The following is a 72089-nucleotide window of genomic DNA, read 5'->3' as shown; positions in this document are numbered from 1 at the left end:
TTTCAGAACTAGGAGTAAAGGTACCCGAATTGTCCTTGTTAGTGCCCCCTTGGGTTGCTAACCCTCAATCCTAGTCCATTACAGACTAAAGTGAATCGAGTTCAATTCGAGGGGATACATTTCTCTATGCCTGACACGGAGAATAAATTCTCACGAAGACAGAGAGCATATGAACCCCGAAAGTTACTTGCTAGGTCTGACACAGAGAATAAATTCTCACGAATACGTTGCTTTCACTTTCACTTAAAAGGGACAACTCAATTATAGAGCTTTATGTTATGCAATGCAAGTGTTGTGTGTGAGGAGAAATGTTAAACTTTTGACATAAAAATAAATACTGAAATAAAATACTTGCAAATAAAACATATAAATATATAAAAATAATAAAAAAAAAATTTGAAAAGAAAGAATTAAAAATTAATATATAAATTTTTAATTTTTAACTAATAGAGACAATTTATAATTAATTTTTAAAAGTTTAACCAGTCCCCAGCAGAGTCGCCAAGCTGTCGTAACCGGTTTTCGTCCGGGCACGAAATATTAAATTTGGCGGGGAAATTAATATTAAAATAATTTTGAAAATAATTTGTGAGTCGCCATCGGCCTTTTTGGATCAGGTAGGTCGAATACCTAAAAATTATTTTTTAAAAGAGTTTTAAGAAAACATCAATTAAAAAATTGAACTGATCTGCGTTTTATAACCAAAAATTCATTCTTTTTAATAATAAAAAGGGATTCGTGGTCGGTTACGTTTAGGGAAGGATTAGCACCCCTACAACGCCCAAAATTGGTACTTTTTAATTATAAATTGTCTCTATTATTAAAAATTTAAAAATTCAAAAATATATTTAATTTATAATCTTATAATTTCAAAATTGTAAAAAAAAATATTTATTTAAAAATATCCGAAAAGAACTTCTAGGTGCCTTAAGACAGCTCTTTTCTTTGATATTGATAAATATTAATTTAAATAATATTGTTTAATTTTAAAACATCAGAATAGGACATCCAGTTGTATTAAGACTGTCCTTTTCTTCGATATTAAAAATAAATATTTAAAAGTTAATATTTATTATATATATTTATGAATATATATCAAAATATTTAACAATATAATAAAATAATAATTCTATTAAACAATATATTTAAAAACAATAAAATAAATAAAGACATATAAAATTAATAACTAAATTATAAAAATAAAACTAATTACTAATTATTAATTAATTGAAATTATAGGGTTTAAATATATTTTTTTATTTAATAATTTAATGACCAAAATAAACTTATCTAAAATTCAAATTTTATAATAAAATAAATTAAAAGTATGAACTAGGGACTAAAAAAATATTTATTAAAATTAAGGGATTAAATCTGTCATTTATCCTAAATATATTATTTTAATTAAAAAGACTAAAATGAATAAAATTAAAATTCAAAGACCGAATTAAAATTCTTATAAATTCAGTTTAATGACCAAAATGTAAAGTTTACAAATATGAAGGACTGCGGAAGGGATTTAACTATTTTGTAATTACGCGCATAGTCCTTCCCGAAACGACGTCGTTCGGGAAGGACTATATAAGTCCAAATCGGCTGGCCCTTCGGGCCAGCCATTTCATTTTTTCTTTCTTTTTTTTTTCTTTTTCTTTCTCTCAAACAGAGAGAAGAACTCTCTGTCTTCTCTCTAAACTGAGAGAAGTTCAGTCGGCCGGCAGCCGTTAGCCGGCGTTCATCCGCCGTCAACCACCGCCGCCGGCCACCGTCTTCGGTGGCCGGAAAAAATTTTTTTTATATCTAAATGTAGATCGGACCGTCCTAATGACGGTCCCGATACTTTTTTCCGTTAAATGACTCCCAATCGGGGCAGATCTACAAATATACCTTCGGTTTTTTCGGTTCTCCGGCGATGTTCAGCGTTTCCGGCGACGGTCAAGGTTTCCTTGGTAAGCTTCTCCCCTCTCTTCTTCTTTTTGTTTTTGCTCTGTTGGGATCGTTGGTAGTTTTATATCTCTCTATTTTCCTTTTTTTTTTTCTTTTTGGTTCAGTCTCTGTCTCTTCTTGCTGTCTCTCCCTCCTTTTTTTTTTTTCAGGTGGGTGGTGGCTTTTATAGCCACCACCGGTGTTCGTCTCGGACCGGTCCGAAGAGGGGGCTTCGGTGAGTCACCGGACTACCAGTGGTGACTCACCCCGTAGCCTTGGCGTGGACGGCCGGTGTTCTAGCTTCTGGAGTCTTTGGCTGGGACGTGGCAGCGGTGGAGGCGGTGAGGGCTTCTGGAAGCAGCAGCAGCGGCGGCCGCGTGGCCCTAGGGTATCATACCCTAGGGTTTGTGCTGGATGAGTGTGGACCGTTGGATCGTGCCAGATCCAACGGCTGTGATGAGGCGGCTGAGGATGATTAGGGTTAGGAAACCCTAACTGGAAACCTAAACATTTAGGGTTTCTAGTTAGTTTTGGATCGGTTCTGGTTGGTTTGTAACTGGACCGGTCCAGTTGTAATTGGGCCTGTAAATATTATTATGTATTTAATATATTTAATATAAATTAATAATAATAATAATAATAATAATAATAATAATATTAATAATAATAATAATAATAATAATAATATTATTAATAATAATAATATGGATAAAAAATTAATATCTTCAATAATCGTATGGTTCTTGCCGCTTGCTGCTGTAATTCTTCTCAATCTTCCTCCTCTATCGACGCCGGCTTTGTAGGTCGCAAAGCCTTCAGGATCTCTTGCTGCGCCAATATATCCTTCACCCTTATTTGCCATAATCTGAAGTTACTCTGACCATCGAATTTTGCAACTTCGAATTTGGCTCCTTACATCTGATACCAATTGTTGAATAATCGGGTAAAGAAAATAGAAAGAACACAAGAATTATAACGAGGTTCAGCAATGTACTTACGTCTTCGGTGCCTAGGCGGCACTAGAATTTTTATTCAATTCAATGTCTCATAGGTTTAGGTTATATCTCCTTTTATAATAAATAAACCCTAGTACATATTTACAAAAATAACCATGTACCTTACCGTGGGGTCGCATCCCCCACACCCCCAACCCACATAATCGTAACCCCCACTACGAGACTATCTCAGTATATTTATGAGCCATACCTAACAACAATATTTTCATAGAAGATGACTAGTCCTTCTGACTTACGTATGTTATTTCATCAGATTTATCTCAACACAACCCACCCAAATCAGGGTTTAGAATAATTAAGAGCTTTTACAGAAACTCAACCTCACAATTAGCAAGGTGAATTTCTTCAAGTTCATACAAAATAAACCACTCAAACTCTAGGATAAGAAATAAGAAAAAAATACTCAGTCTCTTTATTTTGTGATTTCAATATGTCATTCTCAAATAGGATCACCCAAACTCTTGGATTGAATTCATTAAGAGTTTAAGAAAATGTATCCTCTCTAGCGGTAAGTTCATATAGTCCTTCGTGATAGAACCACCCACTCAACAATGGGTTATGAACTTATTAAAAGTAAATATTCATCAAAAGAAGGTACATTCATCAAGGTTTTTTCACTAAGACCGCCCAAAAGCATGGGCTATGAATTTATTAAAAGAAATAATGCTCATCTTATGCATGTATATTATTCATCACAGGGATAGGCAAGTAAAAATGAACAATATGAGTTTTTTCAAAGATGATGAATTTATCAACCAATGAGATATAGAGCCATCCCCCTCGATGAATCAAGAACCAATTTCTAACTTAACCTTTTGGTAAGTATATCAAAAGGTTCCTCTTTGACTTCACAAACTCTAAATAAAGTACTCATTTCTTTATTAAATGACTTACTAATTATTGTCTTATACGAATGAGTCTATTCTTATCATTATAAACTTAGTTATAAGTCACACATATCGATTCGTGTGAAACATAAAATAAAGACACCGAAGGATTCAATTTTTCCCGTAATAAAATTTTAGCTAACAAATCCCTTAGCCACTCGGTTTCTTGCCCAGCTAGGTCGAAATCAATAAATTCTAACTCCATATAGAACGAGAGGTGCACATTTGCTTGGAAGACTTCCAAAAAATTGCTACTCCGCCTAGCGAAAAGAGATACCCACTCATCAAGCTTACCTCGTCATCATATATTGCTCAGTTAGCATCGCAATATCCCTCTAAGACTGTATGATAGCCAACAAACTCAAGTTTTCAATCTATTATACCTCTAAGGTATTTTAGTAAATATTTGATTGGAATAGGTGTATCTACTTTGTTTCACAAACTCATGCCTTTTCTTATAGGATTAATTATAATATCACACACTCATTAGTTTATGAGTCTTATAACAATATAAAAACTAAGATTTTCTCATAAAAACCTTAACAAATAAATTTTAGGCACATTTGATCTTTTCTTGGCTAAGTCAAGAGCTCTCGGCTTGAACTCCCACAATAGAGATAGTAAAGTATATTTACCTTACAAACTTTCACAAATGTTACTCTATTCAAAATAAACACATACCCACTAGTAGTGTTATATCACTACATTATCTATACTCTAATTTATATCACAATTTTAGGTATCTCTGATAAATTAAAACTTTCAAATTTATAATCCTCTTTAAATTCCTAAGTAAACACATAAGATTTTGTCATGTTCATTACTTGGATTGTGGATAGGTATATTATAATAAACTTCCAGGCCAAACAAAACTTTTAAATTTTAGCATTCTAACAATATGAAATATCGTTTCATTTAACCCAAATTTTATGTTAAGTTTAAAGAGTGTTATTTGAGGAATAATTTCAATACTAAAACTTCTCTAAAAGACTTTACTCAAATCTTTTATTAGTTTTAATAACTTTTTAACTTTTAGATAATTAACCCATCTAAGTTTTGTCTTTTTTACACTTACACGTATAAACTATAAGTTTATACATCATGCTGCATGAAAATCATTTTTCAGACACCTTCACATTTTCTACTATTTTTAGGGTATAAATCAATCTTAACACAAGATTCCTTATAAGACATGAACAAATCGACTCAAACTTACTCAATTTTACTAGAGTAAAGTCATAATAGGTTTCAAACACCAAATGATAATTTAAATCATGTTATGTTTTCATGTGTTTATATCCTCGATTCTCTACTAATCAGTCAGATCAATATATATGATTTTCAATTATTATGAAATTTCTTTTATCCCACTCAAAGAAAATTTCATCTTTTCCTAATTCTTCAGTATAAGAGTTTAAACAATTAGGAATATTATGAAAACGTTTAGAGAAAATAACCTCAGTGACCAAAAATCCCATATAATATACGATTTTAACCAACTTTTTCCGGATTTGCCAAAATGACCAACAAAATCGCAATGCGATCGCTAATTCGCAACGCGATCTCCATTATCGCAAATTCGCGTTGCATTTTCGCAATGCGATAGTTGAAAATCGCGTTGCGATGGTCTATAGTATCGTTTCGATTTTCCCAATTCGCAATGCGAATAAGTAAATCGCAACGCGAATTGGGAAATTCGCAATGCGAATAAGTAAATCGCAACACGAATTGGGAAAATCGCAATGCGATACTGACTATCGCAATGCGATAATAAAAAATCGCAACGAGATACTTACTTTCGCAACGCGATACTGACTTTCGCAACGCGATTTACATAGCGCCATTCGTATTAACGCGTATTTTTTTTTCAAATTCCAAACACGTATTTTTTCTTAATAAATCGGAAAATGAACCGTCCATAGTAATCGCAACTCATAACCTCAAACCCAAAAACAAAACACTCAGTCCCATCTCCATCTCTCACTCTCTACGACGAAATCCGTCCCCATCTCCGAAGATTTCCGTCCCCATCGCCGGCGAAATCCCTCACAACCATTCACAGTCAAAAATCCCTCACAATCATTCAGAAATGGAAAATCAACCTCCGAGGGTTAGTTTTTTTATTTTTATTTTGAAATTTTTGCATTATTTTAGGTTTTTCATATTGAGATTGATGATAAGTTTACTGGTAATTTCAATAATAGATTAACCATTTCACTTAGATTTCTTATTAAATTCATTCGATTGCTGCCAATACTGCTAAACTGTTTAGCCTGTGAAGTTAGTATTTGTCTTTGCTTTGTCTTTTGGTTGAAGTAATGCAGAAGAAGAATAGTTTTGAGAATGAAAATCACAACGCGGAAATAACTATCGCAACGAGATAATCGCAACGCGAAACAAAAATCGCATTGCGATTTTCATTTCGCGTTGCGATTTTCATTTCGCGTTGCGATTTTTATTTCGCGGTTGCGATTTTCATTTCGCGTTGCGATTGTCTGGTCGCGATAGTCATTTTGCGTTGCGATTCTCTCGTTGCGATAGTCATTTCCGCGTTGCGATTCTCATTATCTCGTTGCGATTTTCATTTCAACCAAAAGACAAAAACAGTGTTGCAAATTTTAGTTTCAAGAATAAACTACTATTTATGTTTATTGTTTTGTTTTTGGTATATCTTGACAGTGTAATTTTTGGTATATCTAACTTGGTATGTTTATTATTTTTTTGTAGAAATTTTTTTCGGCTTCATTGACATTAAGGAATAAAGTTAGCCTAGCCACTACAATTGCTTCGAAGCTTTCACCTGCACAAAGAAAATTGTTTGAAGAAACCTGCTTCGGGCCATGGCTGAGAGTACAGCATCCGGGTGGAGATGCTAGTTTGACTCATTTGTGGCTTCAGACCATGACTAGCGATCTACCCGACAGTATACAACGTGGTGAGGAAGAGATATGGTTTCATTTTCCACCGGCGTATACTTTTTTTGGGCGGAAGGAGTTCTGCTTAATCACTGGTCTACGATTCGGACACGATGATGTAGGCCGGTACACTTGTCATATCACCCGCCCATCATGGTTATCCAGGGTTTTTCCTGATGAGTCAATAGAGAAGCCGAACTTACACGTCGACGACATGAAGAAATTGTTTAATAAGAAAGATGGTTTTACTCGGATGAATGACGTCGATGTTGTCCGAGTATGCCTTCTACTACTTTTGTATGCCGGCTTTCTAGGTAGAGAGGCCAGACAACCTATTCCTCAGGAGCTAATATTATTGGTAGAGGACCTAAATGCATGGAATCTGTTTCCGTGGGGTTCGTATATATGGAAAGCTACCTGGACTAAGTTGTCGTCTGCCTTTGATGACCGCAAAAGTTTGCGGGGCGATGGGTCGAAATACACTTTGTCAGGCTTTGTTTGGGCCTTTAAGGTAAGAATTCTATATATAATGTTTTCAAAATTATAATTAATTATTTAACAATTACTAATGTTTGTTATTATATTGTTTGTAGATTTGGATATTCGAGGCTTTCCCCAGCATGCGGACATATGCATTAAAATCCTCAGATGATATTCCTAGGGCTATTTCCTGGAAGAGGAAACGTATGTTGGATTGGGAAGACTTAATACCATATGCGACAATAAATAATGTAAGTTAACACAAATACTATCATATATAAACAAGTTATTAATAGTAGACGTTTAACTTTGTTTTAGTTTTTATATTTTTAGGAGGCCAACACTCCATTAATGAGACTGACACCCACGGAGGCTGAGCTTGCCACTGATTGGTGGCAAGCTAGTCAGCGTTTTTTTGATGACACGAATGATGAGCAGCCTCCACTTCCTCCACTTCGAGAGCCATCACCTCACCCAGAGCCATCACCTGATCGACCCGACTGTACACCTCTACAACGAGAGCCATCACCTATCCCGTCACATCATCGAGTCTCTTCTCCACCATCACCTCATGATAGGCGACCGACAAAGATGCCACGACTTCTATCTCCCTGTTCTCCACCTCCACGGGATGAGTCAAGGGAGTTACGTGATGAGGTCAATGCCTTGCGTGAGGAGATCGGTACTCTACGCGATAACGATGGTGCATGGCGTGTGGAGGTGTCTACTTTACGTGGTGAGGTTGCCGCTCTACGTGAGATGGTAGTATCGTTGCAGAATGAGGTTCATACTCTACGCAACGAGGTAAGTTTAAGATTTTCCATATTTAACTTGATGATAAATTTACTCGTAATTTCACTTAAATTAACCATTTCACTTAGATTGCTTAGTAAATTTATTCGGTTGCTGCCAAAACTGCTAAACTTTTTACTTTAACACTGTGAAGTTAGTATTTGTCTTTGTTTTGTCTTTTGGTTGAAAGTTTGAAATATATTTATCTTTGTTTTCACTGTTTGAAAGTTTAAGATTTTCCATATTTAACTTGATGACAAATCGCATTGCAATTTTCATTTCGCGTTGCGATTTTGTCGTTGCGATTTCATTTCGCGTTGCAATTTTTATTTCGCATTGCGATAGCCATTTCCGCGTTGCGATAGTCATTTTCGTGTTACGAAAGTAAACTATTCTTCTTCTGCAAATTGAAACTTGAATGGATTGCATTACTTCAACCAAAAGACAAAAACAAAACCAAAAACAAATACTAACAAAAACAGATTGGCAGCAACCGAATGAATTACGAGTATGAAAAATCTTAAACTTACCTCGTTGCGTAGAGTATGAACCTCATTCTGCAACGATGCTACCATCTCACGTAGAGCGGCTACCTCACCGCGTAATGTAGACACCTCAACACGCCATGCACCATCGTCTTTGCGTAAAGTACCGACCTCCTCACGCAAGGCATTGACCTCATCACGTAACTCCCCTAACTCATCCCGTTGAGGTGGAGGTGGAGAACAGGGAGATAAACGTCGTGGCATCTTTGCCGGTCGCCTATCTTGCGGTGATGGTGGAGAAGAGGCTCGATGATGTGACAGAATAGGTGATGGCTGTCGTTGTGGAGGTGTATAGCCGGGTCGATCAGATGATTGCTCTAGGTGAGGTGATAGCTCTGGGCGAGGTGATAGCTCCCGAAGTGGAGGCTGCTCATCAACCGTTCCATCAAAAAAACGCTTACTAGCTTGCCACCAATCAGTGGCAAGCTCAGCTTCCGTGGGTGTCAGCCTCTGTAGAGGAGTGTTGGCCTCCTAACAATATAAAAGCTCAAACAAAGTTAAATGTGTACTAGTAATAACTTGTTTATAAACATATGGTAGTATTTATGTTAATTAATATTATTTATTGTCGTATACCGTAGTAAATCTTCCCATTGCAAGGTTCGTTTCCTCTTCCAGGAAATAGCCCTGGGAATATTATTTGAAGTTTTTATTGCATATGTCTTCATGGCGGGAAAGGCCTCAAATATCCAAATCTACAAACAATATAATAACAAACATTAGTAATTGTTAAATAATTACTTATAATTTTGGAAAAATTATATAAAAATTCTTACCTTAAAGGCCCAAATAAAGCCTGTCAAAGTGTATTTGGAACCATCTCCATGCAAACTTTTTCGATCATCCAAGGCAGACGATAACTTATTCCATGTAGCTTTCCATAAATACGAGCCCCACGGAAACAGGTTCCACGCATTTAGGTCTTCTACCAATTTGATTAGATCATTTGGAATAGGTTGTCTGGCCTCTCTGCCTAAAAAGCCGGCATGCAAAAGAATTAGAAGGCATACTCGGACAACGTCGACGTCATCCATCCGAGTAAAACCATCTTTATTATTCAAAAATCTTGTCAGGTCTTCTACGTGTAGACTCGGCCTCTCCAGCTCAGGAAAAACCTGGGATAGCCATGATGGGCGGGTAATGTGTCTAGTGTACCGACCTACATCATCGTGTTCGAAGCGTAGACCGGTGATTAAGCAAAACTCCTCCCGCCCAAAACACGTATACGCCGGTGGAAAATCAAACCATATCTCTTCATCACGACGTTGTATAGTCTCTGGTAGATCTCTAGTCATGGTTTGAAGATACAGGTGTGTCAACATTGCATCTCCACCGGGATGTTGTACTTTCAGCCATGGCCCGAAGCATGTATCCTCAAACATTTTTCTTTGTGCAGGTGAAAGCTTCGACGCAATTGTTTTGGCCAGGCTGACTTTATTTCTCAAGGTCAATTGAGCCGAATAAAAGTTCTACAAAAACAATAAACATACTAAATTAGATATACCAAAAACTACACTGTGAAGATATACCAAAAACAATAATAAACATAAATAGTAGTAGTTTATTCTTCAAACTTAAATATGCAACACTGTGAATTTCGTATTTGTCTTTGTTTTTTGGTTGAAGTAATGCAATTCATTCAAGTTTCAATTTGCAGAAGAAGAATAGTTTCTGAAAATGAAAATCGCAACACGAAAATGACTATCGCAACGAGAGAATCGCAACGCGAAACTAAAATTGCGTTGCGATTTGCATTTCGCGTTGCGATTCTTGGTTGATTTAATAAGAAATCTAAGTGAAATGGTTAATCTATTATTGAAATTACCAGTAAACTTATCATCAATTTCAATATGAAAAACCTAATAATAATGCAAAAATTTCAAAAAGATAATAATTAAAAAAACTAACCCTCGTTGGTTGATTTGGTTGATTTTCCATTTCTGATTGTGAGGGTGGCTCTGAGAGATTTAGATAGACGGATTTCGCCGGAGATGGGGACGGATTTCGTCGGAGATGGGTGAGAGAGTGAGAGATGGAGATGGGACTGAGTTGTGATTTTAGGTTTTAGGTTATGAGTTGCGATTACGGGATATACTGTGGACAGTTCAGTGTTCCAATATATTTATATTCATGTTTGGAATTTAAAAATAAAATACTTGGCCAGGATACTAATGGCGCTTTGAAAATCGCATTGCGATTATGTATTATCGCGTTGCGAAAGTCAGTATCGCGTTGCGAAAGTAAGTATCTCGTTGCGATTTTTTATTATCGCATTGCGATAGTTAGTATCGCATTGCGATTTTCCCAATTCGCGTTGCGATTTACTTATTCGCATTGCAAATTGGGAAAATCGCAACGATACTGTAGACCATCGCAACGCGATTTTCAACTATCGCATTGCGAAAATGCAACGCGAATTTGCGATAATGGAGATCGCGTTGCGAATTAGCGATCGCATTGCGATTTTGTTGGTCATTTTGGCAAATCCGAAAAAAGTTGGTTAAAATCGTATATTATATGGGATTTTTGGTCACTGAGGTTATTTTCTCAAACGTTTATTAGGAGTTTTCAATTTTTCCTAGCAATAGGAAAATTATCCCACTTATTTCACAAGGAGAATTTAACACAACTCCTTAGGATAGATAATTTTCTCATTCCCTCTATTTGAGAGTATACTCAAAGGATACAAACCATCTTTTAGTAGCAATGGTGTCTATCACTTTATTATTCATATTATTTAACATATTAATCTCTAAAGAGACTATCACATATTTTATTTACTATGACTAAATTTGATATTTTCACTTGGCCAAATTTTTAACATCGCTCTTTTAACTTCTATAGTATGTTTAAAAAAAGCTTAACTCATCATAGTATTTTATAAAATTGAGCATTAAAGAACAATGCACTATATAGGTTACCGTGAAAGAGAGATGTGCACTATGCATTCTTAAATATTATGTATTTCATAGAACCAATCCCAGACATGAATTTTCATAATTTTTCCCATAAGTCATTTATGATTTTTCTCTTTCTTTAATTAAGGTCTCTTAGAGAATTATTCTTGATACTTTTACTCATAATAGTATCTTATTAAGCATACATATTTTGGGTTCACTGTTATCTTATCCTTATTTAGTTATCTTTCATTGTATTAGTCTTTATTAGTGGTTTATCATATTTCATAATATTTTCATTAAATTTTAAAAACTAACTTAAAGGCTCATTTATACTAAGCATGAACTAATAAACAATAAATCTAAACAGCATGACCTCATGGGTAGAATCGTAATATTCAAGTAGACTTGCTCATTCTTACCATGTTTATGATCTTCACTCTTTGCACCATCATCTTTTAATCTGAATAATCTCGAAATCTACCAAGACGATCACATCTTTAACATCTTTTGATTATGTTAATTCTAGAACCATAAGAAACCCCAATAATGCATCCTTTAAGAAATAATTCACAAACAATAAAATTTACTAGTAAACATAACGTCCTTATCTTTAATATCTTGTGTCTTTCTATCAATAGATTTTGTGTAACACCCTAAACCCGATTGGGCCTAAAGTGCCACACTGGGCCACTAAGGCAACCCATAATTTTCAAAAGAAGTTCATTTCCTTTTCAAACATACTGAATGGTATCATAAATAAAACATAAACAACTTTATAAAAACATTTTACAAAACTGAAGCTCTGCGACACATAATTTAAACCAAAATAATACAGACACTGAGTTTAATAAACTGAATACATGAGTAAGGTCCTAGGAATATATATGCCCACAAAAGCTACAACACAATATTTAGTCGAAGATATTGGAAGTCCTGCTGCGACGGTGCCCCACGAACTGCCCAAGCTACTGATCTGCCACTGGAAAACATCAAAAGGCTGAGCTTACAAAGCTGAGCAATATAATCGCTAATCAAGAGCAGTATAAGAATTTCATAAACAAAAGCATGTTGGAGACATGGTACTAAGCAGTAGGTGCATGCATAACCTAAATCAAGTGCTACCTACATAAGGTTTTACTGCTCTATCATTGAAGTAGGGGTCTCACGCTTCCCTTAATCCTCTACTAAGGGCCTCACCATGAGAATATCTCTAAAGGGTCTCTAACCCTAATGACTGAACATACTACGCATTATCTAAACGTGACACTGATATTCTTGTGCATTATCTGAATGCAAACCTGACTAGTATCTGGTCTCACATAGCTCTCAGACACTAGTTACTGAGGAAACCCCGATGTCATACAACATTAGCTTAATTCTCACAAATCATACTGAATGATCTCCTTGTCCTCATATAGTCATCAGATAGATAACTGAGGGGAACCCGGTGTCATATAGCATCAGTACAATTCTCGCACAAACTAAAGCATTGGCTCGGTCTCACAAAGCCTTCAAGCCAAGCTTTTACTTATTTGACATACTGAAATGATGATATTGTACATGCATAACTAACACAAACAGACATGAGATAGGTCTAGTGGTGTGATCGGAGGAATCTACGTCCATCTCAGAATGACACCCCAACCTACTTTGAGTATGTAAAAGCCTAGGGGTAAGAACTGAAATTTACGTGCATCAAAAGCTTACCCAACTGAACTGAACTGACATAACTACCCATGCATATCTAAGGCCCACGGGTCACATAACATTGACATCGCTAACCCACTCCTTGTGCGTATTCAGGCCTCATACCCTAATTAGCCCCTGAAGTGCCTCGCGCACTGACAATACCCCGCTAGGGTAACTAAGGTAACCTGGGCATACCTTAACATAGCTGGACTCACAAAAGTGAGGTCAACGTCACACTAGCTGTTATTTCACTCATTCTCTCATCTAGAATGCTAAGCTAGGCTTACTTATTATCTGAGGAATTGTTCCAACATCTTGCTCGGGTTCATTTTGTTGAAAACATTTTGATGTTTCTATATAACAAATTAAGTTAAATGAATTTTAAGATTTTACAAAAGATTTTCTAAGTATATTCGATGTAATTATTCGAATATCAAAATATTACTCCAAGTCTTTCAAAGTTCATTTTAATCCTTACTAAAGTGTAAAATTGTGTTTTATACTTAAACTATTTTAAAACAATTTTACAATGTATTTCGAGCCTTAATCGAGCCAAAAATATTTTCTTTTTAAAGGGTTTCAAGAAAAATCAGATTGTCCAGGGGGAACAAAATGATGATAGTGGAAAGGGGAAAGGTTTTCTTGTTTACATTTCTTATCTTTTTGTAAAGGGGAAATGTTCTAGCTAATCTCGTATAAAAGCTAGGGAAAGGTTCTAGTTTAGCCCGAAAAAACTAGGGAGTTTGTAAGGTTACTCTTTATCCTCAAAAGAAAGAACAAATTAGTGAATTTGTTGGAAAATCCTTGGTGAGGAGCTAAGGTAGTGGACGTAGACTTTAGTTGAGAAATTCGAACCACTATAAATCGCTGTGCAATTCTCTATCTTTCAATCTCCTTACTCCCTAAACACAAAACCATTCCGACCCCTCTTTGCAAACCGTTCCGGTTGTCGATTCGAGCTTCCGAAAATCCCAACACAATTTTTAGTAGCGGTACTCTATTTTATTTTATCGTACTTCCCTTCAATGCCTCCTGAACTGAAAAGGATGACTTACTTTTCCTGGGTTCACTAACATTCTTGAAGCTCATACTTTTCGCTACCACTAAATCTGACATATTCATCATACCGCTTATTAGATGCTTCCTTTAATGATCCTCGATCCCAACTATCTGTATATGTCTTCGATTGAAGATAATTTGGCACATTACACTTAATATGGTTACACCCGATGTAACCCGCTCTTACGAGTGTTTTCAGACATGCTTGGTCATCTGTGTCTCTCACAGTCTAAGTCTCTCACAGTCTAAGTCTTACTATTACAGGTCATCCTTAGCTCTTATGGACCTTAAACGAGTCAAATCTAACCATTCGAAGTGAGTAGTATCTATACTCTACTTGCAGTATCGATACCCCTATGAGTATCGGTACCAAAAATGCATTATGTTGTGAAATTAAGGCCTCAGTATCGATATTGCCACTCTGAGTATCGATAAATCTCTATTTTTTACCCCAATTCATCCAGTATCGATACTATTTATCCCAGTATTGATACTTAAACCCTGAATGTCTTATTTTAGGCTCAAAAAACACTGAAAATTTATCCTAATGGTCATAGTTTGATTCTAAATCATGCACCAATGTTATGGGTAGTTATTTAGGGTCTTAAGGTTTCATAAAACACATATTAAACAACAAATTCGTGATTTATAGCATGAATCAAAAGTGAAACCCTAAATGCTCAACTACACAAATATTAGAAATTTCTTGTGATTTATGAAAACTTAATACTCTAAAGGATTATAAATACACTAACATGAAGTTTGAATCCCGAATTTGAGCTCTTTGCTTAGCTACACTCTTTTTCTTGGTGATTTGGGTGAAACCCCCCACTTTTCCTTAGATAGAGAAAATCCAAGGCTTTGAAACATTAATAAGGGGTTAATGGAGGGATTATGAACGAAAATGAAGATTGAAGGAAGTGAGAAAATGACAAAATGGGATATAAAAACCTCATCTTTACAAAATGGGGAAATTACACTTTTGGTCCTTCTCCATCTTTCCACTATTCAAAAACCATTTTATTAAAGCTAATTGTGCCCAAGCCCAAACCCAATCAAGTTACTTATGGATTTCACGAGGTTCACTTACCTCTCAGGTAAACTCAAAACTGCTAGCCCCAAATTTAGGGCGTTACATTTTGAGAATCAAAATAACTCTTGTTCAAGTTAATCAATTTGATCCTTCAAAATTGCTTATAACTTCTCAAAGCAGATAAGATTATTAGTATGACAAAAATAACACTAAACATGATATATGTATCCCCAATGATATTATGGTACACGTTCACTTCACCACAATAGACTCTTTCCAATTCATTCGCATAATATCAATATAAAATATAATGGAGCAAGCATATTAAATGGCTAATGCATAAAATTTATTAAATGCATGCTTCATAACTTCATATTGATATTTAATCTCTAAAACCAAAAGCTGTTTTTTTTAATTGGTACCCTTAAACCTCATTAGCATTAAATATATGTTCTTCTCAAAAGCAAGCTAATGTTAAGAAAAAGTATTTAATAAAAGGTTATTTAAAGTCTGGCACATAACCTTTATTTTACCGCCATACTTTACCGTGTCACCCATTATTCTCAATAACAGATGCTCAAATTCACCACTTGTATCGTGTTTTATTGTTATATTCATATTAAACTAGAAAGCAAAAATACACGTTAAAAGCAACACAAGTATTATAAGATAATTATCATTCGTATTAGAAATATAGAAATAAAGCAGAATGAATTATAAATGCAATGTTTTCTCTACTGTAATAATGGCATAGTGACAAATAGAAAACCAAACGTTTGAAGCATAATAATCATGCCATGAGATGACAAATAGATGCAAACAGGTATTGATCGAGGGGCGGATGGGGGCAATCGCCCTCTCCTGAAAATTTAAAATTACCATAAATTTTAAATTTATTCTATGTATTTCCAATTGAAAATCTGTTTCGTCCCCTAAAATTTTAGTTCACCCCTGGAATTTTTAGTCGTCTCTCTTAAGTTTAAGTTCGCCCTTCCTAACATAAAATCATGCCTCTGTCCCTGGATGCAAAAAAAAATATAACTCCATAATAATTATAATGCATCCATCAAGACTATTCATTATCCAAATATATAAATTTCATGCATTAACGTTGATCTCATGCATTAACCACGTACATTATTATGCATTAACGTTAAATGAACATTGATTCCTTCAATTTAAACAACAAATTGATTTGTAAAGTGTGTTCCAGCTACAACGGTTTCATCATTTTTATTTTCTTATTTGAAAAGTTTCAAACCAACCTACGTTTTAATAAAATATAAAACAATGTTTCAATTTTTTATTAAAACCATCCTCAGATATGAATTCAGCTAAATCATTCCATCATTGAAAGCATAAATTTCAACCTTTTTGAAATCTAAAACTTGAAACATGTAAAACCAGTTAACTATTTCTTCGATTGCAATTTTAAAGCACTTCAAAAACCAGGTAAGCATTAAAGTATACGTGTAATGCACAAAACGTACACCAAAATTTTTAGTGTTCAAACTGAAAACAAACTTGATGTATCGTGAATTTCCGTGCTTCAACTTTAATATCATTATTATAGAAGCAGAACATTTTAAGCAATGATATTGTAATCATAATCAATTCATGATTCAAAATCTAGCAGATCCATAAGGACTCGAGTTAAACGGCAGTATTTCTAATCCTTTTGACGTTTGAACAGTAGTAAGATTAAAGAATCTGTTTCTAAATTGTTGGAAAATAGATTGCTACAAATGAGGCTTTAACACTAACTGAAAAATATAAAATAAAATATATAAGCAAAGAATTCGCTACAATGGAAGAATGACCCTCTGAGATTAGCACGGTTCTCTAAATTTCATATACCTGAAAAATGGAATGGACTTGGATGATATTACTCTTCTCTAACTCAAGACAACACTCAGAAAAAAAATTATGAAAACCAAAGAGTGTTTCGAGGCAAATTTCATTTGCTTATGGGATTTGTCAAATAAAAAGAGATGTCCACTATTTATAAGCTAAATAGTGAGGACAAAACTATCTTTCAATTCAACATCGTTAATATGCTATTTAAAACAAAATCAAACATCAATAAAAATGTTTTAATTCTTAGCATTAACAACAACTATTGCTCCTATCGTATCTTAAATTCTCTAGAGTCTCATATCCTCTAACCAACTACAATCAACATGACCACTAGAAGACTCGCATGATCTACTAGAGAAGAAATCTATTATCTAACAACTAGATCTATTTACCATGCCAACATACAAATAACCATCGTCGCCCTAGGCTTAGTGATAACTCCGTAAAAAGGTCGTATTTTGGGACCTTTTCACTTAAGTTATTGAATATCTAAGATCTCATTTAGGACCATGTAGATGCATTTAGGAACATATATTTGCATGTGGTGGAATTCGTTTTGCCGCGCCATTTTATTTTGTCATCAGTGCTGCTTTATGGGGAAAGTGTTTGTCTAATGATGTGCAGAAATTGAAAGTAAGGAAAAGAGAAAAGGAAATGCTATGAAATTAGGAGACCGCTGAGCAGAATGAAAATGCCGAGTTAGATTGGCATTTCGAAAATGAGCAAAGTGTGAGAAGATATTTTTGAAGCCAGTTGTCCCCCATTTTTACCAAGAGCGAGAAATCCACCTAGATTAGCACTGCACAGGCCATGCTGCACCATGCCGACCATGCTGCCCATGCTGTAGATGTATGGTGCTCAGCCAACCACCCAGTATGGGCCATTTCCAGATGCCCATGCTGGACCACTGTCCCATGTTGGACAACTACCCAATCCTCACGAGAATCAAGCAAAGTTTGGGGTATCCTAGGAATTTCAACACCAATTCCTAAGGTTTTTTCTCCCCTTATATATAGAGGATGAAGCCACAATGAAAAAGACTTTTGGTCCCACGCAAATTTGAGATTAAAAGTTAGAGAGAGAAGGTCTTACTTTTCTCAGTTAATCCTACTTGATGTGGTATTTCTCCTTGACAAGCCTAAGGGAGTGGCGTTCTAAGCATCCGAGAGGAGCTAGATCACTGGGAGCAGTTCTTGGTGACCGAGGAAAGCATTTGGCAGTGCACATTGAAGGCTTTTTCTCCTCCCTTTAGTTCTTTGCTTTCATATTTTGTTATTGGGTTGTAAGGAACGAATGAAACTTGCTTTGTGCTTGTTTATTTCGAACCCCACCATGAACTAATCCTATTTGGTGGGAGTTCGCTTGGATGTTTAAGTTTTTATTTCAATGAATGGTTGTCTTTCTATGCTTCAATCTGTTTTGTTTATGAAACTTAATGTCTTAAGGTTGTAGGAGCTATGAGAGTAGCCTTTCCTTAGGAGGTCTTGAGGGTTCGAGAGAATGCCTTGGCAAATTATCCTTAGTGTTCGAGAGAAACTAGGGAGGAACGACATAAACAAGGGGTTCTAGGTAGTAACTAGGCCTAATCTACCTTAGAGATAAGGTTAAGATTTCATTCGACTAAAAGGAGTTGTGCAAAAACGATAGGTTAGATGTTAATGCTACCATAAAAAGGTATTACCGAGACATATCCTGTTATCTGGACCAATAGGATCACTGCAGGGGTTTACGCCAATCAGTTATGCCAGGGCATCTTTAATCTATCGAGTCCCTTACTAGAGATAGCATAGGGCACCTTAGTAGACTCTGTCGGGCAAGCTAGGCATAGAAGAAATATCATTAGGAGAAATAGACTTAGATTTTCCCAGTGACTCTTATCACTCACTTCCATAGTAGGTTGTCGTGTGAGAAAGCTAAAGTCTTATAAATCAAATTGTATATTTATATTTTATTTTTCCTTGACATTTCCATTTGTTTACACTTATCACAATTGAATTTGCCACGACATTTCATCCAACTTGCCACGACATATTCAATTGCGACCATACTACCACCATTCCATTTTCACATCATTCATTCCATTTTGCCACAACATTCTCATTTGTACTTACCATCACTAACTTTACTTATGTGACAAAGTAAAGTGCCTTGACAAACTTATTTGATTTTCCCAATTCTCTGTGGAAACGATACTCAACTTATTATTGTATTACTTGTTCAATTGTGTATACTTGCATATATATCCGCACCAATTTATAGTACTCACAAATAGCTGACAAGTTTTTGGCGCCGTTTCCTGGGAATTGGCAACTGGAAGTTAAATTGTTTTGTCATAGCATTTTTATTTTACTTGCTTATATTTATTTTATATCTTTTTACCTTTTATTTTCCTTATCTTTTTCAGGTTTTCTCGGTATATGACCAGAAGTAATCCATACGAGCCATTAGAACTGATCGAACCTGAGATCGAGAGGCTTTTTAGGCAAAGAAGATGAGCTCAACGTGTAAACATGTACAAAATCGGAAATCAAGGCATTGGTAATGAGGAAGATCAGAATGCCGAGGAAAATCCATTTGCTGGGAATGCACCCAGACCTCGTGCCATTCGTGATCACTTAAACCCGATTTTAGATGACTTAAATCCTGGAATAGTGGCACCAGAGATTCAGGCAGCCCACTTTGAGCTCAAACCTGTCATGTTTAATATGTTGAACTCTATAGGGCATTTTCCAAATGAAGATGCCATGCATCATATTCATAATTTCTTGGAGGTGTGTGATTTTTTTCGCAACAAGGGGTGCACGAAGATGTTCTGAAGCTAAAATTATTTCCATATTCTTTGCGTGACCGAGCAAGGGCTTGGTTGAATGGCGTTCCCGCGGGTTCAATGGAGTCGTGGACTGATCTGTGCAAAAATATTTTACTGCGGTATAATCCTCCGAACATGAACACCCAACTGAGGAACGGCATTGCTTCTTTTCGTCAAACTGATGATGAGTCGATGTATGAATGCTGGGATCGATACAAAGGATTGCTTCGCAAATGCTCAAATCATGGTTTTCAAGATTGGATGCAAGTGGTGATGTTCTATAATAGAGTCAATGCGCCCATGAGGATGATGCGGGATGCCTCGGTAAATGGGACATTACTTGACAAACCACCAGCAGAGGCATTTGACATTCTGGATTGGATTGCCACCAATGATTATCAATTTCCATCAACAAGGCTTGGACTTGGGCAAAAATCACATGGAGCTTTCGAGCTAGATTCTAAGGATACCGTATCCGCCCAACTTGCTGCTATCACCAACATGTTGAAGAATTTGCAAAGGCCGAGTGAAGTGAGAGAAGTAAAGGCAGCCCATTCAACATGTTTATTATGCCACGACAATCACAATGAGAGTGAATGCCCGACCAATCAAGAATCCATCAATTTCATAGGTAACTTCAACCGAGGTAACAACAACCCCTATTCTAACACATATAATCCTGGATGGCGTCAACATCCAAACTTTTCATGGGGAAACCAAGGAACCATCAATGCTCATCAACCAGCTCGGCAGTAGAATTTCAATGACTCCTCGGGTTTTCAATCGAATATGCCATGGCATAATTCTAACAAGGGAATATCATCTTCATCTAATACCAGTTATTTGGAAGCCACAATGCAAGAATTCATAGAAACAACAAAGACAATGCTGCAAGACCATGCGACCTCAATCAAAAATCAAGGAGCCTTGCTTCAGAGCCACAATTCGTTGTTAAGGGCGCTGGAGAGTCAGGTTGGTAAATTGTCGTGGCATTACAAGAACGCAGACCATGACATTTGCCGAGTGACACTGAAGTCACCAAACCTCATGGCAAGGAGAGCTGTAGTATACTAACCCTCCGAAGTGGTACACAAATTAATGTTGAAGACAAGTTTGGGGGAAGACCGAAGGATTATTTACCCTCTATAACTGTGCAAGTTGATCGAGAAGTGCTGGAAGAAGCACCAATAGGAGAGGAAAAGGATGAGGGTTCGTCAAGTAAAGAAATTGAGGGGGAAAATAAAAATGCCAAGGCAACTTCTGTTCGCACCCCGTCAGTATAGGAAGCCAGACTCCTACCTCTTTTTCCACAAAGACTGAAGAAACATAATGAAGATATCCAGTTTAAGAAGTTCGTTGACATCCTGAGTCAACTGCAAATCAATGTTCCTTTTTTGGAGGCCATAGAACAAATGCCAACATATGCTAAGTTTCTCAAGGAAATAGTTACCAAGAAGAGAAAAGTAGAGCAGTACGAGACAATTACCAAGGCAAATGAATTTTGCTCTTCATTAAGTAAGATGCCACCAAAGAGAAATGATCCGGGTAGTTTTATCATCCCATGTTCGATAGGAGGCAAATTTGTTAGAAAAGCACTATGTGACCTTGGCTCAAGTGTAAACTTGATGCCTAAGTCAATATTCGTGAAGCTTAGGATAGGAAATGCGAGACCCACATCTGTCATCTTGCAATTAGCTGATCGTTCATATGTGCGTCCTGAAGGGCGGATTGAAGATGTCATCGTGCGAGTTGACAAATTTGTTTTTCCTGTCGATTTTCTGATTCTGGACTGTGAGGTTGTCACCACATCACCCATCATCTTGGGAAGACCATTCCTAGCTACCGGTCATATTCTCATTGACTATGAGAGGGGCGAGCTGACCATGCTAGTGGCCGATTAACATGTCATTGAGAATGTCTTCTGATCTCTCAAGTACATGGATGATTCTGAAGAATGTCAGGGCATTTTTGAAGTAGATGCAGCAATTACAAAGGAAGCAGATCAATTTTACCAAGACAATTTCATTCAGATGGACCCTGATGAGATGATATTCGAATACTTAAAGGCTGAAGAGCCTAATGATTTTTCTATAGAGGAACAACAGGCTAGCTTCCTCAAAGTTAGCTCATGAAAGCATTTTGAACCTCTTAACTTTGATTAGTTTGTTCCTCCTAAGCCCTCATTACAGCATGCACCTACCCTAGAACTTAAGAATTTGCCACAACATCTTAAATATGCTTATATGGGTAGTAATGAAACTTTTCCTGTGATTGTTTCCTCTGCCCTTACTCCTAACCAAGAATCTAGTTTGTTAAGTGTTTTGTCACAGCATAAGAAAACGTTGGGATGGACGATGTCAGATCTGATGGGAATAAGTCCAACTATCTGCTTGCACAAGATTCTGTTGGAAGAATGCCACAACAAATCCATAGAGCCACAGTGAAGATTGAACCCAATCATGAAGCAAGTTGTGATGAAAGAGATTCTCAAATGGCTTGATGCTAGAGTGATTTACCTAATTTCGGACAATTCTTGGGTGAGTCTCGTTCAATGCGTGCTAAATAAGGGAGGCATGACTGTGGTGACAAGTAGAGACAACGAGTTGTTACCTACACGCACAGTCACCGGGTGGCGAATCTGCATGGACTACCACAAGCTCAACAAGGCTACCAATAAAGATCATTTCCCTTTACCGTTAATCGATCAAATACTGGATTGACTTGCTGGCAAATCATATTATTGTTTCTTGGACGGATACTTGGGGTACAATCAAATTGCCATCGCACCAGAGGACCAAGAGAAGAAAACGTTCACGTGTCCCTAAAATGATGCAACTAGCATGATCAATTACTAGACCTTTTATTTCGGTCCTCTAAAATCTTCCATTTGTTCAAGCTTTGTAGGCTCCTCTAACAAAGGTAGTGCAAAACATATTGGTCTAAAAATGAAATTCTTGAGTGCTCGTGTGTGGTTAACTATATCAGGTGTTCCCTAACTCCCTTAGTCCATCATTACCGAAAATTTCTTGCTTAGATAAATTTGATTTAATTTGTCGTTATCTAGCTAGCTGAATCCATAAAGTCGGGGCGTTTAACCAATTGCTTTAGAGGGACAACTTAACATTATAATCATTTTTATCAAGTTAACTGAAGGGTTCATCTCATCAAAAAATCTTCGGCCGGACAATAGCAGTGGAGTAAACACCGAATTACCAAGCGATCGAGCAATATCATGGTTTGAACGTAATCTATTCATAAGGCCAGGGCTTTCAAGTTTCCTCTATAACCCATTGCCTTAGTGGAATAACTCAGCTTTGCGGATTAAATTTCTTAAGATTGTCAAGAAGAACCTGTTATAGTCTAGGTGTTGTTGAAACTAAAAAAATTCATCTTTAGAGTTTAATTTTCAAGCAACTGGCCTAAACTAGATTCACCTACTCGACTATTTTATCTGTAAAGATCATGATCATCACTGAACGTCTTAAATAAAAAGCATAGTAATGGCATATGCAAAGGATGCCCCATGTTGTCCGCACCTTATGAAAGGAAATGGTTATATTGGTTAATTGTAAGAGCAGGGTACGGTGTATGAGGGTATATTCTCGGTAAGGTCAAAAATCCTTGTTTGAAATCATGTTACTTTGTTAAATATCTGTAACTTTAAACCATTTACAGAGTTTCTTAATTCAGTTGATATTCAAAGAATTGCAAGTTTGCAAATGTGATTCATTGCTCGTCATCATTAAAGTAACATAAATTTATTCAAATGTTCTTGAGAAAAATTGAAAAAAAAACAAACTCAAATAGAATGCCTCAAATGATGAAATGATCTTCCTCACTTGGATGCCCCCAAGTTATTGAAGTCGATCCAGTTCTGGTTACGCATCTTCTGTACGACTCTCTTGAATGCATAATAATTCTCAATAGTGTGCCCTGGGACACTGTCGTGATATTCACAATGAGCACTCTCATCATACCAATTGGGGTATGGGGGCTTCATGGGTTCCACCGGATATGGTGACACTACATGGGTGTCAAGAAGTTGTTGATAGAGTTCCTTGTATGTCATCAGAATAGGGTCAAAATGATCCATTTCTTTCTTAGGTTCTCTGAAATCTTGTTTTGAAGTACCTGATGGTACAACTGCATTTGATTTTGGGCTGGAGATTATAACACCTTTACTGAGGTGTTTGATATTGTTAATCTCTCCATCTCTCTCTTGCATAAGAGGTTTCCTACTGGCCTCCCCATCCTTAATTTTGCCTTGCTTTATGGCCGACTCGATCATTTCTCCGGCCATAACCAAGTCTGAAAAGCTTCCTGATGTGATCGCAACCAGGTACCCGAAGTATGGAGCCTTCAAGGTTCCGGGTTTCTTTTTCATCCAAGGGTGGATGAACTTGGACAACCAAGTTTCTCCATTTTTGTGTGTATTGTCTGAAACTCTCGTTATGCTTCTTTTTCATGCTTTGTAGCATAACTCGATCTGGCCTTATGTCATTGATATGCTTGTATTGTCCAGAAATGACTTGGCCAGGTCCTTTCAGGTCTTGATATTTGATTGGCTTAACTGGTTGTACTACCGGATGGATGAGCCCGACAGACTCTCCTGGAAGCAGTGAATCAAAAGTTTATTGTTTCCTCCATATCTTGTCATCTTTTTGCAGAACATGGTGATGTGAGCCGATGGGCAACTGTTCACGTCAAATTTCTCGAATTCAGGGGACTTGAATTTCGGAGGAATAACTAAGTCTGGGACTAGACTGAGTTCCACGACATCGACTCCATGGTAGTCATGGTCTCCTTTAACTACCTTTATTTGCTCCTCCAATTGCTTATTTTTTCTTCCATCTTCTTCCGTTTGTCCTCTTCGTCCAAAACTGATACATGTTAATAACCCGGATTATTCTTAGGGTTAAATATAACAGTTTGTATCTCTGTAGTAGATGGGGTTTTTGCTTTTGTAGTGGATAAGTCCCCTTGAATTTCAGGTAAGATTCCAGGTGCGATAACCACTTGCGGGGTAGGTGGTATAGTTACCCCTTCCGGTGAACCTGCCCCAGGTGCACTTGCTTGATGTAAACTAGAGTTGAGAGCAGCAAAAACTCTTTCGACGTCCAACTTATCTTCTGTTTTGGGTCCGCGTTGTCTACCACTGATTTCATCTTATCTCTCTCCTTTTTTGGCTTAAAAGTTAATTTTCCCTCTACTTTTAACATAATTTCCACCCCTGTACTATCTTTTAGTGTGTAGTGTATAACTATTTCATGGGTAAACTGCATTGTATACCATTACATTTTAAAGTAGTGTATCTCTTATATTTTCAACTTCCAATTATAATATTAAATTTAAATTTTATTTCAATTATATCATTAAACCATTAACTAAGTGATGATGTGACTAACGATTTGTCAAAGTAAACGTCACACGAAATATATATTATTCTAGTGTTCAAAAAGACTAAAGAAAACATCATTTTATTAGAAAAACTCGAGAAAAATGCCAGATAATCTCAAAAAAAAACTCAAACTAGAGTATTTCGAAAATAAAACTAAGCACACTACCACCAAATCAACTCAAGAACTTTCTATGTTTTTAACAAAACTCATATATATATATATATATATATATATTGTCGGAACCGTCTTTCGGTTGGGCCCAGAATTGGGCTTCGACTTAGGAAAAATGATTAACGAAATTAGGTGGGTCGGACACCATCTTACATGATCTACGTTGTACCAGAAACGTGTCGAGTTCGGGAGTCGGTTACGGTCAAGGAAGGATTAGCACCCTTGAACCGCCCTTTCGGTACCAATTAATTTATCGATTGTCTTTAATTACGAAAATTAAAAATTAAAATTAAAATTTAAAAATTCGATTCGAATACTTACCTTTGATTGGATTGAAATTACCACTAAAAATGTCGAAAAATGTTATATGGTAAACTAATAATTAAATATTAAATAAATAAATAACAAAACAATAGAATAGAATAGAATAGAATAGAATAGAATAATAAAATAAGAAATCAAAACAAATAAAAAATAGAAATAGAAAATAAAAGAGATGAAATTGAATATATAAAAAAGGGCTTTAAAAAAATAAAAAAGGATGTTAATTAATGACCAAAATAAAACCTTTCGCCATATTCGAAAATATATAACTTGGGGACTAAAATATAAGCATAATAAATTAAAATTCCAAATTTTAAAAACTGAAGAATGAAACTCAATGACCAAATTACACATATGCAAAAACCTGAGGACTGAATATGGAGTCTAGCCACGCCCGAAATTACATCGAAGCCCCTCCCCAAAACGTCGTCGTTTTGAGGAGGGTATAATTAACCTCAAAACCTGTCATCAAGGCTTCAAACTCTCATTTGATCTTTTTTCTCTATCTCTCTTCAAATGAGAGAACAAAGGTTCTCTCTGCCCTCTCTCTACATTTCTGACCGAGGGGAACCGGCCGCCTGGCCAGCCGCCGCAACCACCGCTTCGGCCATCGCGTCGGCCGCCGACGATGGTGGCTGAAAAAACTCAAAACTTTCCCAAACACTCCCCTTTACACCCTAAACCCAATTTCGAAGGCAAAATTACAAAAAATAGCCCCAATCAGTGTAGATCTACCCCCAAAGATCAAATCCTTTACCTTCGATGTTGTGTCTTTTCGGCTTCCCGACGGCTCTTTGGTTCCGACGTTTGGCTCCTTTCATTTCCGACGAACGGAATGATATTTTACTTATTTTTCTTCTTATGGGTTTCGAATTATTTCTTGTTTTGGTTCTGGGTTTTGTTTTGGCTTTGACGTGGTTGCCTTTTATGGTTCAATGTTTGTATTACTTTGATGTTTCTGTGTTGGATGTGGGTTTGTTGATATCTCTCGGGTTCTCCGATGTTGATGGTTTCTGTGGCCTCAGTTCGTTGTGTGGATATGTGTACCCTCCTCTGTTGGTCACCGGGGTATTTATACCCTTCTCAATGAACCAGTACCCCGGGTTGTTCCGTTTTGCTCGGGGCGTTGCTGCTGAAATCTCGGGATGGTTCAGTCCCGGGGATCCTCGGCCGACGTCCAGCCATTTCGTGTGGCCCTTGACATTGCTGTGTGATGCCTTGACTTTAGGGTTTTCAAACCCTAAATATCATCTGGTTACTGGACCGTTTTGTAGGACTTTTGGGCTGGTTTAGGCCCGTTTATCTTGGACCTTATTTTGGACCCTAGACAAAAAAAATAAATGAATAAGAAAAAATAATAAATAATAGTAAAAATTAATAATAAATAACAATAATAAATTATAATAATAAATTATTTTTAAAAAAAAAGAAAAAAATATTTAATATTTTTTTTAAATGTTTCTTTTTAAAAACTATATAATTTTCAAAAATATTTTTTAAAAAACTATATAATTTCCAAAAGAGTTTTAAAAATTATATATTATATATAAGTTTTCAAAAATGTTTTCAAAATATTATATATTATATAAGTTTTCAAAAAATGATTTTAAAAACCATATATTATATATTTTTCTAAAATGTTTTAAAAACTATATACTGTATACATTTTCAAAATATTTTTATAAAAACTATATATTATATATGTATTTTCAAAAACCATTTGCGAACTATAATATATATATATATATATATATAATATAATATAATATGTGGACGAAAATTAGTGTCTACAGCTACCCCTCTTTGTCTTTTTTCGTGGAACGAAAATAAGACAAAGATAAAAAGACGCAAATTTTCGTTCGGTAGAGCTGAAGAATAACTCCCTGTCGAATTGATTTGCAGATGGCTCCTCCGTCGCGAAGTCGAGTCCACCTTGAAATGATACAGAACTGAAGCCGTAGTTCGGAATCAGGATATGACTTCAAATTGCAGTCCACCTCGGTCTTTTTCTTAGTTTAAAGATCTTGGTTGGAAAATTCGACTGGAAAGTAGTTCATTGACCCTACCATGTGGTTGATAGACTTTCGAGCTGAATGAAATCGAACTAGAAAAGTCCTCGTCGACAGATGACTTTTCCCGACTTAAGCTATGCTGCAGGAAAGCGGTTTATTGTCACTCTAGCACGGTTAACCCCAGTCTTCTTTTTGACTTGAAAACCTTGATTGCAGCCGGACAGTAGTGTGTGATTGAGGTGTCATCAAGCTGAATGGAATCGAACTCGACCAATTTATTGACAGATAACCCTTATTGCATTGGGCTATTCTGTAAATTTGGTTTGCCTCTGAGCTGAGTGTAATCGAACTCGAAGATCTTCGGTTAGCAGATGGCCCTTATTGACTTAAGATATGCTGCAAATGATGCGCCTTGGAGTTGAACGTAGTCGAACTCGAAGGTCTTTGGTTGGCAGATAACCCTTCTCGACTTAAGTTATGCTGCAAGTGATGTGCCTTAGAGCTGAGCGTAGTCAAACTCGAAGGTCTTTTGGTGACAAATAACCCTTCTAGCCTTGAGTTAGGCTGTAAATGATGTGCCCTCAAAGTTGAGTGCAATCGAACTCGAGGGTCTTTGGTAGATAGCCCTTCTCGACTTAAGCTATGCTGCAAATGATGCGCCTTAGAGCTGAGCGTAGTCAAACTCGAAGGTCTTTGTTGGCAGATAACCCTTCTCAACTTAAGTTATGCTACAAATAATATGCCTTGGAGCTGAGCATAGTCGAACTCGAAGGTCTTTTGGTCACAGATAACTCTTCTAGCCTTAAGTTATGTTGTAAATGATGTGCCCTAGAAGCTGAGTGTAATCCAACTCGAGGGTCTTTGGCAGACAACCCTTCTCGATTTAAGTTATGCTACAAATGATGTGGTTTGGAGCTGAACGTGGTCGAACTCGAATGTCTTTGTTGGCAGATAACCCTTCTCGACTTAAGTTTGCTGCAAATGATATGCCTTGGAGCTGAGCGTAGTCGAACTCGAAGGTCTTTTGGTCACAGATAACCCTTCTAGCCTTGAGTTATGCTGTAAATGATGTGCCCTTGAAGCTGAGTGTAATCGAACTCAAGGGTCTTTGGCAGATAGCCCTTCTCGACTTAAGATATAATGTAAATGATGTGCCTTGGAGTTTAACGTAGTCGAACTTGAAGGTCTTTGTTGGGAGATAACCCTTCTACCCATGAGTTATGCTGTAAATAGGAAAAAATTGGATTCCTTTCATAGGTCTAAGTTGGTCGTAATTCTTCAGGTGGTTCCCATGAGCGGGTCTGGACCAGGTGATTTTTAGATGATTCCCTTTTTAAGGGAAAGCCCACTGATAGTTTCTGTCAGTCGGATACCTCCCGTTGTGGAATTGAAATCTGGCTTGAAGACATTAACTTGAAATATATTACTTGTTGTTGAGTTGAGCTAAACTGGATTTGTTCTGAACTAGTTCTCGAACTCATCTGAAGCTGACTATCGGTCTTTCAATCTATCGAATTGGTTGAGAGATAGCTTCTTGCTGCTGAGTTAAACAACCACCGTCATATTTAAAGGTGCTTTTGAATCGAGTAACATTGCCATGAAGTCGAAACTTGACTCAAAAAGCTGTAAAAAACATGTATGCTAAAATGATGAATGTTAAAATGATGAATGTGAAAATAATGAATGTGATGCACCTAAGTATGTTTAAGATGCATGCAATATGAATGAATTATGTTTTATTTCTTGAATGGAGTCTCGTGCTTTGTCTACCAATCTGGTCCATAAAATTGATCGTGCCCCATCTTTTTTTCAAGCTTGGGCTTTACAAACCCTTCATATCTGAGACTGTTCTGTTTGAAAATGTTTTTCTCCTTTTTCTTGTTTTAGGAGGGAAAAAAATATTGTTCACAATTGAATCAAATTGTAAACGTGAGTTCAAAGAATATCAAAAGAATCAAGAGCTCTTTTAATGCTTTCAGAGTTACAGCTCTTTGAAAAATGTTCAAATGGATGAGTTGGCTTTAGGTTGGCCTCCTATCTATGGTTTTGGTAACCCAAAATGTCATTTTTTTGAAATATCGCAACATGCTTTAGCATTTCAGTTGGGTGCGGACAAAATGACGCAACTAGCATGATCAATTACTAGACCTTTTATTTCGGTCCTCTAAAATCTTCCATTTGTTCAAGATTTGTAGGCTCCTCTAACAAAGGCAATGTAAAAAATATTGGTCTAAAAATGAAATTCTTGAGTGCTCGTGTGTGGTTGACTATAGCAGGTGTTCCTTAACTCCCTTAGTCCATCATTACTGAAAATTTCTTGCTTAGATAAATTTGATTTAATTTGTCGTTATCTGGCTAGTTGAATCCATAAAGCCGAGGCGTTTAACCAATTGCTTTAGAGGGACAACTTAACATTATAATCATTTTTATCAAGTTAACTGAAGGGTTCATCTCATCACAAAATCTTCGGCCGGACAATAGCAGTGGAGTAAACACCGAATTGTCAAGCGTTCGAGCAATGTCATGGTTTGAACGTAATCTATTCATAAGGTCAGGGCTTTCAAGTTTCCTCTATAACCCATTGCCTTAGTGGAATAACTCAGCTTTGCGGATTAAATTTCTTAAGATTGTCAAGAAGAACCTGTTATAGTCTAGGTGTTGTTGAAAGTCAAAAAATTTATCTTTAGAGTTCAATTTTCAAACAACTTACCTAAACTAGATTCACCTACTTGACTATTTTATCTGTAAAGATCATGATCATCACTGAACGTCTTAAATAAAAAACATAGTAATGTCATATGCAAAAGGATGCCCCATGTTGTCCGCACCTTATGAAAGGAAAGGGTTATATTGGTTAATTGCAAGAGCAGGTTACGGTGTATGAGGGTATATTCTCGGTAAGGTAAAAAATCTTTGTTTGAAATCATGTTACTTTGTTAAATATCTGTAACTTTAAACCATTTATAGAGTTTCTTAATTCAGTTGATATACAAATAATTGTAAGTTTGCAAATGTGATTCATTGCTCGTCATCATTAAAGTAACATAAATTTATTCAAATGTTCTTGAGAAAAAATGAAAAAAAAACAAATTCAAACAGAATGCCTCAAATGATGAAATGATCTTCCTCACTTGGATGCCCCCCAAGTTGTTGAAGTCGATCCAGTTCTAGTTACGCATCTTCTGTACGACTCTCTTGAATGCATAACAGTTCTCAATAGTGTGCCCTAGGACACCGCCGTGATATTTACAATGAGCACTCTCATCATACCACTTGGGGTATGGGGGCTTCATGGGTTCCACCGGATATGGTGACACTACGTAGGTGTCAAGAAGTTGTTGATAGAGTTCCTTATATGTCATCAGAATAGGGTCGAAATGATCCATTTCCTTCTTGGGTTCTCTGAAATCTTATTTTGAAGTACCTGATGGTACAGCTGCATTTGATTTTGGGCTGGAGATTATAACACCTTTACTGAGGTGTTTGATATTGTTAATCTCTCCATATCTCTCTCGCATAGGAGGTTTCCTACTGGCCTCCTCATCCTTAATTTTTCCTTGTTTTATGGTCGACTCGATCATTTCTCCGGCCATAACCAAGTCTGAAAAGCTTCCTGATGTGATCGCAACCAGGTACCCGAAGTATGGAGCCTTCAAGCTTCCGGGTTTCTTTTTCATTTGTGCGTATTGTCTGAAACTCTCTTTATACTTCTTTTTCATGCTTTATAGCATAACTCGATCTGGCCTTATGTCATTGATATGCTTGTATTGTTCCAGAAATAACTTGCCCAGGTCCTTCCAGGTCTTGATATTTGATTGGCTTAGCTGGTTGTACCACCGGATGGCTGAGCCCGGCTGGCAAGTCCAAGGGGGCACTAGTAAAGGAGAACTCGAGTTCCTTTTTTAAAACCTAATCCAATAGAGTACATGAAATTAGAGCCCACCCCAAAACCTCATTCCAAACCCTAGGCTATTTTGATTTTATTTCCTGTTTTACTTTCTGTTCAAAGCATGCGAACTAGAAAAATATGCAGTTAGGATTTGTTTGAAATTAGCATGCGGGATAGAGATTATGTCCGGGTAGGAACAATAAGCTTGTGGGGTAAATATCATGTAGGGTAGGACTTTTATTTTTCATGATTATTTTTTATTATTTTCACCTCACTAACTCTTTTCATTCTTGTTTTCTTTTCTTTTATTTTCACCACTTGCATCATTTAAAAGAGGTGTTGATTCATAAAAATGTGTTTGTTAAAAATGAATAATCTGCATTAATGGACAAAGGGGTTGTAATACAAGAGATGAAAATACAGAGGACAGTCTACAAGGCGACTATGTGTCACATTCAATCCAGAAGACGTGGTGCCCACAATTGAAGAGTATATCACTCTGCTGCATTATAAAGGACTCGGAATGAACCGGGTTTACATCAAGCACAATGAAAGTCTATCTTTAAAGAACTGACTGGCAGAAGTTGCAGGGGTAAAATGAAGGTTACTGATCTCGGGAGTCCCTTCAAAGACAATAATGACAAAATGATAGCTGAAATTGGAGACCAATGCTGACGAATTCAAGAAACATACAAATGAACTTCACATAGTTCCTATCAATTGAGGGCTCCAATGACGTATTCGTTGGGAACATGTTCAACAAAAGATAAATGCCAGAGATACAGTCATTCGAGACTTCTTGGGCCAGTACAAAAAGTAACTCAACATTTGCACGGTTCATCCAGAGAAGCCAGAGCGGTTCGACAGATTATTCAACCGGTGAAAGACGAAGGCGGAAGACTAGTCAACAAGTCAGAAGCTATCAGAATATTTTTGTCTCTTAAAAGATAAAACACACTTTTGTCCCCAATAAGGATTATTTCTAATAACAGACACTTTTTTGGATTAATGCTTCGAACATTACATGCATTATGCATCTAGACATATTTTGCATTTTGTTATTTTTCTTTACATTCGCATTAACTAACATATGCATGTCTCATCAAAAGGAACACATACTGGATACACCACCTCAAACATTGGACACACCCCATCCGCATAACACCCACCTAAAAAAGAAGAAGATAGAAACAAAAATCGAGAAAATTGAGGAGAACATGGCCAAATTACATAAAGAACTTGAAGATACGATTAACCAGAGTAGTCTGAGTACTCTGAATACAATTATGAAAAATAAAGAGTCCTTGGTCAATCAAATTATGGCCAAGTTGTCTGGTTTACATCAAGTAAGTGCACCTGAGGCAGGTTCACCGGAAGGGGTAACTATACCACCTACCCCGCAAGTGGTTATCACACCTGGAATCTTACCTGAAATTCAAGGGACCTATCCACTACAAAAGCAAAAACTCCATCTACTACAGAGATACAAACTGTTATATTTAACCCTAAGAATAATCCGGATTATTACCATGTATCGGTTTTGGACGAAGAGGACAAAGGGAAGAAGATGGAGGAAAAAATCAAGCAATTGGAGGAGCAAATAAAGGTAGTTAAAGGAGACCATGACTACCATGGAGTCGATGCTGTGGAACTCAGTCTAGTCCTAGACTTAGTTCTTCCTCCGAAATTCAAGTCCCCTGAATTCGAGAAATTTGACGGGAACAGTTGCCCATCTGCTCACATCACCATGTTCTGCCGAAAGATGACAAGATATGGAGGAAACAATAAACTTTTGATTTCACTGCTTCCAGGAGAGTCTGTCGGGCTCAGCCATTCGGTGGTACAACCAGCTAAGCCAATCAAATATCAGGACCTGGAAGGACCTGGCCAAGTCATTTCTGGAACAATACAAGCATATCAATGACATAAGGCCAGATAGAGTTATGCTACAAAGCATGAAAAAGAAGCATAACGAGAGTTTCAGACAATACGCACAAAAATAGAGGGACTTGGTTGTCTAAGTTCATCCACCCTTGGATGAAAAAGAAACCCGGAAGCTTGAAGGCTCTATACTTCGAGTACCTGGTTACGATCACATCAGAAAGCTTTTCAGACTTGGTTATGCCTATATAAATGATCGAGTCGGCCATAAAGCAAGGCAAAATTAAGGATGGGGAGGCCAGTAGGAAACCTCATATTCGAGAGAGAGATGGAGAGATTAACAATATCAAACACCTCGGTAAAGGTGTTATAATCTCCAGCCCAAAATCAAATGCAGCTGTACCATCAGGTACTTCAAAACAAGATTTCAGAGAACCCAAGAAGGAAAATGGATCATTCGACCTACCGATGAATACAAGGAACTCTATCAACAATTCTTGACACCCACATAGTGAGTCCTCATTGTGAATATCACGGCGGTGTCCCAGGGCACACTATTGAGAACTGTTATGCATTCAAGAGAGTCGTACATAAGATGCGTAACCAGAACTGGATCGACTTCAACAACTTGGGGGCATCCAAGTGAGGAAGATCATTTCATCATTTGAGGCATTCTGTTTGAGTTTTTTTTCCATTTTTTTCTCAAGAACATTTGAATAAATTTATGTTACTTTAATGATGACGAGCAATGAATCACATTTGCAAACTTGCTATTCTTTGAATATCAACTGAATTAAGAAACTCTGTAAATGGTTTAAAGTTACAGATATTTAACAAAGTAACATGATTTCAAACAAGGATTTTTGACTTTACCGAGAATATACCCTCATACACCGTACCCTGCTCTTGCAATTAACCAATATAACCCTTTCCTTTCATAAGGTACGGACAACATGGGGCATCCTTTTGCATATGACATTACTATGCTTTTGTTTAAGATGTTCAGTGATGATCATGATCTTTACAGATAAAATAGTCGAGTAGGTGAATCTAGTTTAGGTCAGTTGCTTGAAAATTAAACTCTAAAGATGAATTTTTTGACTTTTAACAACACCTAGACTATAACAGGTTCTTCTTGATAATCTTAAGAAATTTAATCCGCAAAGCTGAGTTATTCCACTAAGGCAATGGGTTATAGAGGAAACTTGAAAGCCCTAGCCTTATGAATAGATTACGTTTAAACCATGACATTGCTCGAACGCTTGGCAATTCGGTGTTTACTCCACTGCTATTGTCTGGCCGAAGATTTTGTGATGAGATGAACCCTTCAGTTAACTTGATAAAAATGATTATAATGTTAAGTTGTCCCTCTAAAGCAATTGGTTAAACATCCCGACTTTATGGATTCAGCTAGCCAGATAACGACAAATTAAATCAAATTTATCTAAGTAATAAATTTTCGGTAATGATGGACTAAGGGAGTTAAAGAACACCTGCTATAGTCAACCACACACTAGCACTCAAGAATTTCATTTTTAGACCAATTTTTTTTCACTGCCTTTCTTAGAGGAGCCTACAAAGCTTGAACAAATGGAAGATTTCAGAGGACCGAAATAAAAGGTCTAGTAATTGATCATGCTAGTTGCGTCATTTTGTCCGCACCCAGTTGAAATGCCAAAGCATGCTGCAATATTTTAGAAAAATGACATTTTGGGTTACCAAAACCTTATAAAGGAGGCTAACCTAAAGACAACTCATCCATTTGAACATTTGTCAAAGAGCTGTAACTCTGAAAGCATTAAAAGAGCTCTTGATTCCTTTGATATTCTTTGAACTCACGTTTATAATTTGGTTCAATTGCGAACAATATTTTTTCCCTCCTAAAACAAGAAAAAAGAGAAAAACATTTTTCAAACAGAACAGTCTCAGATATGAAGGGTCTGTAAAGCCCAAGCTTGAAAAAAAGATGGGGCACGATCAATTCTATGTACCAGATTGGTAGACAAAGCACGAGACTCCATCCAAGAAAGAGCACATAATTCATTCATATTGCATGCATCTTAGACATATTGAGGTGCATCACATTCATCATTTTAGTATACATATTTTTTTCAGCTTTTAGAGTCAGGTTTCAACTTCAAGGCGAAGGATACTCGATTCAAAAGCACCTTTAAATATTTATGGTGGTTGCTTAACTCAGCAACAAGAAGCTACCTCTCAACCAATTCGACATATTGAAAGATCGATAGTCAGTTTCAGATGAGTTCGAGAACCAGTTCAGAACAAATCCAATTCAACTTAACTCAATAACGAGCAACATATTTCAAGTTAATGTCTTCAAGCCAGATGTCAATTCTACAACGGGAGGTATCCGGCTAACAGAAACTATCAGTGGGCTTTCCCGTAAAGGGAAATCATCCAAAAATCACCTGGTCCAGACCCGCTCAGGGGAACCACCTGAAGAATTACGACCAACTTAGACCTGTGAAAGGAAGCCAATTTTTCCCTATTTGCAGCATAACTCAAGGCTAGAAGGGTTATCTGCCAACAAATACCTTTGAGTTTGACTACCTTTAGCTCCAAGGCACATCATTTGCAGTATAGCTTAAGTCGAGAAGGGTTATCTGCCAAAGTCCCTCGAGTTCGATTACACTCAGCTTCGAGGGCACATCATTTACAACATAAATCAATGCTAGAAGGGTTATCTGTGACCAAAAGACCTTCGAGTTCGACTACGCTCAGCTCCAAGGCATATCATTTATAGCATAACTTAAGTTGAGAAGGGTTATCTGCCAACAAAGACCTTCAAGTTCGACTACGCTCAGCTCCAAGGTGCATCATTTGAAGCATAACTTAAGTCGAGAAGGGTTATCTACCAAAGACCCTCAAGTTCGATTGCACTCAGCTTCGAGGGCACATAATTTACAACATAACTCAAGGCCAAAAGGGTTATCTGTCACCAAAAGACCTTCGAGTTCGACTACGCTCAGCTCTAAGGCATATCACTTGCAGCATAACTTAAGTCGATAATGGTTATCTACCAACCAAAGACCTTCGAGTTTGACTACGCTCAGCTCCAAGGCGTATCATTTACAGCATAGCTTAAGTCAATAAGGGTCATCTGCCAACCGAAGACCTTCGAGTTCGATTACACTCATCTTAGAGGCAAAGGGCACATAATTTACAACATAACTCAAGGCCAAAAGGGTTATCTGTCACCAAAGACCTTCGAGTTTCGACTACGCTCAGCTCTAAGGCATATCACTTGCAGCATAACTTAAGTCGATAATGGTTATCTACCAACCAAGACCTTCGAGTTTTGACTACGCTCAGCTCCAAGGCGTATCATTTACAGCATAGCTTAAGTCAATAAGGGTCATCTGCCAACCGAAGACCTTCGAGTTCGATTACACTCATCTTAGAGGCAAACCAAATTTACAGAATAGCAAGAAGGGTTATCTGTCAATAAATTGGTCGAGTTCGATTCTATTCAGCTCGATGACACCTCAATCACACTACTGTCTGGCTGCAATCGAGGTTTTTAAGTCGAAAAGAAAAATGGGGTTAACCGTGCCATAGTGACAATAAACCGCTTTCCGGCAGCATAACTGAAGTCGGGAAAAGTCATATGTCGACGAGGACTTTTCGAGTTCGATTTCATTCAGCTCGAAGGTCTATCAACCACATGGTAGGGTCAAGGAGGGCAGCTGTAGACACTAATTTTCGTCCCACATATATATATATATATATATTATAGTTCGCAAATGGTTTTTGAAAATACATATATAATATATAGTTTTTTTAAAAACATTTTGAAAATGTATATAATATATAGTTTTTAAAACACTTTTGAAAACTATATAATATATAGTTTTTAAAACATTTTAGAAAATATATAATATATGGTTTTTAAAATCATTTTTTGAAAACTTATATAATATATAATTTTTTGAAAACTTATATATAATATATAATTTTTAAAACTCTTTTGGAAATTATATAGTTTTTCAAAAAAAATATTTTGGAAAATTATATAGTTTAAAAAAAACATTTTTGAAAATTTATATATAATATATAGTTTTTAAAAAGAAACGTTTAAAAAAAATTATATTATATAGTTTTTTTCTTTTTTTTTAATTATTTATTATTATTTGTTACTATTATTTATTTTATTTCTTATTCATTTATTTTTTATGTCCAGGGTCTAAAATAAGGTCCAAGATAACCGAGCCTGAACCAGCCCAAAAGTCCTACGAAACAGTCCAGTAACCAGATGATGTTTAGGGTTTGAAAACCCTAAAGTCAAGGCACCACACAGCAAGGTCAAGGGTCACGTGAAACGGCTGGACGTCGGCCGAGGATCACGGGACTGAACCATCCCGAGATTTCAGTAGCAACGCCCCGAGCAAAACGGAACAACCCGGGGTACTGGTTCACTGAGAAGGGTATAAATACCCCGGTGTCCAACGGAGGAGGGTACACACATCTACACAACGAACCGAGGCCACAGAAACCATCAACATCGGAGAACCCGAGAGATATCAACAAACCCACATCCAACACAGAAACATCAAAGAAATACAAACATTGAACCATAAAAACCAACCACGTCAAAGCCAAAACAAAACCCAGGACCAAAACAAGAAATCATTTGAAACCCATAAGCAGAAAAATAAGTAAAAGATCATTCCGTTCGTCAGAAACGAAAGGAGCCAAACGTCGGAACCAAAGAGCCACCGGGAAGCCGAAAAGACACAACATCGAAGGTAAAAGATTTGATCTTTGGGGGTAGATCTACACTGCTTGGGGCTATTTTTTTGTAATTTTGGCTTCGAAATCGGGTTTAGGGTATAAAGGGGAGTGTTTGGGAAAGTTTTGAATTTTTTCGGCCATCATCGTCGGCGCCTGACGAGGCGGCGGTTGGCCGGGCGGCCGGTGTCCCTTAGTTAGAAATGTAGAGAGAGGGCAGAGAGAACCTCTGTTCTCTCATTTGAAGAGAGAGAGAGAGAGCAAAAAGAGCAAATGAGAGTTTGAAGCCTTGATGACCGGTTTTGAGGTTAATTATACCCTCCTCAAAACGATGTCGTTTTGGGGAAGGGCTTTGATATAATTTCGGGAGTGGCTAGACTCCGTATTCAATCCTCAGGTTTTTGCATATGTGTAATTTGGTCACTGAATTTCATTTTTCAGTTTTTTAATTTGGAATTTTAATTTATTATGCTTATATTTTAGTCCCCAAGTTATATATTTTCGAATCTGGCCCAAGGTTTTATGCAGGTTTTATTTTGGTCACTAATTAACATCCTTTTTATTATTATTTTTTAAAACCCTTTTTTATATATTCAATTTCATCTTTTTAATTTTTTATTTTCTATTTCTATTTTTTTATTTGTTTTGATTTCTTATTTTATTATTCTATTCTATTCTATTGTTTTGTTATTTATTTATTTATTTATTTAATTATTAGTTTACCATCTAACATTTTTTGACATTTTTAGTGGTAATTTCAATCCAATCAAAGGTAAGTATTTGAATCGAATTTTTAAATTTTTATTTTTATTTTTAATTTTCGTAATTAAAGATAACCGATAAATTAATTGGTACCGAAAGGATGGTTCAAGGGTGCTAATCCTTCCTTGACCGTAACCGACTCCTGAACTCGACACGTTTCTGGTACAACACAGATTAGGTAAGATGGTGTCCGACCCACCTAAATTCGTTTTAAAATGGTCGGTGGTGACTCCAAATCATTTTTCCTAAGTCGAAGCCCAATTCCGGGCCCAACCGAAAGACAGTTCCGACAATATATATATATATATATATATATTAGTTTTGTTAAAAACATAGAAAGTTCTTGAGTTGATTTGGTGGGTGTGCTTAGTTTTATTTTCGAAATACTCTAGTTTGAGTTTTTTTGGAGAGTATCTGGCATTTTTCTCGAGTTTTTCTAATAAAATGACGTTTTCTTGAGTCTTTTTGAATACTAGAATAATATCTATTTGGTGTGACGTTTACGTTGACAAATCGTCAGTCACATCATCACATAGTTAATGGTTTAATGATATAATTGAAATAAAATTTAAATTTAATATTATAATTGGAAGTTGAAAATATAAGATATACACTACTTTAAAATGTAATGGTATGCAATGCAGTTTACCCATGAAATAATTATACACTACACACTAAAAGATAGTACAGGGGTGGAAATTAAGTTAAAAGTAGAGGGAAAATTAGCTTTTAAGCCAAAAAAGGAGAGATAAGATGAAATCAGTGGTAGACAACGCGGACCCAAAACAGAAGATAAGTTGGATGTCGAAAGAGTTTTTGCTGCTCTCAACTCTACTTCCCATTCGAATGCCCGTTTACCTTTCTCCTTTTCTTATTTCAGGTTATAACTCTTTCACATCCCTTCTCTCACCTTTGATTTCGTTTTATTTCTGGGTTTTCTAGTTGGTTCCTCAGAATACGTCTCAAGGGTGTTGATTCTTTACTTCTGACGCTGTATTGTTTATACAGAAAGAACTTTTCACTTCAATTTAGACCTGTTCGAAGGAATTCTTATTTTCTTCTTGTTTCTCGCTGTTTCTCTGGAACCAAACTTTTCCAAGTCTTGGTCCCCTTCAATTCGTTGAAAAGTTGGGTTTTTTTAAGGTAATTAATGTTCTGATTGATGGGTACTGGTAAATTTGGTATAATGATCGATGGGCTCGCTTTTGTTTCTCAGATTGTAGAGTCACCTACTTGTAGTTAGCCGATTGGAACTATTAACAAGCCTAGTTTGTTGCATGCGCATATTTTCTATCTTTCGGTTTCTTTGTATCCATTAAAGATAACGTAATTTGTATATTTATTTATTTGCTTTCGTTATTCAGTGACACACTATGGGCAATTCTTCTTCAGTGCTAACTCAATATGATATCGAAGAAGTTCAAGAACACTGCCAGAGATTATGTAGGTTGTCTATATGCTTTATTTCTCCTACTGGTTCTTCCATTTTGTTGTTCTATTAAACAAATTTCGATGTTTTCTTGACCGTGCGAATGCAGTCTCTCAGCAGGAAATTGTTTCTTTGTACCAAAGGTTTTGTCAGTTAGATCGAAATGCAAAGGGGTTTATATCTGCTGATGAGTTCTTATCAGTTCCGGAGTTTGCAATGAATCTGCTCTCTCAGGTAGTCTTTCGGGTTGATGTTATTGGAGTAATTAATTCAACACTGGGATGTGAATATAAATCGTGGCCAATGTCAGTGTTCGCGTGCTGTGTTAGAGTTTTATGCAAAGGATTGAGTTTGTTCTTTTTCTTTCCTTTTGATCTAAAGTTTGTTCTGTTGATGTCTTGAATTTGTTTTATTTACAGAGGCTACTTAAGATGGTGGATGGTTTGAACTTTAAGGACTTTGTTACCTTCTTGTCAGCGTTTACTGCTAAAGCAAGTGTACAGTAGAAAATTAAACGTGAGTTTTTCACTGTCATTTCCGTAGAGTGATCGACTTTGTTGGTATGGGTACAATCTGGTTCTGAATCAATGGTCACAAGTAAAAGAGTTATGATGATTACCTTTTGGGTTCCTTTTTATTGCCCCTTGCTCACAGAAGTTGAAAAGTGTTTCAAAATTAGATTTTCTATCTGTTTCAGTTATCTTCAAAGTGTATGATTCTGACGGCAATGGAAAGGTGTCTTTCAATGACATACTAGAAGTGTTACGTGACTTGTCTGGTTCATTTATTTCTGATGAGCAAAGAGAGGTAAAACCAATTATTTCTACCTTTTATAGTTTCCCCTTTTATTGTTATATCATCCAAATGAAAAGAAAATAAAAGAGCAAGTGAGTGCTGATGATTATTTGTATTCTGACGATAGTTTACTTTTATAGTTTACTTTTCCCTGGATAAAATATCATCAATTAGCCTATTTGATTTGCTGATAGAGTATCCAACTATCCATTGAGGGATATCAAGTGAACTCTTGCTGTTAGCATGCTGAAAGACAATGAAAACATCTATTTCAATGAATGAATTTAATTCACATATCGTATTAGTAATGTCTGATTGTGATGCAAAAGAAAAATGAAATACCTCTTACAGAATCGTCAATAAGAGGAGATATGGAGAATTATTGTGCAGAATATGCAAATCAATCTTATTTGTAATTGAACTTAATAACATTTTTTATTTTCATATGAATTCAAATAACACTGAAGGTGGAAAAGAATTTTTTTTTAGTTTTCTACAATCTTTTTCGTCTCAAGCTGACATTTTGCCTATCTGCCAATATATGGAAAAAGAATTAATGGGTCGCTCTGATGTAATAGACTAAAGGGGAGCAAACTGATCTTGTAGGGTCCCTTAAATTTTCTTTACTTTCTTTCCGAAACAGATGATTCTCATTTATGATGAATCTTGTAAAGGTATTTGCATGATTGGATCGATTTTCTGGATCTTTCACTCCAATTTAGATATGAAGGGATTCAAAAGAAGCGTTTTATTTGTTCATTTTCTCTTCATCTGATTAATATATGCAATGATCACCTTCATTATTAGTTCTATAGAGATGACCCTAACTGAAGGTCTGTTTCATGCAAAATGATTTTTGGTAAATGTTTTCTGCATTTTTCTTTGGTTTTGTAGAAAATAGCTCGGTATACAGAAAATGATTTACTGAGGCTGTTGGTGAATTTATACAATTCTATTTGTTTATGTTCCTCGCAAAATCTCTCACGGTAGCTGTAAACTCCCATTTGATCAAAGCTGTCTCAGGTAGAGTGTTTGGTGTTGAAAAGCATGCATCAGGCTAAAGTGGCTACTAGCTAATGACTACTAATGATCTAGTGGTTGCATCGTATGATACTGTTTGACTGGTGCCATTGATTACTGCATTGTTAAGATTTTCTTTAAATTATTGAATAAGATTTTCAAATTTAAACATCATTATGTATTTTATAAAAGTAAATATCTCAATTTCATTTCGGTTTTAACTTAACTTTGAATGAGATAGACTGTTTTATGGTTTCTCTATTGAGGATAGCATCATGTTAGATTAATCACAGCTGGCCGGCGATAACATCTTACACTTTTGTTCTTTCTTTTGCAGCAAGTCTTGACCCAACTTTTGAAAGAAGCAGGTTACTCAAAGGACTCTTACCTAACATTGGATGACTTCATTAAGGTGCTTTCCATTTTGTTTATATTTATTATTATAGTTTTCATTCTTCTGTTTTCTGCATAAGAGTTTAATTTATTAGGCTGCTAAAAGGAAATTAGTTTCAGGGAGAGATCTGCATGATTAAAGTTTAGAGTATATAACCAACAAACAATTGGTCTAGTGGGATGAGACACTAGATCCCTTAAACAAAGTCAGAGATTCGAATCCTAGCGTTTACAAATGGAGCAACCAGGGTTTGTAATTCCCAAGGACTAAGTCCCACATTGCCAAGATCATGTTATTCAAAACGCTAAAGTCCTTTATTTACTAAAGGCCTTGGAAATTGCCTTATGTTCCTCCCACTCCTAATTAGGGCTAGTTTAGTGCTGTACAAAAGTGCAGTTTAAAATTTTACTGTTTGGAATTGCACTTAAAAAATGAGTTCGAAAAGATAAAATGTCCATTATAGACATTATCTTGTAAATAAAATATATCATTTAAATTATATTTACACTTATATATGAATCATATCAATTTAAACTATAATAAATTCAAAAAAAATTATTATTATATATGAATTATATCAATTTAAACTATAATAAAAACATACAAAATACAAATACAAATATAATTACAATAAAAACTTAAACTATCAGTTTTAATCTATTTTAGTACCTAAACTTTTTATTTTTTCAAAACTTTTAATTTTTTCAAAACTATACCTAACATTTAATTTTGTTTCATTTTAGTACCTTGTTGTTAAAAAATTAACGACATTGTATTTCTTATGGGTAAATTACATCATTCATTACTCAACTATCTTCACACCCCTATTTTGGTACTAAAGTTTAAAAAATTTCAATTTAACTACTCAACTTTCAAATTGTTCCTATTTATCACTCTAATTTATTTTATTAATAATTTTGTGACATGACATTTTTATTATTATTTTATTAATATACGATTAGTAATAAAAAATAAATTTGAAAGTTAAAGTGATTAAATTAGGAGTAATTTGAAAGTTAAGTAATTAAATTAAAAAATTAGACTTTGGTGACCAAAATAAGAATAAGAAGATATTTGGGTGATGAAGGATGCAATTTATCCATAAAAAAGTGCCACATGCAAATCACCCATTAAGTCTTCAACGACGAGGTATTAAAACGAAACAAAAAATAAATGTTAGATATGGTTTAAAAAAATTAAAAGTTTAGGTATTAAAATGAATCAAACTTGATAATTTAGGTACAAAATGTGTAATTTGTACTAAATGTTATGAAATTAAATTTTATTTATAAATTATAATTATATAATTAAAAAATATAAAAAACAATTATACTTTATAAATCTCGCCTAAACTTTATCTCAAAAAAATTAATAGGAATATTGACATATCCTGTCGTTCTCTGATACAACTCTATAAAATCAGAAGAGAATATGTACTTCATGTGTTTAAGATTTTTTTGCACCCCAATATTTATTTTTTTTATTTTCTCAAAGAATAAAAAAGTAATCTTTACAAAATAAAATTAAAATAAAACTCACATTGAATTTATCTCTAAATTCAATAAATCATTTAGCATAATGTTTTCAATCACTAATTATATATATTTTTCTAATCTTTTAGTAATTTAATTTTTACTTTTAGTATTTATAAATTTATTTATTATTTATATTGGTATATTTTAGAATAAAAATATTTTTTCTAAAAAATTAAATAAGTCCATAAACTTTTAAAAAATCAAATTGGCCATCAAATTCGATAAAAAATAATTTACCCTATTTGCCACATCACCAACCATCGTGGATCGTCTCGTCAGCATTGTAAATCGTTATGTCAGTACTATTAAGTACCACGCCAGAATTGTAATGTTCAACAACAGAAATCATTGGTCAAAGGGCAATATTGAATTCTTTTTCTAAATTTGAGATCAATATTGAGCGCAAAAATAATTCGAGAATCACATTATTTTTTTAAAAAAAAACTAACAAGACCTCAACTATAACCAAAATAAAAAAGGGTAAACTACACATTTAATAAATAAACTATCGAATTTGTTTCATTTTAGTGCCTAAATTTTCATTTGTTTCAAAACCATACCTAACATTCTAAATTTTCATTTGTTTCAAAACCATACCTAACATTTTAATTTTTGTTTCGTTTTAAGACTCCGTCGTTAAAAACTTAATGAATGAGTTGTACTTGTCACCTTTTAATGGGTAAGTCGCATCATTCATCACTCAACTATCTTCTTAGTCCTATTTTGGTCGTTAAAGTTTAATTTTTTTTATTTTAATTATTTAACTTTCATACTACTTTTAATTTAAACCCTCCAACTTATAATTTTATTATTTTATTTTAATCATATATTAAAAAAATAATAAAAATGTCATGTCACAAAAATTATTAATAAAATAAATTAGAGTGATTAAAATATAAACAATTGGAGTATTAAAATTAAACAAAAAGTAAACGTTAAGTATGATTTTATAATAAATGAAAGTTTAGATACTAAAACAAAATAACACTGATAAAGTAGGTAATAAACGTGTAATTTACTCTAAAATAAAACATTCCCCCGTTGGAAAACATCGAACTTGGATCGACAACTGTCGGAGCCAACCCGAATCAACAGGAACCGTGTTTGTAGACTTTTCCTCAATAAAATAAAAATATATAAAATATAAAGGCTTAATACCAAAATAAGCTCCCAAACCATACCAAAATTCTTGAATAGGCGCATAAACTATTTTTTTACACATTTAGGTGCATAGCATTACAAACTTTACCATTTAGTTGTCCGGACGTCAACGGTGTTAATTTCCCGTTATGTGACATGCGTCATAATTTGGTGATTTAAAAAATTTTGTTTAAAATAAAAAAATAAAATTATATATAATTTTAAAGAAAAACATAAACATTTAGAAATAACCAAAAAACGTTGAAAACATTCTTTTCAACCCTTAACCCATGTTGATCATCGCCTTTTGTCGTCAACGAAGCTCCAACTGACTTTATCTTACCCCCGACGATTGAAAACCCCATGAAATCGTGATTAATCGATGGTCGATCAACGTTTTATACCCCATGAACTCTAGGATGAAAATCGCGATCCCAAGCAATCTCGATGGTTAATCGAAAACAACTACGAAGATGTATGACTAGGAAGATAGCAGGGACTACGCTGGTGGCAGTGGTTGTGGCTAGAAAGGGGGCGACGGTGGGTTAAGGATATGATTTGGGGATTTTAAGTATTTTAGAACTCTTTTATAACTTAAGAGAAATTAAGTTTTTTTATAAATATAATAAGATTTAAAAAAAAATTCAAAACCACTAGATTGTGACACAAGTCACTTAATGGGGAAATTAACGTCGTGATGGTCTGGGCACCTAAATGGTAACATTTGTAACGTTAGTCATTTGAATGGGTCAAAAAATAGTTTAGTCACCTATTCGAGAATTTATATATTGTTAGGATTATAGAAGCTCAAATTGACAACTGAAAATTGTCAAGAGGGGGTGAATTGATTTTTGAGATTAGGAAGTAAGGAGAATAAAAAGATAGACAAATTGCATAGCGATTTATAGTGGTTCGACTTCTCAATCAAGTCTATATCCACTACCTTAGCACCTCACCAAGGATTTTCTAATAAATTCATTAATTTGTTCTTTCTTTTTGCAGGATAAAGAGATAACCTTTACACTCCCTAACTTTTATTAGGTTAAGCTAGAACCAATCTCCTTTTACAAAGGATAAGAAATATAAATAAGAAAACCTCTAAGGTAGGGTGTGTACAAGAAATATAAGCTCACAAAACAAATAAAAAGATTTGCAATAAAGCTCAAAACACAAATATTTACAAGAGAAAAGAAAATAGAAATGAAAACTCTTCTCTTATGTTTGATTGCTTGGATAGGAGTTCTAACCCTTCTTCAAGTGTCATCAACTTGTTTTTATATGTTGAAATGTGTTTGTGGCCCTTTCTAGCCGTTAGGGGTGATTTGGAGCTGTTGGGGATTAATTTTCTACAAAATAAAAATGCCCAAGATAGGCATTATCGTTACTCCTTTAATAAGTATAGGTGCTTCCTTTATAATATTTAAATAAACTAGTTGTGACTAGCCGTTGGGTCTGACCAGTATCAATACTATGCTCATGGTATTAATACTACTATGTAAAGTAGTATCGATACTCCTTTGAGTATCGGTACCTATTTTACATTCTGAAATTTGAGTTATTTGAAAAACATCTGGTAGTATCGATATTACCTAGAGAGTATCGATACTTCTCTTACCTTTGATATTGGTACCACGTGAACAATATCAATATTGTTCATCCAGTATCGATAATGTAAGAACAGTATTGGTACTTCGTACCTAGAAAAGCATTTTGTGCTCAAATTCTATATTAATGGACTTTGAATTATTTTTGAAAACTTTGAACAAATTCAATCAAGTTCAAATTTTTTTCCTTAAATTGTTATATCAAAATATTATAAAACATGGTTCAACAATTTCTCCCTTTTTGATATAACAAAACATTTGAAAAATAGTTTTTGGCAAAACTCCCCCTTAATAAAACATTTAATGAAAAAGAGACATTTGAAAAATATTAAAGCTCCCATTTTTCATTTTTGAAATTGAATTTTTCAAACTCATATTTCTCCCCCTTTTTGTTATATAAAAAATAATTCAACTTTAAAGTTCAAAAATAACAATGGAGAGTAAGTGATAAATTTTAACATAAAATCATTTAAAAACTCAAAGCTCCCCTCAATAAATGCATTCTAATAAAAAAATTTGACTTTAAAAGATTAAACACTTCAAAGAGTATTGAATTTCAACAAAGATAAACAAACAAGTTAGTAGCACATGAAATTCAAAATATCCAAGCCTAATATACTTTATGCGATACCAATTTTTGTATTTAAGTACATATTCATAAAACTATCCAAAAATGTTATGCATTTGAAAAATTGATATCAATTGTTAGAGATGTATCATTTGTAATAAATCACATGCATAAACATTTAAATCGTTAGGGATGATTTGGAGCTGTTGGGGATTAATTTTCTGCAAAATAAAATTACCCAAGATAGGTAGTATTGGTACTCCTTTAATAAGTATAAGTACTTCCTTAATAATATTTAAATAAACTAGTTGTGACTAGCCGTTGGGCCTGACCAGTATCGATACTATGCTCATGGTATCAATATTTCTATGTAAAGTAATATCGATACTCCTTTGAGTATCGATATCTATTTTGCATTCTAGAATTTGAGTTATTTGAAAAAAACAACTGATGGTATCGATATACCTAGAGAGTATCGATACTTCTCTTACCTTTGGTATTGGTACCACATGAACAGTATTGGTATTGTTCATCCAGTATCGATACTGTAAGAACAGTATTAGTACTTCGTACCTAGAAAAGCATTTTGTGCTCAAATTCTATTTTAATGGACTTTAAATTATTTTTGAAAACTTTGAACAAATTCAATCAAGTCAAAAAATATTTTCCTTAAATTGTTATATCAAAATATTATAAAACATGGTTCAACAATCTCTCCCTTTTTGATATAACAAAACATTTGAAAAATTATTTTTGGCAAAACTCCCCCTTAATAAAACATTTAATGAAAAAGAGACATTTGGAAAATATTAAAGCTCCCTCTTTTTCATTCTTGAAATTTAATTTTTCAAACTCATATTTCTCCCCCTTTTTGTTATATAAAAAATAATTCAACTTTAAAGTTCAAAAATAACAATGGAGAGTAAGTAATAAAATTTAACATAAAATCATTTAAAAAATCAAAGCTCCCCTTCAATAAATGCATTCCAATCAAAATATTTGACTTTAAAAGATTAAACACTTCAAAGAGTATTAAATTTCAACAAAGATAAAAAAACAAGTTAGTAGCACATGAAATTCAATATATCCAAGTATAATATAATTTATGCGATACCAATTTTTGTATTTAAGTGCATGTGCATAAAACTATCCAAAAATGTTATGCATTTGAAAAATTAATATCAATTGTTAGAGATGTATCATTTGTAATAAATCACATGTATAAACATTTAAATTAATGTCAAAAATTAAAATTTGTAAAAACAAAACAATAGAAACAAATTTTGACTAAAATTCATTATGATGAATAAACATTTATGAAAAATCATTAAAACTTTAGAAAATGTTTATCATAACATATTTTCAATATACATGAGATAGAAAACATAAATCATTTAAAATCAAGACTCATGCATGCATACAACAAATAGGCAACCAATTGATCAAAGCAAAAACATTAAGCTTAGAGGTTACTCATTTATTTTCAAGTGTGGCTAGAGCATCTCAATTTCTTCACATTGTCACCATTGCTCTCAAATACCTACAAGAGATATTCATTTGGATTTTGGTATCCAAATTGCTTTGGATCCTTGAAAGTTTGTTTCAATGCCCCTTGTTCTTTTTGGAACCCATACTTGTTTAATTTTAAAATATTTTCCTTTCTTTAAAGGACAAGTATGTTCCAAATGACCATGAAAATGACAATGTGAGCATTTTGTCATTTTTAAACATAATGAGTTATTTTTAGAAATTAATTCTTTTTCTTTTGTTAAGCTCTCAAGCTTAACTTTCAAATCAAAATTTTCTTTTTCTAAATCATTGATTTTGACTTTTGAAAGCTCTAAATCATTTTTCAAAGTTTCATTTTGTTTTGCAAAATCAACTTTTACTTTCAAAACCAAATCATTTTCAACTTTAAGATTTGAAATTAATTTCTTATATTTGGAATTCATGGTCTCAAATTCCAAATACAACTCATTATAAGCATCTTGTAATTCATCAAAAGAATATGAATTTAATTCATTTGAGTTAGAATATACCTTTGAATCTTCTTCGATGGCCATGAGGCATGGATTGACTACTTCATCTTCATTATTGGAGTCATTTTCATCACTCTAAGCCGCCACAAATTCATTTTTCTTATTTGATCCCTTATTCTTTAGGAGGGGACAATCATACTCGACATGCCCCGTTCTTTGATAATTGAAGCACACCGGGGAACTCTTCTTTTTGTTTGATTCATTTTTCACTTCCTTAGAAGTCATGAATCTCTTGAATCTTTTGAAGAGCTTGGTCATCTCATCATCATCATCATCATATTCATCCACCTCTTTACTTGAGTCTTGATTGCTCTCATTGGTGTATTTAATGGCAATGTCTACCTCATTCTTCTTGTTTTTCTTTTCTTCATCTTTTTCTTCTTCCTTCACCATAAACTCATGAATGAGAAGAGAACCAATAAGCTCATCAAGAGTGAGAGTCTTTAGGTTCTTAGCTTCGATGATCATCGTCTTTTTTGATTGCCAAGACTTTAGAAGAGAATATATCATCTTCCTCACCAGCTTCTCATTAGGGATCACTTCTCCAAATCCCTTGATATCGTTGACAATCACAAAAAATCTATCCGTCATAACTTTGATGTCTTCATCCGGTTTTATCTTGAATTCTCATAGATATAGTTGAGAAGACTAATTTTGGTTTCCCTCACTTCATTGGTTCCTTCATGAGTGACTTTGAGCTTGTCACATATCTCATTGGCATTTGAACAAGATGAGACTCTTCCATATTAAACCGGACTTAATGCACAAAATAAAATGTGCATATCCTTTTCATTGAGTTGGAACTTCTTCTTCTCTACATCACTCCAAGCATCCATCTCATCGGTTGGAATGGAGTATCCCTTTATGATTGAGTTCCAAGCTCCTAGATCGTTGGCTTAAATAAAGAGCATCATCTTATTATTCTAATATGCATAATTTTCTCCATTGAAATAAGGTGGCTTGTTGACCGGTTGAGAGTCTTCAACATAGTAAGAGCCGAAAGTCGAAGCCATATTCTCGATTGAGTCTGAAATCCGTATAGCTTCTTTAAGGATCGTCACAAGGTTGTTAAACCTTCTAATGAGTCAAGCTCTGATATCAATTATTAGGATTATAGAAGCTCAAATTGACAATCAAAAATTGCCAAGAGGGGTTGAATTGGTTTTTGAGATTAAGGAGTAAGGAAAATAAAAAGATAGACAAATTACACAGCGATTTATAGTGGTTTGACTTCTCAATCAAGTCTACATCTACTACCTTAGCTCATCACTAATGAATTTCTAACAAATTCACTAATTTGTTCTTTCATTTTGCAGGATAAAGCGATAAACTTTACACTCTCTAACTTTTAACAGGTTAAGCTAGAACCAATCCCTTTTTACAAAAGATAAGAAATGTAAACAAGAAAACGTCTCTAAGGTAGGGTGTTAACAATAAATTTAAGCTCACAAAACAAATAATAATATTTGCAATAAAGCTTAAACATAAATATATACAAGAGAAAGGAAAATAGAAATGAAAAGATATTCTCTTATGTTTGATTGCTTGGATAGGTGTTATAACTCTTCTTCAAGTGTCTTCTACGTGTTTTTATATGTTAGAATGTGTTTGTGGTTGTTTCTAGTAGTTGAGGATTAATTTTATGCAAAATAAAACTGCACAGGACAAGTAGTATTGGTACTCCTTTAATGAGCATCGATACTTCCTTTATATTATTTAAATGAACTAGCCGTTGGGCCTGACCAATATTGATACTATGTTCATGGTATCGATACTACTGTGTAAAGTAATATCGATACTCCTTTGAGTATTAGTACCTATATTGCATTATGGAATTTGAGCTATTTGAAAAATAACTGGTAGTATCGGTACTACCTAGAGAGTATCGATACTTCTCTTAACTTTGGTATTGGTACCATGTGAACAATATCAATATTGTTCATGCAATATCGATACTATAAGAATAGTATCAGTACTTCGTACCCAAAAAATCATTTTGTTCTCAAATTCTATTTTAATGGACTTTGAATTGTTTTTGAAAACTTTGAACAAATTCAATCAAGTCCGAAAATATTTTGCCTTAAATTGTTATATCAAAACATTATGAAACATAGTTCATCAGATATAGTTTGGGCACTTATTTTAGTATTAAGTCAAATATAAAATACGTTTAGCTAAAAGAAAAAACAAAGGTAAAATACATAAATGACCACTTAACTATGAGTCATGTCACGAAATAACCACCATTTTCAAAATTGTGACATATATATCACTTAACTATTTAAAAGGGTTCAAAATAGCCATAAGACGTTAAATATTAACGGAGTTGTTTACATGGAAGTTAAAAAAATGGTATAATTAGGGCACATGTACTTGTAAACTTACGTATTCGTGGCGCTGGCACCCTACTTTGTTTTATTCCATTTTAGTCACTACTTGTATATGATTTGTTTTCTTGGATTTTCATTTAACCCAATTTGATCTTGATTTTGTTTTTAATTTGCCTAATGTCTTAATTTGGGCATTAACTTTAAAATCTTTTATTCTAGTCAGGTATTAAATTTGTATATTAAATCCCCTAGATTTTAGAATTAATTAATTTGATCACAAATATTAACTTTAATTGTTAATTTTTAATTAGGTCCTAATTTCAATCTAATTTAATAAATTTATTTCTCTAATCAAAGTGTGACACATGTCACAATCTTAAGATTATAATTTGAATATTAAGTATAATATAATATATATATATATATTATAATTAATTATAATATAATATATATTATAATTTGAATATTAAATTATTTTTTTAATGATTTCATATATGTATATATATAATCATTAACAAATTTAGTTTAAAAATATTAAAATTTTAAATCTTAATGAATAAGCAGCTGGAATGGAAGTAAAGGCAGAGGATTGCGACAGAGGCCACAAAGCCATGAGATCGAAGCTCATAAAAGCTTCCATAACCGGCGCGTTATCGTCCATCCAAAGATTCATCGTTGGAGCAAACCTATAATCCTTCATTCTGTAAGAATTTCGTATATATTTTATTTGGGTGGTTTTGAGAGAGAAGAAAATGGAGAAGATGACAACGAAGGATTTTGAATACTTCTTTTTGGTTCGTTTGGGGTTTTATTTGAGTTGATTATTTTTCAATTTGTGAAGGGGATGATGTGAAATAGATGTCAAATTCCTCTGTTAGTCCTTATATTTATATACCAAATATATTTTAATTTATCATTTTCAATCTTTATATATTTTAAAATTTTAATTCTAGTCTAAACAAAAATCATAAACTTGTTGATTTCATTATAATATCTTTATAAATTAAATTTGAAATTTTAAAATTTGATTAAACTAAGATATTTTTAAATTAAATTTATTGTTTTCATATTTATTTTTTAATGATTATATATATATATATATGAAATCATTAAAATAATTTAATATTCAAATTATAATATATATTATATTATAATTAATTATAATATATATATATATATTATATTGTAGTTAATATTCAAATTATAATCATAAGATTGTGACATGTGTCACAATTTTATTGGAGAAACAATTTTATTAAATTAAATTGAAATTAGTACCTAATTAAAAATTAAGAATTAAAGTTATCTTGGTGATCAAATTGATTAATTCTAAAATCTAGGGGATTTAATCTACAATTTAATACATGACTAGAATAAAAGATTTTAAAGCTAATGCCCAAATTAAGACATTACACAAATTAAAAATAAAATCATGATCAAATTAGATTAAATGAAAATCTAAGGAAATAAATCATATACAAGTAGTGATCAAAATGGAAGAAAACAAAATAGGGTGCCAGCGCCGTGAATACATAATTTTACAAGCACCTGTGTCCTAATTATATCATTTTTAACTTCCACGTAAACACCTTCGTTAAATATTAACGTCCTGTTGAACCCATTTAAACAGTTGAGTGATATACATTGAAGATACTAATTTTTTTTTTACTTTTTACTCATTTTATTATTATTATTATTATTATTATAATTATTATTATTATAATTATTATTATTAAAAAATAATTACAAACAGGCCCAAATTGGACCGGCCCAATTACAAAGGACCCAACTGGCCCAAATCAAAAACCCTAAAACCCAATTAGGGTTTTCTATCCTAGTGCTGCCGCCGCTTTGCTTCTCCACCGTTGGATCTAGCATTGATCCAACGGTCCAGATGGCGCCAGACGAAACCCTAGGGTTATGATACCCTAGGGACTACACCAGTTGCCGCCGCTCCACGTCGCTCCAGCCGCTGCCACTCCCCAACCGAAGTCTCCAGAAGTTCCAACGCCAGCCGTCCACGTTATGGCCATGGGGTGAGTCACCCCTGGGAGTCCGGTGACTCACCGAAGGGTATTCTTTTACCCGGTCCGATGGCCACACCGGTGATGGCTATAAAACCATCACCCCATCTGTAGAAAAAAAATGGAGGACAGACCGAGAGAGACAGAAACAGAGAGCAAAGATACAAAAACGAAGAACAACAACCCACAACCAGCAGTAAACCAAAACAGAAACGAAAAGAAAGGAAAAAAGCTTACCGAGGAAGCCACCGGACCTCTTCAAACGTCACCAAAACCTTCGAAAACCGAAGGTACTTCTTTAGATTTGCTCCGATTGGGAACTGTTTAGGAGAAAAGAGCATCGGAACCGTCATTAGGACGGTCCGATCTACATAATGGTGTAAAAATAATTTTTTTCGGCCACCGGATGCGGTGGCCGGCGGTGAGGGTCACGGCGGCAGACGGCTGTCGTCCGGTGACCGGCTTCCCTCCGATAAGGGAAGCTAGAGAGAGGGGAGAGCATTTCATTTCTCTCTTAGTTAGAGAGAGAAATATAAAAAAAAAGAAATGAGATATGGCATGAAGGGCCAGTCGGATTTGGCTTTAAATAGCCCTTCCCGAACGACGTCGTTTCGGGGAGGGCTATTTGTGTAATTTTTTAATTGTTAAATTCCGTCCGCCATCCCTCAAATTTGTAAACTTTATATTTTAGTCACTAAATCAATTCATAATCCTTTTAATTCGGTTCTTTAATTTCAATTTTATTTATTTTAGTCTTTTATATTAAAATAATATATATATGGTAAATAACAGATTTAATCCCTTAATTTTAATAATTAATATTTTAATCCTGAGTTTATATTTTTAATTTATTTTAATCTGATATTCGAATTTTAGATAAGTTTTATTTTAGTCACTAAATTAATAAATAAGAAAATAGCATGTTTAATCCCTATAATTTTGATTAATTATGAATTAGATATTTAATTTTAATTTTACTATAATTTAGTCACCAATTTTAAATATTTTCATATAGTTCTAATTGTATTTTTATTGTTTTAATTTTACTTGTTTATATATTTAAATATTTTTATTATTATGTAGTCATAAATATATATATAATAAATAATAATTTATTTTTTTCAATAAATTATTTTTATTTTTCAATATCGAAGAAAAGGGCAGTCTTAATACAACTGGATGTCCTATTTTGGTATTTTAAAATTAAATATTATCAAAAATATTATTTAATTTTATTTAAATTAATATTTATTAATATCAAAGAAAAAAACTGTCTTAAGGCAACTAGAAGTCCTTTTCTGATATTTTTAAATAAATAAAATATTTTTTATATAATTTTGAAATAATAGGATTATAAATTAAATATATTTTAAATTTTTAAGTTTTTAATAATAGAGACAATTTATAATTAAAAAAAAGTACCAATTTTGGGCGTTGTAGGGGTACTAATCCTTCCCTAAACGTAACCGACCACGAATCCCTTTTTATTATTAAAAAGAACGAATTTTTGGTTATAAACGCAGATCAGTTCATTTTTTAATTGATGTTTTCTTAAAACTCTTTTAGAAAATAATTTTTAGGTATTCGACCTACCTGACCCAAAAGGCCGATGGCGACTCCCAAATTATTTTCAAAAAAAAAACCATTTATTCACATCAATTTTCCCGTCAAATAAATATTTCGTACCCGGACGAAAACTGGTTACGACAGCTTGGCGACTCCGCTGGGGACGGTTAAACTTTAAAACCAATTATAAATTGTCTCTATCAGTTAGAAATTAAAATTCATATATTTAATTTTTAATTATTTTCTTTCAAATTATTATTTTTTATTTAGATTTTTTTTATTTTATTTTTCTGTTTGTTGTTTGAACATTTCTCCTCACACACAACACTTGCATTGCATAACATAAAGCTCTATAATTGAGTTTGTCCTTTTTAAGTGGGAGTGAAAGCGACGTCTTTGTGAGAATTTATTCTCCGTGTCAGACCTAGCAAGTAACTTTCGGGGTTCATATGCTCTATGTCTTCGTGAGAATTTATTCTCCGTGTCAGGCATAGAATTGAGTTTGTTGTTTGAACATTTCTCCTCGAATTAAACTCGATCCACTTTAGTCTGTGATGGATTATGATTGAGGGTTAACAGCCCAAGGGGGCACTAACAAGGACAATTCGGGTACCTTTATTCTTAGATCTAAAACCTTGCATATAAACCCTAGAAACCCTTCCGATCTGAAGCCATGTCGAAATTTTGTCCAAAATAGGTGTACACACAGGAGAAATGAATTTTAACTTTTCTTTTAATTTATTTATTTTCTTACTGATTAAATTACACGTATATTTAAATCATTTAAATTATGAAAAATCATGTTTAAATAAAAATATTTAGGTAGATATTATCATTAAGTTTCTTTATTATGTAAACTAATTCATTTCTTTTTGTGTGTTCTTTATTTTTTCTGTTTGCATAGCATCATACAAGATAAAAGGAATTGATTCTCGTGTTAATTGTCTCATTGGAAAGCCTTCATCCATGGATAAAAAGTGTTCAAATCAAATAATTCTAAACTCAGAAGTAAGACAGTGGGCTGAGGACTTACAAAGACAAGGAGGAGACAGTCTGCAGGATGATTATGTATCTGACTTGGCCAGTTATGCTCCAGTTTCGCTAAAAAGAAATGATATGCAAGATTTGCGAAGCATTTGGGAAAGTTGGGATTCAAACAAAAAATTGCAGTTTTATCAGACTTACGGAGACATCCCATATTTGCTCTATGTCGAAGTTGATGATGAATTACTCAGAGCCCTAATTCAATTCTGGAATCCAGTGTACAATTGTTTCACTCTCAATAAGGAGGACTTGGTCCCTACTATTGAAGAGTATACAACTTTGCTACATATAGAAGGGGCTTTGGAGAATCGAATTTATTCAAAGTCAATTAAAACTCAACCCTTTCGAGTTAAATTAGCAAAGATTACCGGGGTACGAGAAGAATGGGTGGCATCCCGTACAAAACAAAAAGGCGAAAGTGAAGGCATTGCTTGGACCAACATTAAAGAACTTATTCAGAGTCATCCAGACACTAAAGTACGATTCAATCTATTTGCTCTGGGTATGTATGGTATGGTCATCTTCCCAAAAGTATTGGGATATGTTGAAGCTGCAGTGGTAGATTTGTTTGAACAGCTACAAAAAAAGATTAATCCTGCTTCTGCAATTCTAGCAGAGACTTTCAGATCATTAAATGTTTGCAGAAAGCTAGGAGGTGGACGATTCTCAGGGTGTACCCAGTTGTTATATGTTTGGATCCGTAGCCATTTCTGGAAGACAGAAAAGGTTTCATACCGACGTTTTAATACGGATTACTCACCATTAAAAGAATTTCTGGAGCAAGAATGGCCGAAAGAAATTAAGAAAGATATGTGGATTAATGCCTTTCGAAATCTGCAAAGCAATCACATTGTTTGGCGAGCCCCGTGGCAAATCCAAAGGGAATTCTTTTACAAATGTGGGGATTACAATTGGATAATGCTGCTCGGATTATGGGGAGGAATTGGATATGCACCACTTCTGGTCATAAGACAGTATGAAGGTCGTCAATTTGTACCTGTTACCGCTGGATTACATTCATCTGAGTTCGCATTCCACAGCAAAAATTTTAAAAGAAATATCATGGAAGCTGTTATAGCTTGGAAAACAACTTTTTGGATCCGAGCTAAAGCAGCAAAAGAAATGCTAACTCCTGATTATGAGGAATGGAGATCTGTTAGGAAAAATGAAAATATTCCTCTACGAGATCAAAATGAGGATATCTCTATGGAAGATCGCATTAAGATGGTTCCATCAGAGATTGAAATCCTGAGAGCTGAGTTTGAAGCAGAAAGAGAAGGCTGGTCAAGAGAATTAGAGCAAATGAGACGAGATAAAGCTATGTTGGGTGTTGATATTGACTTTCATTCATCACAATGTGCAATGTTGAGAGAAAACAAAGAAAAAGTTGATGGTGAATTTAGAGCATTAAAGAAAAATTACCAAGAGTTATATAAATCCCGGAAAGCATCAGGACCAAGCCAATCAACAGTACAGATGAGCAGAGAATTGAACATCGAGAAAAGTCAAGTTGAAGATCTGAAAGGAAAGAATAGCCGTCTACTCAAAAGCCTTGAGAAAGGAAAGCAAAAAATGGAAGATTTTGAGGTTGACAGAAGAGAGCGAATTATAAAACACAAAGCTGAACACCGCGAAATCATGAATGAAATGCAAAGAGAAAGGGGTCGAGCCAAAGATTTAGAAGAGATGAAAAATGACATCTTTGATAAATTTGAAGGTGAGAAAAATATCATGTTCAAAGGATTTGAATCTGAAATGAACCAGTTGATTGCCGAACTTGAAGTCAGGGACCAAAAGATTGAAGAGTTCAATATTGAAAAAGAAAAATGGGAGCTGGAAAGAAAGAATTTCAACACCAAACTTGAGGTAGAGCAAGAAGTGGCTAGCAATTGGATGCAAAGATGCAGAAACAAGAATGTTCAAATCCAGAAGATTAATCAAAGAACGCAAGAAGCACGAATAAAACTTGAAGAAGACCTGGATCAGTCTAGAAACAAAAACTCAGAGTTTAACGCTTACATTTTGCAACTTGAAGAATCATTATTTAAAGAAAAGGTTCGTCTAGGACCTAATGATCTCAAAGAAAGTAATGAGGAAAGTGCTTCACTGCAAAGACGCATTAGAGATCTTGAAAAAATTATGCACAATTGTCAAGTCAGAATCACTGAATTAGAGCAAACTCTTGAAGGAACTAATGAACAATGGCAAAAGTCAACTGATTTCTATGTTGAAAGAAGTGAAGAAAGAAGTAATATGGTGTTCGAGGCCATGGTACAAATGAGCGAAGTTGCTAGATATGTTGGGGAACTAGCTGTTGAAGCTAAAATAATTGAGCATCACGTTGATCCAGTTTCTAAGTTTGGAAAGAAGGTATCATGGTTAATGAAATAAATTATAGAACTTAATAGGAAAGCTACGCCTTATCTGTAGTTATGAACTATTATAAAGAAACTTTTGTATGCCGATGAAAGTTGTTCTATGACAGTTAACTTTTTGGGATCAATACCTTTTTTTACATACATGCATTTTGCATACATTCATTATTCATTTCATGATTTTCTTTATGAATATTTTTATTAAGATAAAATTCATTAATTAAAATTTGGAAAAAATAATATCAAAAGATTTTTCAATCGCAGTTATTCTGGCCAAAAGAGAAATACAACATCACTACGGTACTAGACAAGCTACTAAGAGAGTTATGGAGGATAAAATACAACGTATTGAGGAACAGCATAATAAAGAACAAGCAGAAATGAGGATGAAGCTGGAGAAAATTGAAGCCAGTATTGCAAATTCACAAGACAGCATGATGCAGAAAATAGAAGACATGTTTAAAAGGCAGGCTATCATTGGAAAAATGCATGAAAATCCTGTATCTTTCGACCAAGAACCAATGTATCCTCTAGGTTTTCCACCAGAACCAATTTATCACTCTGGTACTACGCCTATACAAATTAATTCTCGCACTTCAGTATTTCAAGAAGCCAAATCACATGAAAATCGACAAGTGGATCCTGCATCTTCAAACAAAAATCCACTTATATCAGAGGTGAAAATAGGGGATTTTAATACCGAGCATTTAATCCCAGATTTGAATGAGCTGAATGAGAAAGAAAAAGTAAATGAAGAATTGACCAGATAGATCAAGAGCTTAGAAGAACGAATGAAATCCGTGGAAATAACTGAATCATTCTATGGGTTTGACTCTAGTGAGTTGAGTTTGGTTCCAGACTTAATCCTCCCCATCAAGTTCAAAGCTCCCGAATTTGATAGATATGACGGTACTACATGCCCTTCATCCCACATTACTATGTTTTGTCGCAGAATGGCAGGATATGTGAAAGACGAGAAATTGTTAATTCACTGCTTTCAAGATAGTTTGACAGGACCAGCTTTAAAATGGTATACTCAATTGACTAAAGCCAACATTAGATCCTGGAAAGATCTGGCTAAAGCATTCTTAGAGCAGTACCGCCATGTAACAGACATGGTCCCTGATAGATTGACTCTCCAAAATTTGGAGAAAAAGAATAACGAAACGTTCAGACAGTATGCCCAGAGATGGCGTGACACAGCAGCCCAAGTTCAACCACCTTTGTCAGAAAAAGAGGCTACAGTAATATTTGTCCATACATTGAAAGCTCCTTATTTAAATCATCTAATGGGGAATGCAACCAGAAATTTTGCAGATTTGGTCATTTCTGGAGAACTCATTGAAAATGTCTTGAAAAGTGGCAAAATTGAATCAAATGAGGGGTCTAGTTCCAAAAGGCCTATGTACCGGAAAAAAGAGAATGAAGTCAACCATGCAAACTCTTACAACAAGGATTCTTCGAAAAGTGTTACAATAACCCAGCCAAAGGTTAAGAAAGAAGAAACAAACACTAATCGAGCAGAGTCCAGAGGATCTCGAAAGGAAAATGAAAGGTTGTCTTTTACACCTTTACCAGTACCATATGCTGAGATCTATGATTCGCTGTTAAAAGCAGATGTCATACGGCCCTATCCTTTGGTTCCCATGCAACCACCATTCCCTCCTTGGTATGATGTAAAGGCACACTGTGTTTACCATGAAGGAATTACGGGTCATTCTATTGAAAACTGTTTGGTATTCAAAAGGGTGGTTCAAAATTTGATCAACACTGGAAAGTTGGAATTCAATTCACCATCTACATCAAATCATCCATTGCCAAATCATGGAGATAAAAACGTGAATGCAATTCAGGAAGAGAACAGAAAGAAAGCAAAAACTGACATTTCTGAAATTAAATCTCCTTTTGTTTGGATATTTCAACAACTCTCTTTAGCCGGTATAATTCCACAACAATTCAGGCCAAAGCATAATGAAGGCAAGAATTATTGTGAATATCATCAAGAGAAGGGGCACAAAATTCAAATATGTCCTGAGTTTAGGGATTTGGTGCAAAAATTAATGAATAGTAGAGAGATAGAATTCTTTGAAGAAGAACCAAGGAAAAAAGAAGATGATGTTTGCTCATCAGAGGATTCTAAACCTAGTCAAAGAACAAATGATCCTGTGATCATTAATGTGAAATCATCTACGGTGATTCCTGTACCAATAAAGCCGAAAGTAGTTATCACCACTCCTCTACCATTTCCATACAAAGATACCCGCAGGGTACCTTGGAATTATACTACCAATGTTTCAATGGTAGGAGGATCTGTTTCTCTAGAAAAAATGGAAGAGAAAATACAGAGTTTGGGTTCGACGTCTAAAGCAGTGAGTGAAGTCGGTTTCTTTACAAGAAGTGGGAGATGTTACTCTCCCGAAACATCCAATGCCTCGGAACAAGTGGAAACAAAAGGAAAAACATGGTAATACCCCAGAAGGTATTTGATGATGAATCCCCTCCAGCATTCAATGAGCCTGTGACAGAAAAACAAGCTCAAGAATTTTTGAAATTTCTGAAACATAGTGAGTATAGTGTGGTTGAACAACTACACAAACAACAAGCGAGAATTTCTATTCTTGATCTATTGATGAATTCAGAAGCACATAGAAATGCTTTGATGAAGATGCTCAATCAAACATTTATCCCTGAGGATATATCCCTCAATAAACTTGACAGAATTGTGGGACATATAGCCGCTGACAATTACATAACGTTCACGGATGATGAAATACCTGAAGGCGGAATGGGGTCAGTAAAAGCTTTGAATATCACGACACATTGTCATGGTCATGTGTTGCCAGGAGTATTGATTGACAATGGATCCGCTCTCAACTTGATGCCTCTAGTCACACTTCAAAGAATGCATGTGGATAAATCACACATCAAGAGTTATCAGAATGTAGTACGAGCCTTTGATGGTACTCAAAAAGAGGTGCTTGGGAAAATGGAAATACCGTTGTTAATCGGACCAGTCATGTACAATATTGACTTTGTGGTGATGGACATCCACCCTACATATAATTGTTTATTAGGGAGGCCATGGATTCATTCAGCAGGAGCCGTTCCTTCTTCATTACATCAGAAATTGAAATTTGTTGTTGATGGACAACTAATATGTGTCGGAGCGGAAGAATAAATCATTGCGTCTGTAACAAGTGATGTTCCATATATTGAAACAATGATGATGCTTTTGAATGCTCTTTCCGAGCTCTTGAATTTGTCAATGCAACTTTTATTACAGAAGGAAGCAAAATTCCATATCCCAGATTATCTGATTGTACCAAGATGACGGTACGCCAAACTTTAGGCATCTGAGCTAAAGCTGGGAAAGGTTTAGGAAAGAATCTTCAAGGGATTTCGGTTCCTGTAAGTATAAAGATGAAGAAAGACCGTTTTGGGCTTGGATTTAAGCCCAATTTTCAGCAAAAGAACAAAGAGATGAAAAGAAGATGTGAAGACATAAAGGCAAGGTTGAAAGGGAAAGAAATCATTTGGGAACACATGTTTTTCCCACAGTTAAAGACCACATTCAGATCAAGGGGAACAATTAATGTAGAAAAACAGCTTGTTGAAGCCTTTAAAGAAGAAAAGTTGACGAAAGATCAAAACATAGTTGAAGAAGCTATGAATGGATTATTTATCAACATGATCATGAATGACAACAAGACTGGCAAATACTTGGATAGGATTCGCACATGTTTTCCTGGAGAAACACTCAACAATTGGACCATTGAAGATCTTCCTATAGTTTTTAATATTAACGCAGAGTAATATTTAGAACTAATCTTTATGTTTAGCTCAAAAGTATGAAAACTTTTTGTTATATTGTAAAGGAAATTAGGTTAAATATAAGAAATTTTCTTTAAAATTTTCAAATGGCAATCATTCTTTACATTTTCTTATATTTTTACATTTATTTCATAAATTTACTATATTCTTTCGGAAATGTGTCCGACTTAAATTTGCAGGTGTCGCCATGTTAATAGCATGTTTATTCCTAAATTTAATCAAGCGATAAATTTAGAGCAACCCATATGTCTGGAAGAAATCAATGGGTGTGAGGATGAACTGAAATGTGATGTTCCTACTGAATTATTAAGACTGGTAGAAAAAGAAGATAAACAAATTCTACATCACAAAGAAGAGATTGAAATTGTGAATCTGGGAACAGATGAAGAAATAAAAGAGGTGAAAATTGGTACTACTCTAACCATCCAGATAAAACAAGAATTGATAAATCTCCTTCAAGAGTTCAAGGATATCTTCGCCTGGTCTTATCAAGATATGCCTGGTTTGAGCACATATATAGTAATGCACAAACTTCCAATCAATCCAGAATATAAACCGGTCCAACAAAAGCTCAGGCGAATGAGGCCAGAAATGTTGTTGCAGATCAAAGAGGAAGTGATGAAACAGATCAATGCAGGTTTCCTACAGGCAGCTAAATACCCAAAATGGGTAGCCAACATTGTTCCCGTACCGAAGAAAAATGGAAAAGTTCGAATGTGTGTGGATTACAGAGATCTCAACAAAGCTAGTCCGAAAGATAGTTTTCCATTACCCCACATAGACACATTGGTAGACAATACTGCAGGACACGCATGGTTTTCATTCATGGATGGCTTTTCAGGATATAATCAGATAAAAATGAATCCTGAAGACATGGAAAAAACAACATTTGTAACCATGTGGGGCACATTCTGTTATAAAGTGATGCCATTTGGATTGAAAAATGCAGGGGCAACGTATCAAAGAGCCATGGTAACTTTGTTTCATGACATGATGCACAAAGAGATTGAAGTATACGTGGATGACATGATTGCCAAATCCCGAACTGAAGAAGAACATATTCAAAATCTGAGAAAGCTTTTCCAGAGATTGAGGAAATATCAATTAAAGCTCAACCCCGCAAAATGCACTTTTTGGGTAACTTCTGGGAAACTTTTGGGATTTGTGGTCAGCAAAAAAGGAATCGAGATTGATCCAAATAAAGTAAAAGCAATTCAAGATCTTCCACCACCCAATACAAAAAAAGAAGTTCGAGGCTTTTTGGGAAGATTAAATTATATATCTCGGTTCATTTCTCAATTAACTGACAAATGTGATCCAGTGTTCAAATTACTTCGAAAGAACAATCCTGAAGTCTGGAATGAAGAATGTCAAGAAACTTTGGATATTATTAAGAAATATTTATCCAATGCCCCAATATTAGTATCACCAATGCCTGATAGACCATTAATTCTGTACTTGACGGTCTTTGAAAATTCAATGGGATGTATACTGGGACAGCATGATGAATCTGGAAGGAAAGAAAAAGCTATTTATTATCTGAGTAAGAAATTTACTGATTGTGAAATTCGATATCCACCAATACAAAAATTATGTTGTGCCTTGGTGTGGACTACTCGAAGACTCAGACAATATATGTTATACCATACTACTTGGTTGATATCAAAACTTGATCCTTTGAAATTCTTAATGGAATCACCAGCTTTGACAGGCAGAATGGCTAGATGGCAGATGTTATTATCTGAGTTTGATATTGTATATGTCAACCAAAAAGCGATAAAATGAAGTGTCATAGCTGATTTTCTGGCCAGTCGTGTATCAAATGATTATCAGCCTTTGAGTTTCAATTTTCCCGATGAAGATTTGTTGTGCATATCCATGAATGAAGAAGTCAGAACAAATGGTGCATCTGCATTTTGGAAGCTTTACTTTGACGGAGCATCCAATGCTTTGGGACGAGGAATCGGGGCAGTGTTAATTTCTCCAGAAAATATTTATTATCCCTTTACAAGTAGACTGGAGTTCTTTTGCACCAATAACATGGCGAAATACGAAGCTTGTGTCATGGGATTGAAAGCAGCTATAGAAAGAAAAATCAAATGTCTCAAAATATATGGAGATTCATCGTTAGTGGTGTATCAATTGCGAGGAGAATGGGAAACAAAAGATCCCAAATTGTTGGAATACCGAAATTTTACCCTCGAATTAGTGAAAGAATTTGAGAGAGTTACCTTCAATTATCTCCCTCGAGAAGAAAATCAAATGGCAGATGCTTTGGCTACATTAGCTGCTATGTTTCAGGCAACTAAGAAAGTTGATATGATGCCAATCAAAATGCAAGTATATGAAATTCCTGCACATTGTTATAGTGTGGAAGAAGAGGTAGATGGTAAACAATGGTATCATGATATCCTGCAATATATCAAAAATCAAAGTTATCCACAAAATGCATCTGAAATTGATAAAAGAACCTTGAGAAGAATGGCTGCTGGATATTTTCTTGATGGAGAGATTATGTATAGAAGAAGCAATGATCAAATGCTATTGAGATGTTTAAATACCAGCGAAGTTAGAAGCATCATTGAAGAAGTACACAGTGGAATATGTGGAACACATGCAAATGGTCTTTCCATGGCCAGAAAAATAATGAGATATGGATATTATTGGGCTACCATGCACACAGATTGCATTGATTATGCAAGGAAATGTCATAAATGCCAGATATATGCAGACAAGATTCATGTACCCCCATCTCCTTTACATGTAATGACAGCACCCTGGCCATTTTCTATGTGGGGAATAGATGTCATTGAAGCAATCACACCAAAAGCATCAAATGGACATTGTTTCATCCTTGTGGCAATTGATTATTTTACCAAATGGGTTGAAGCTGCTTCATATGCCAATATTAAGAGGTCCACAGTCTGCAAATTCATAAAGAAAGAGATAGTTTGCCGGTATGGCCTACCAGAAAGGATCATTACAGATAATGCTCTGAACCTGAACAACAAAATGATGACCGAACTTTGTGCACAGTTTAAGATCAAACATGCAAACTCAGTGGCATATCGTCCAAAGATGAATGGGGCAGTTGAAGCAGCAAATAAGAACATCAAGAGAATCATTACAAAGACCACTGAAACTTACAAAGATTGGCACGAGAAGTTACCTTTTGCTCTATACGCATACCGAACTACTGTTCGAACATCTACTGGGGCAACGCCTTTTTCTTTAGTCTATGGGATGGAAGCAGTCTTACCAATTGAAGTTGAGATTCCATCGCTTCGAATTTTGAGAGAAACAAAATTGGATGAATCTGAATGGATTCAAGCTAGATTTGATCAATTGAACCTTATTGAGGAGAAAAGATTGAAAGCTATTTGCCATGGACAGATGTATCAGAAACGGATGATGAAGTCTCATGACAAAAAAGTACATCCAAGAGAATTCCAAGAGGGTGATCTAGTATTAAAAAAGATTTTGCCTATACATAAAGATTTCCGTGGGAAATTGATGCCTAATTGGGAAGGGCCATACGTTGTGAAAAAGGCCTTTTCCGGAGGAGCGTTGATCTTGGCAGAAATGGATGGAAAAATTCTGAGAAATCCAATAAACTCGGATTCTGTCAAGAAATATTATGCTTGAAAAAAAAATGAAAAAAAAAAGAAAGGGGTCAAGATGAAAACCCGCAAAGGGCATCTTGTAACCAAAGGAAGGATTTGAGTTGAAAACCTGAATGGGCGGCTCAAATGCATGTTGATATTAGGCATCTGGCAATTGAACCCTCTTAAGATTTTGACAGTTTGGGAGAAACTTCACATCTACAAGCATTTTGACAACGTTTGAGATCTTCCAGACAAAAGCTTACATCATTACTCTAAATTGTGTCAATTTGATTAATTTAGAAATACTTATGCTAATAATTTGTTGAGACATTTGAATTTTTATCTATCTTATGCTTGTCATAACTTTGAATACAATTCTATCTATTTCAAGTTCAATTTATTTGAGATTCAATTTATTTTCGAAAATTCAATTTATTCTTCTATGAATTAACATAATTTTGAAATAAGTTAAAGATTTCTGAATATCACTTTATGTTAATACTTTTAAATGCATGGAATACAAAGTAAGCCAATCATTATCATCATAAATCCATAAACAAGTCATTATTTGCACTCTGGATATATAGGGTAACATTGATTATAGTATTCCAAAAGTTGAGGATGACCAGTTTTACTGTTAACTAAATCGTTCCATGATTTGAAAAGAATGGGATATATTGGAACAGCAGAAGAGACAGCTGTCGTAATAGTCATTGCAAGAAAATGCACCAATAAAAATCTTCTAGTTCATCATGATGATGTTTATTGCTTCCATCAAGATTGTTACACAGGATGCTACCAACAACAAGGTCGAATCCGCCAAATCTACTCATCAATTGCTCCAACTGATCATCATTCAGTTCTTGCACATCTGTTTTTAAAGATATGCTAAGACAGTAGAAGGCGACCTCTGCAGCAATGATTCCAGCAAAAAGAAACAGGATATTGATATCACTGGGGAACATATCTCTAGCAGATCCTCCTCCTCGTGTACAGTTTTTAAGGAAACCTAGAAGCATATCCGCCTCATCAGGTTCAAGTGGAGCAACTTTATTCCTTCCAACCCATACTAGATTCCATTTTCAGCACTCATCAAGAACATACTTCTGGACACTCGAATGTGACTCATTATCATAAGCTTCAAGAGCCTTACAGATCCTTTCTGTCAATTTGGCACTTCCTGTACATGTTTATAAACAGTTCAACTTTGTTCTTGGATCCCAGGAAGGCCATCATTTCTTTGTCAATGGAAAAGCATCAGCACATGGAGGAAGCAGAATAAGAGAAAATCTGTTCTTAATTGGCAGAATTATGAATATAGCCCTTTTCAGTGTAGTAGCATGAAAATGCTTCGAATCTACAAATTCTGGCTTACATCGAATAAGTACTGTGATATCCCAGTCCAAACATTAACTGGAACAAATGCCATGTCCTAATAGCATCTTCTGGAAGTGTTCTTTGAGTTATCTGATCTGGTTTGGTAAAATCAATCATTGAATTTGGAAGAGGAATGTGCTCATAGCATCTTCTGGAAGTGTTCTTTGAGTTATCTGATCTGGTTTGATAAAATCAATCATTGAATTTGGAAGAGGAATGTGCTCATAGCATCTTCTGGAAGTATTCTTTGAGTTATCTGATCTGGTTTGGTATGAACCACATAACCAATCATTGAATTTGGAAGAGGAATGTGCTAATAGCATCTTCTGGAAGTGTTCTTTGAGTTCTCTGATTTGGTTTGATATAAAACCCAGAACCAATCATTGGAATTAAAAGATGAATTGCATGATCGTCTTCATTAAGAAGCTTCTTTTCAAGCTTCTTTTGTTTATTCCTTTCCTAAAAATCATAGCCCAAGTTTCGCCTTTTCTTGTAATTAGGATCATTGCATAATGGCTTCCCATCTTTTACCGGAAGAAATGTGTCAGCAGCCTAAGCCATTTGAGCAGCACATATAAAACCTGTCAATTCTGCAATTGATGAATCTGGACCACATCTCTCCATGGCTATTGAAGCTTCAGCCTCTGAGAATCCCATTTTTGTCAAGTATAACAGTTTATTCTCCTCATCAGAATCAGAATTCAAGATTTCTCGGTATTAAAAGAACTATCGATATCTGTGAAATCATCTTGAAAGATCACTTCATAATCAGATGAGTTGTTATCAGAATTAACATGTTGCATGAATACAAGCTTTTCAAGAGCCTATACTATTGAGTTTTATTCTCAAGAGGTTTTGTGACATTATATCTACATCTACATTTTTCAAAGATGATAGATTCTCTGATTTGAAGAAGAAAGATTTATTGGGTCTCTACAACTGAAGAAATACTCAGTTCACCAATCTGAAATCAAATAACTGAACATTCATGCATCATATTTAGGCATGTGCAAAAATATGTGCATTTTCATTCATTCTCATCCATATTGAATTTTGACAGGAATTTCAAAGATTTTTAGCAAAGATTCAAATCCATCATTTGATGGATTAGCTTTTCCAATTTGAGTTCATAATGAGAAGAACTCATCACCTGAAGAATGAAGAAGAAGTTCACAATGAGAAGAATTTGTTCAACCTTTTGCTCAAATCCATCATTTGATGGATTAGCTTTTCCAATAGAAGTTCATAATGAGAAGAACTCATCACCTGAAGAAGGATGAAGAAGTTCATAATGAGAAGAATTTGTTCAACCTTTTGCTCAAATCCATCATTTGATGGATTAGCTTTTCCAATAGAAGTTCATAATGAGAAGAACTCATCACCTAAAGAAGGAATAAGAAGTTCATAATGAGAAGAACTCATCACCTGAAGAAGGAAGAAGAAGTTCATAATAAGAAGAATTTGTTCAACCTTTTGCTCAAATCCATCACTTGATGGATCAGCTTTGCCAGAGAAAGTTCATAATAAGAAGAACTCATCTGAAGAAGGAAGAAGAAGTTCATAATGAGAAGAATTTGTTCAACCTTTTGCTCAAATCCATTACTTGATGGATTAGCTTTGCCAGAGAAAGTTCATAATGAGAAGAACTCATTTGAAGAAGGAAGAAGAAATTCATAATGAGAAGAATTTGTTCAACCTTTTGCTCAAATCCATCATTTGATGGATCAGCTTCTCCAGAAAAAGTTCATAATGAGAAAAACTCATCTGAAGAAGGAAGAAGAAGTTCATAATGAGAAGAACTTGTTCAACTTTTCGCTCGAATTCATCACTCAATAGATCAACTTTTCAGAGAGAGTTCATAATGAAGAAAGAAGAAGAAGTTCATAATGAGAAGAACTTGTTCGACCTTTTGCATGACTCTATCATAAAAGGAGATATATCATCATCAGCATTTCCAGAAAGAGTTCATAATGAGAAGAACTCATCTGAAGAAGAAGTTCACAATAAGAAGAGCTTGTTCAACCTTTGCTAGATTACATCACAGAAAGAGATAAATTGTCATCCCCAGTGGAAAAGTTCATAATTAGAAGAACTAATCCCCAAAGAAAAAAATTATTCAACATTGCTATTATAATCAAGTGAAGTCAAATGGATAAAAAAAAATTTTATCTTTTCGTCTTTGCCCTATTCTTATTAATATAAGAATGAGCAAAGAGGGGCAGCTGAAGATACTAATTTTTTTTTTTACTTTTTACTCATTTTATTATTATTATTATTATTATTATTATAATTATTATTATTATAATTATTATTATTAAAAAATAATTACAAACAGGCCCAAATTGGATCAGCCCAATTACAAAGGACCCAAATGGCCCAAATCAGAAACCCTAAAACCCAATTAGGGTTTTTTATCCTAGTGCTGCCGCCGCTTTGCTTCTCCACCGTTGGATCTAGCATTGATCCAACGGTCCAGATGGCGCCAGACGAAACCCTAGGGTTATGATACCCTAGGGACTACACCAGTTGCCGCCGCTCCACGTCGCTCCAGCCGCTGCCACGCCCCAACCGAAGTCTCCAGAAGTTCCAACGCCAGCCGTCCACGTTATGGCCATGGGGTGAGTCACCACTGGGAGTCCGGTGACTCACCGAAGGGTATTCTTTTACCCGGTCCGATGGCCACACCGGTGATGGCTATAAAACCATCACCCCATCTGCAGAAAAAAAAAGGAGGACAGACCGAGAGAGACAGAAACAGAGAGCAAAGATACAAAAATGAAGAACAACAACCCACAACCAGCAGTAAACCAAAACAGAAACGAAAAGAAAGGAAAGAAGCTTACCGAGGAAGCCACCGGACCTCTTCAAACGTCACCAAAACCTTCGAAAACCGAAGGTACTTCTTTAGATTTGCTCCGATTGGGAACTGTTTAGGAGAAAAGAGCATCGGAACCGTTATTAGGACGGTCCGATCTACATAATGGTGTAAAAATAATTTTTTCCGGCCACCGGATGCGGTGGCCGGCGGTGAGGGTCACGGCGGCAGACAGCTGCCGTCCGGTGACCGGCTTCCCTCCGATGAGGGAAGCTAGAGAGAGGGGAGAGCATTTCATTTCTCTCTCAGTTAGAGAGAGAAATAAAAAAAAAAGAAATGAGATATGGCTCGAAGGGCCAGCCGGATTTGGCTTTAAATAGCCCTTCCCAAACGACGTCGTTTCGGGGAGGGCTATTTGTGTAATTTTTTAATTGTTAAATCCCGCCATCCCTCAAATTTGTAAACTTTATATTTTAGTCACTAAATCAATTCATAATCCTTTTAATTCGATTCTTTAATTTCAATTTTATTTATTTTAGTCCTTTATATTAAAATAATATATATAGGGTAAATAACAAATTTAATCCCTTAATTTTAATAATTAATATTTTAATCCCGAGTTTATATTTTTAATTTATTTTAATCTGATATTCGAATTTTAGATAAGTTTTATTTTAGTCACTAAATTAATAAATAAGAAAATAGCATGTTTAATCCCTATAATTTTGATTAATTATGAATTAGATATTTAATTTTAATTTTACTATAATTTAGTCACCAATTTTAAATATTTTCATATAGTTCTAATTGTATTTTTATTGTTTTAATTTTACTTGTTTATATATTTAAATATTTTTATTATTATGTAGTCATAAATATATAATAATAATAATTTATTTTTTTCAATAAATTATTTTTATTTTTCAATATCGAAGAAAATGGCAGTCTTAATACAACTGGATGCCCTATTCAGGTATTTTAAAATTAAATATTATAAAAAATATTATTTAATTTTATTTAAATTAATATTTATTAATATCAAAGAAAAGAACTGTCTTAAGGCAACTAGAAGTCCTTTTTTGATATTTTTAAATAAATAAATATTTTTTATATAATTTTGAAATAATAGGATTATAAATTAAATATATTTTAAATTTTTAAGTTTTTAATAATAGAGACAATTTATAATTAAAAAAAAGTACCAATTTTGGGCGTTGTAGGGGTGCTAATCCTTCCCTAAACGTAACCGACCACGAATCCCTTTTTATTATTAAAAAGAACGAATTTTTTGTTATAAACGCAGATCAGTTCATTTTTTAATTGATGTTTTCTTAAAACTCTTTTAGAAAATAATTTTTAGGTATTCGACCTACCTGACCCAAAAGGCCGATGGCGACTCCCAAATTATTTTCAAAAAAAAAAACCATTTATTCACATCAATTTTCCCGTCAAATAAATATTTCGTACCCGGACGAAAACCGGTTACAACATACATGTCACAATTTT

The 72089-nt window shown here is 34.7% G+C and overlaps 1 long non-coding RNA gene and 1 pseudogene across 1 annotated transcript; one reads left to right on the top strand and one right to left on the bottom strand.

Moving 5' to 3' along the window:
• Window positions 1-27811: 27811 nt before the first annotated feature.
• On the bottom strand, window positions 27812-40535 carry LOC120126105. The gene is made up of 3 exons (XR_005516432.1): window positions 40463-40535; window positions 35968-35977; window positions 27812-27822 (listed from the first exon to the last, which is right to left on the bottom strand). It is a non-coding gene; the product is annotated as an uncharacterized LOC120126105 (long non-coding RNA).
• On the top strand, window positions 39838-52830 carry LOC120125965 (annotated as a pseudogene).
• Window positions 52831-72089: the final 19259 nt, after the last annotated feature.

Source organism: Hibiscus syriacus, unplaced genomic scaffold (assembly GCF_006381635.1).
Source record: "Hibiscus syriacus cultivar Baekdansim isolate YM2019G1 unplaced genomic scaffold, ASM638163v2 tig00110450_pilon, whole genome shotgun sequence".
In the NCBI taxonomy this organism is placed as follows: domain Eukaryota; kingdom Viridiplantae; phylum Streptophyta; class Magnoliopsida; order Malvales; family Malvaceae; genus Hibiscus; species Hibiscus syriacus.
This window is presented reverse-complemented; position numbering and strand designations above follow the sequence as displayed.